Source organism: Rattus norvegicus, chromosome 20, assembly GCF_036323735.1.
Source record: "Rattus norvegicus strain BN/NHsdMcwi chromosome 20, GRCr8, whole genome shotgun sequence".
In the NCBI taxonomy this organism is placed as follows: Eukaryota; Metazoa; Chordata; class Mammalia; order Rodentia; family Muridae; genus Rattus; species Rattus norvegicus.
The window spans coordinates 521,430-593,518 of NC_086038.1; the positions used below are offsets into that span (position 1 = coordinate 521,430).

At 40.4% G+C, this 72,089-nt stretch overlaps 2 pseudogenes; one reads left to right on the plus strand and one right to left on the minus strand.

Moving 5' to 3' along the window:
- Positions 1-14,041: 14,041 nt before the first annotated feature.
- On the minus strand, positions 14,042-22,872 carry Zfp950l3 (zinc finger protein 950 like 3; annotated as a pseudogene).
- Positions 22,873-37,836: 14,964 nt separating this feature from the next.
- On the plus strand, positions 37,837-40,548 carry Eef2-ps5 (eukaryotic translation elongation factor 2, pseudogene 5; annotated as a pseudogene).
- The last annotated feature ends 31,541 nt before the right edge of the window (positions 40,549-72,089 follow it).

Here is a 72,089-nt window from a genome sequence, read left to right on the forward strand (position 1 = left end):
TGGGGTGCAGATCTAAACAGAATTCTCAACAGAGGACTCTCAAATGGCTGAGATATATTTAAGGAAATGTTCAACATCCTTAGCCATCATGGAAATGCAATCAAAACTGCTTTGAGATTACAATTTTACACTTGTCAGAATGGTCAATAATACAAGTGACATGTCATTGTGGCAAGGATGTGGAAAAGGGGAACATTCCAATCCCGCTGGTGGAATAGAAAACAATATACCCCAAATATATTCCATCCTATCACGAGAACACTTGCTCAACTGTTCATAGGAGCTTTAATCGTACTAGACAGAAACTGAAAACAAGTGAGATTTCTCTCAACTGAAAAATGGATAAAGATTGTGGGGCTGGAGAGGTGGCTCAGTGGTTAAGAGCACTGACTGCTCTTCCAGTAGTCCTAAGTTCAAATCCCAGCAACCACCTGGTGGCTCACAACCATCTGTAATGAGATTTGATTCCTTCTTCTGGTGTGTCTGAAGACAGGTACAGTGTACTTAAACATGATAAATAAATTTAAAAAAAATTAAACAACAAAAAAATTAAAAAGAAAAAAGAAAAGCAAGAAAATGACCTTAAGTCTCCTTTTATGAAGAAGACAGACATTTAAAGAGGAAATAAATAAAATCCTTAAAGAAATACAGTAAAATACAATCAAACTTGTGGAGAACTTTAAAGAGGAAATGAAATATGAAGAAATACAGAAAATGCAATCAAATAGGTGAAGGAAATTAGTAAAAATGTTCAACCTCAGAAGAGGGAAATAGAAGTAAAAAAGAAAACACAGGTGCAACCCAGAGGGTTGAAAACCTAGCAAAGAAAACAGGAACTAAAGAAAAAAGCATCACCAAGAAATACAAGAGATTGAGGAGAGAATCTTAGGTGTAGAAAATATGATAGGAAGAAACTGATATACTAGTCAAAGAAATGCCAAATCTGAAAAGTTTTTAACTCAAAACATCCAGGAAATTAGAGACAATGGAAAATGAAACCTATGAATAGTAGGAATAGAAGAAGATTCCCAGATCATAGGTTCAGAAAATATAATCAACAAAATCATGGAGGAAAATTTCCTTAACATAAACAAAGAGATACATGAAACTCACAGAGTACCAAAGAAATTGGACTAGAAAAAAACACCCTCTCGCAAAATAATAATCAAAACTAAATGTACAGAGCAAAGAAAGAATATTAAAAGCACCAAGTGAAAAGGGACAAGTAATATGTAAATGCAGACCTATCAGAATTATAACTGACTCCCAAACAGAGATACTAAAAGCTAGGAGGTCCTGGAAAGATATCTTGCAAACCCTAAGGGACCACAGATGTCAGCTCAGAGTTCAAAGCAAAACATTCTTTTTGTAAAAAAAATAATTTACTTATTTATTCATTTATATCCCTATATTAACCAGCACCCCTCTTCTTACATTATCCCTTCACACAGATCATACCTCCGAATTCTACCTCCAGTCCCCCAGAAAAAAATTCAATCATTATAGACGGATAAAAACAAGATATTCTGTCAAAAAATGTCAAGGATGTCACAGACCAGCTTTGACAATCAGGGGGTTGGGGGGCAAACCAAAGCAAGCAGCTGATGGAGCTCAGTAAAGAGGGGCTAAAGGGGGTTGATGAGCCACCAAGCAAAGGGACCTGCTGCCTATTGTAGACAGTTATTAGAGAAATTACTCAGCAGACTTTTCTCTGAGGGAACAAAGCTTGTTGCACTGGGACTGGCAGTACTGTTGGCCAATGAAAAAATTCAGAACTCAATGCTTAGGGTCAAGTGAGAAAGAAAACAAAAGACAGAAAATTCTTATACACAGAGAGAGAGAGAGAGACTGAAGTAAAATGAAGATACCAGTAACTTCATACATATAAATACATAAAACTATATACATGTATAGAGACAGAGCGGGAGGCAGACAGATGGATGGACAGACATTTATGTATTCACACATCAAATGGATGGAGAAAAGCTCAAACAAGCCAATCGAAGCATTTCACACATACACATATGTATACATATGCAAATTTCATCTTAGTACCTCATAAAACTTCTAAAATGACCATATACTCCCTCACTAAACAAATCTACAGGAAGACTGACCTAACCATTGGATCTTATCAGATCACCATGGATTAAAACCGGACTTCAACAACAGAAACAACAGAATGTTGTTTCTCATGGAAACTCATCAGCTCTACACAATAACCACTGGATCAAAGAAGAGATTTTTTTTCTTTTTCTTTTTTTCAGAGCTGGGGACCGAACCCAGGGTCTTGCGTTTGCTTGCTAAATCCCCAACCCCGAGATTTTTTTTTTTTAATTAAAAAAACTAGCTCGAATTCAATGAAAATGAAGGCACAACATATCCAAACTTATGGGGTACAAGGAAAGCAGTGCTAAGAGGAATTTCATAGCACAAAGTGCTTTCATAAAGAAACTGAAAAGATCCCATACTAGCAACTTAACAGCATATCTGAAAGCTCTAGAGCAAACAGAGGCAAACCCACAGAAGAGGAGTAGACAACAGGAAATAATCAAACTCAGGGTTGAAATTAATCAATCAGAAACAAAGAGAATAATACAAATATCTTCAAAACCAAGAGCTGGTTTTTTGACAAAATTAACAAGATAGACAAACCCTTAGACAAAGAACATAAAAGGCAGACAGACAGACAGTACCCAAATGAACAAAATCAGTAAATGAAAAGGGAGACCTAACAATGGACACCGAGGAAATTCAAAGAATCATTAGGTCTTACTTTAAAAACCCGTATTCCACAAAATGAAAAGGTCTAAAGAAAAATGAATGTTTGTCAATAGATAAAACTTACCACATTTAAACCAAAATAAACTATATAAATAGTGCTATAACCCCTAAACAAAGACAAGCAGTTATTAAAACTTTCCCAACCAAAAAAGACCCAAGTTCAGATGGTTTTAACACATAACTCTACAAGACTTTTACTCCTCAAACTATTCCACAAAATAGAAACAGAAGAAACATTGCCAAACTTATTCTATGAGGATACTCTTTTTTTTTTTTTTTGTCATTTTCTAGTTTTTATTTCTCTTCTTAACATAAAAGTGTATATCAGGCCGAATAGTTACCAGCGATGGCTACAATCCTCAGTAACTAGCAAAAGGAGCAGAGATCTTTAATAAAAGTTTCAAAGCATTGAGGATAATCTTTGATTGAGAACCCTATTTGATTTATGAATTGTGTCTGCTTCAGTGTGAAAGATTAATTCAATCACACAATTTATTGTCAGCTTCTGAGAAAGACAGTTTTGTGTTAATATTCATACTTTTACCTGGTATAATTCCTAGATTGTGTTTTTTTGGGTTTTTTTGGGGGGGATTAGATGAGCAATCACAAATTTAGCAATAACTTATTTCATTAGCGATAATACTAATAGTAAATAAATAATAGAATGTTGATTATCATTTTAATATAGTCACTGTCACAATATTTTCAACTGGCAATTTAATTTTCAGCTTAACTACACTATTTTCAGAACTACACTGTTTTCTCAGAAGCACATTCTTTTAGTACAGTTTCTCATATTTATTTGAAATTGGTTTTCATTTAATTTTCCTTCAAGTTTCGTTTTTTTGTTTGTTTTTTTTTTATTATTATTAACTTGAGTATTTCTTATATACATTTCGAGTGTTATTCCCTTTCCCAGTTTCCGGGCAAACAACCCCCTCCCCCCTCCCCTTCCTTATGGGTGTTCCCCTCCCAACCCTCCCCCCATTGCCGCCCTCCCCCCAACAGTCTAGTTCACTGGGGGTTCAGTCTTAGCAGGACCCAGGGCTTCCCCTTCCACTGGTGCTCTTACTAGGATATTCATTGCTATCTATGAGGTCAGAGTCCACGGTCAGTCCATGTATATATAGTCTTTAGGTAGTGGCTTAGTCCCTGGAAGCTCTGGTTGCTTGGCATTGTTGTACATATGGGGTCTCGAGCCCCTTCAAGCTCTTCCAGTTCTTTCCTATGAGGATACTCTTATCCTGACACCTAAACCACACAAAGACTCAACAAAGAAAGGATTTCTGACCAATTTCCCTTATGAACATTGGTAGAAAAAAATTCTCATTAAAATGCTAACAAATACAATCCAAGAACACATCAAAAACATCATCCACCATGAAGATCGAGTAGACTTCATCCCACGGGCGCAGGGATGGTTCAATATGTGAAAATCCATCTACGTAATGCACCAAACAAGCTGATATAAAAAACACATCATCTCATTAGATGATAAAAAAGATTTGAAAATATCTAATACCCCTTCATGTTGAAAGTCTTGGAGTGATCTGGGATGCAAGGCATATTTCTACTCACAATTAAAGCAAAACATGGCAGGCCTACAAGTCAACATCAAATTAAAGGGAGAGAAACTTAAAACAATTCCACTAAAATGGAGGACAAGGCTGTTCATTCTCCCCATATCTTTTCGACATAGTACTTAAAAAGTTCTAGCTAGAGCAATCGGACAGTCAAAGGCGATCAAGGGGATACATATCAGAAAAGAAGAACTCAATGTATCACTATTCACAGATGACATGGTAGTGGTATATAGACATGACCCCCAAATTCTACAAGGAAACTCCTACAGCCGAAAAACACCTTGAGCTAAGTGGATGGATACAAAACTAACTCGAGATAATCAGTATCTCTCCTTTATACAAATGACAAAGGGGATCAGCAAGGTATCTTGGAAATGACACCCTTTACAAAAGCCACAAATAATATAAAATACCTTGGTGCAACTCTAACCAGGCAAGTGAAAGACATGTATGTAAAGAACTTCAAGTCTCCGAAGCAAAAAACTGAGGAAGATATCAGAAGATGGAAAATCTCCCATGCTCATGGATTGGCAGGATTAACAAAGTAAAAACGGCCAACTTATTGTCAGGCATGACAAGGTTGCCAATGAGTCTGCATGACAGTTTTGGCTGCGGGAGCGAAGTCAACTTTAAGTATGCACCTCTGGTTTTCTAGTGTACAGGTGTTGATCTTACATGTATGCTTGCCTGTTTAGCCTTTTTCTATATCATATTAGTCCTCAAATTAAACGTTAAAAATTTAAGGGAAAGGGACTGAGGCCATTACTAGAGATGCAAATGACTTTGATAATGTATAAGAACAAACTACTTTGGGCCTGACCCGTTTAGCACCTTTATGTTCTCATGATAACTCTATAACCTTAAGCTTATACCCAGAAGACAAATAATTTGGAGCTTTTTCTGAGAGTAAAAAGTTAATGATGTATAACTTGCTATAGCAGACACTGAACTGTGACTTTCTGTGTGTAGTATGCTTTCTGGTGATATCATCATATAGAGTTTTTCAGGAAAAATAATGGGCTCAAAGAAAATTATAAAAAGGCTTCTGTATTATATATTGCTATACAGCAAAAAAATAAAAGTCTGACGTAAAATCAGAGAGAAGAAAAAACTGAGAGAGATAGAGACAGAGACAGAGAGAGAGACACACACACAGAGACAGAGAGACAGAGACAGAGAGAGACAGAGACAGAGAGAAACTGACCACAGCTGTCTCCAAGAGCAGTTTCAGAACAGCAATGAGTCACCTGTCAGCTTATACCTGCATTAATGCCTAAGACTCTGATTTCACACCTATACAATCCTCCCATTCTTAAGAACCCTAAGGGGTTGGGGATTTGGCTCAGTGGTAGAGCACTTGCCTAGCAAGCGCAAGGCTCTGGGTTCGGTTCCCAGCTCCAAAAAAAAAAAAAGAAAAGAAAAAAAGAAAAGAACCCTAAAACTAAAGAGTCCTTGGCATCTTACCAAAAGCAATCTACAGATTCAATACAATTCCCATCAGAATTCCAACACAATTCTGTACAGAACTTGAAAGAACAATTCTCAAGTTAATATAGGAAAAAAAAAAAAACAAAAAAAAAAACAAAGCCAGGTATAGAAAAACAGAGGCTGATCGATGGAATCAAGACAAAGTCTGTGGAATAAACCAACACAGCTATGGACATGATATTTCACAAAGGCAAAGGTATACAATGGAAAAATGAAAGCATCTTCAACAAATGTTTTTGGTCAAACTGGAGGTGTGCATATAGAGGAATGCAAATAGATCCATATTTATCACTGCATACAAAACTCAATTCCAAGTGGATCAAAGAACGCAGCATAAATTCAGATACACTAAATCTAATAAAGTGGGAAACAGCCTTGGCTACTTTGTTATTTGGTTTCAGAGCCTGTGAATAGGGAGGCAGTTGCATGTTTTGCATACCAAAGCAGACCTGGCTTCCAGGTTCCTCCCAGGTTCCTCCCACATTCCTCAGTCCCTACCTGCCAGAGCCTGCACCTTACCCTGAACATTCCAGCCCAGGGGATGGGCTGTCCTTCTTCCCAGAGGCTCTCTTCCCTATATAATCTAGACTTTTTGTTTTCCCCATACTCACTTCAGTTCTTTCCGTTTTCTCTCTCTGTCTTCACATGTGCTTCCTCTTTCCCCTTTCTCCCTTCCCATGGTGAATTCCAGGGCCTTCGGTCTTGGAACAAGTGAACTTGCCTGTGAGTAGTTTCCCGATAAATCTTCCTTTAATATAAACTGGATAATTTTACCAGTGAAGATATTACTTACCAGTAGGTACAGGACACAACACCCTGAACAGAAAACCAATGATTCAGGTACTAAGAATGGGAATTCATGAAACAAAAAAGCTTCTGTAGGGCAAGTGAAAGGAAAATTATACAGATTTAAGGTTTAAAAATATGAAGTTAAAAGAGTAAGTTTCAAAATTCACAAACTCAGGACTAAACACTGTGAAAATCAAGTCCAGGCAGACCCGCCCTGCCGCTAGAACTAACAGACCATAAAAGGAAAGGAATGCAAAACAGACCAGGAGTACCGGATCTGTCTCACAGGCCACCTGGCAGGAAGAGATAAGCCCCCAGCCCCTGACATTCAGGACGCCCCAAACCTGCCAATGTGTGTAGCTATACCTTATTACCTCATCATGTGAAATAGCCAATCATATGTGAACATGTCTATGTGCCTCGTTTGAATCCACCAATCCCTGTAACTATGCATCTGCTTCTGTACGCCCGCTTCTGCTTCCCCAAACCCTATAAAAGCCCCATGCTGGAGCTGCTGGGCGCGCAAGTCCTCCGAAGAGACTGTGTGCCCGCAGGTACCTGTGTTTTCCAATAAACCCTCTTGCTGATTGCATCCGAGTGGACTCGGCTCGGTCATTGGGCGCTTGGGACTCCTCCAGAGGGAAAGGTCCTCTCCGGAGGTCTTTCACAAGGACCACTATCAATAAGACAAAACAGGACTCTATAAACTGGGGGAAAAAATCTACAACAACCCTGCATCTACCAGAGCGCTAATATTCTAAATATATAAAGAACTCAAGAAGTTAAGAGAACAATGACCCAAATGCTCTACCATACTACAAGGACATGTGCTCCACTATGTGTATAGCAGCTTTATTGATAACAGGCAAAAACTGGAAACAACCCAGATGCACTTCAACCGAAGAATGTAAACAGAAAATGTGGTTCGTTTACGCAATGGAATACTACTCAGCTATTAAAAACAAGGATTTTGCAGGCAACTAGATGAAAGTATAAAAGAGCATTGTGAGTGAGGTAATCGTGACCCAAAAGAACATGTATAATACTTATTCACTTAAAAGTGGATAATAGCCATAAGATACAGGATTCACACAATACAATCCAGAGACCCAAAGAAGCTAAACAAGAAAAAAGGCCCAAGAAAGGAAGCTTGAATTTCACTTAGAAGGGGGAAGAAAATAGTTATAAGTGGCAGATGAAGGGAAGGGACTGGGTGGGAGGGAATAGGAAGGGGAATGTGGGGATTCAAAATAATTTGTAGGGAGATATAGAAAAGAGGGCCAAAAGACCAAGAGAATGATGGGAAATCGGAGACCGGGATGAATGGATACCATCTCAAGGACTAGTCAGAGATCCTGGATAGGAGGGAGAGGCTATCAGGAGTCCATGGGGTGACTTAAGCTGAGACTCCTAGCAATGGGGATATGGAATTTGAAGTGCCTACTTTCCGTAGCCAGGCAGGAACAACAGTGGAGTGATAAGGACTCCATTCCACCCACAAAATTTTGTCCTGTCTATAAGAAATGCGGGGACAGAGATGGAGTAGAGACTGAGGAAATGGCCAACCAAATAACTGGACCAACTAGAGACCTATCCCAGGGGCAAGCACTAAACTCTGACAGTATTAATGGTATTGTGTTCTCAGTGTCTGGCCCCAGTCCATTACCAGTTTTCCCAAGCATAGTTATGGTTTTAGAGAAGGAGCTCTATTTTATCTCCATACCTCGGGGCCTTGGGGAAGGAAACCAAGGCCGAGGCAACAGACTGTTACTGGTTCTAACAAGCATGTTCAAGGGTTTTAGAAGGAGCTATGTCATTCTCCATACATGGGGAAGTCAGGGAAAGCCTGGCTTGATCAGGCCAGGACTCATCAAAACGGTGCTGTTTTAGCATTTCAAACAATTTCCACCAGGTGTCATCTTGCCCATGTAGCAGAACTATGCTTTTTTTTTTTTTTTTTTCCTAGAAGAAAACTGAACCTTTGTGGCACACCAGGCCATCATGTTTATTGTGATCCAGTAATATCACATTGGGGAGCTTGTTAGAGCTCTCCGATATGGGGATGGGGCTAGTGTAAATCAGGGTTGTTTCATATGATTTGGAGCCCTATTTCTGGGCAATCCTGGTGAACAAACATGTGTATCCTAGCACTCTAATGTCTAACAGGCCTGGTTAGCACACCTGTGGAGTGTTTTACAGGCAGTCTTCCCTCAAGTAAATTCTACTTGATGTGACTTACTCTCTCCTCGGCACTAGTAAATCCTTTACATCTTCAATTCTACTCTTTTACACCAGAGTTTAATACTGTGATTGCTACCCAACACGTGATATGCAACTTCCACGAAGTTAACTCCAGGTGGAGCTTACACCTTAATGGGAAATGCTAAGAGCAGAATATGTAGAAACTAGGGTTCTCCGAGTTTGGTATCCTGCGAAGGATGTTTCTACACAAGCCACTATGCAGATGCAGGCCCCACAGGGAAGTTATTCAGAGGCTACTGCTGGGTCTAGAGAGTGGATGGAACACAAAGAACCCCACGGAAAGTCTCACCAAGCCAGCTTCCACAGCCCAGCCCTCTGCTCCTCCACACTATTAGCATCGAACCTGTGTTTACCATGTTGAAACTTCGGAGCTTGTCAGATTGCACCTCAGAGCACCAAACAGCAGGAATCAGAGCAGAGCACGCCAAACCACTCAGGCAACTAAGTTAAACCAGCCTCCTCCTCCTGCAACCCGGAAGAACCTTCCTCCTCTTTGACTGGCAGGTCGTTCCTAAGGGTCTGATTGGTGAATGTGTCTTGAGTGACACGAGCACCTCCCCTAGTGTTGAAGCTTGCTGGAGGTCTCAAGCTGAGTACTTCTTGTCCCAGACTTCCAATCAAAAGGCGGACCTTTTCCCGAATCTTCAGAGATTTGCATTTCACAGCACCTTTGCCTGTTCTCCAATACCTTACCCATCTGTCTTCTTACCCAGGCCCAGAATGACCCCACCACTCCAGCTTCCACTGCTCTGCAGCCATCTCCTCCCCTTTCTTGGCATTGAGTCTCTGCTCACCAGGTCCTGACTTCAGAGATCGGCTGAGCTCCCCTCACAGCACTTAGTAGGTTTAAAAGGGCCTGGTGATCAGCCACAGTCGTTGTATATTAAAAATCTAGAGTGACTAACTTTTGTTATTACAGATGTCAAAATGTAAGACTCAGTATACTATATACAAAATTTGGGTACAAAAAAGGCCCGAATAATAGAAATAGAGACTGAAGAATTATTTTCCCTCTATAAAATAAGGGACTATCATTCTTATGAAACTTACTACAAAAGAAAAGTAATTGTATACGATTTAAATTATATGAAAACTAACAAGTATTACCAACATGTTTGAGCTATTGAGCTATCACACATTTGAGAAAAATTAGCAAAGTTGGATTATTACTGAAAGACAAAATCTCCACATATTCCACTATTGTTTATTACTGTGTTCAGGCATCTGGCAGAACTGCATTCAGCTGTAAGGGTCTGTCTGTAGCCATTCTTCTTCATGGGGATTTTAGAAGGCAAGTGCCTCAGCTCTATGTTGTTAATTGACACATAAATGACTTATTATTACAAAGCAATATGGCCATGTCATTGTCATTCAATAGACCTCCCAAAACTCCCAGGGACTAAACCACCAACTAAAGAGTTGAGTACACACGGACGGACCCATTGCTCTGGCCGCATATGTAGCAGAGGATGGCCTTGTCAGGCATCAATGGGAGAAAAGGCCCTTGGTCCTGTGAAGGTGTGATGGTTTGCATATGCTTGGCCCAGGGTGTGGCACTATTAGAATGTGTGGCCTTGTTTGAGGAAGTCTGCCACTGTTGGGGTGGGCTTGGAGACCCTCCTCCTGTCTGCCTGAGGATGCTCAAGCTGTTCCTGGCTTCCTTTGGGTGAAGATGTAGAACTCAGCTCCTCCTGCACCATGCCTGCCTGGATGCTGCGATGCTCCCACCTTGATGATAATGGACTGAACCTCTGAACCTGTAGGTCAGCCCCAATTAAATGTCCCTTATAAAACTTACATTGGTCATGGTGTCTGTTCAAAGCAATAAAAGCCTGAGACAGGAGTCTAGATGCCCCAGTGTAGGGGAATGCCAGGGCCAGGAGGTGGGAGGAAGTGGGTGGGGGAGCACCCTCATGGAGGTAGGGGGTTGGGGGGATGTAATAGGAGGTTTCCAGAGCGGGAACCAGGAAGGGGGATAATATTTGAAATGCAGATAAAATATCCAACAAAAATATGAAAACAAAAAAGGTTCACAAAGGAACCTTCATTGTTATGATGAACAGCAATACTTCTTGAAGTTCTACAATAATAATTTAAACTGGTAAATTATGTATTCAATTCATGTATTCTCACTAATTGGGTTATTACTTTGCTTTGTTAATCTTATTCATTTAAAAATGTTTGCACTGTGCTTGTGTACACAGACCTGTGCCATGGTGTACATGTGGCAGTTGGAGGACAATTTATTGCTATTATCTACTTCCCCAATGTGAGTACTAGAAATGAATCCCAGGAAGTGATTTGGCTCATGTGACCTCATGGGCCCTTTTTGAGATTTAAAAATTAATTTTTGTATGTGCTGGTGTGTGAGTGTGCATATGCTACAGAACAAGTGTTATAATCTGAAAAGAAGAGAAAAATCTGTAGGAGTAATATGGGTCTCCTGGACATTAAACTTAGGTCATCAGGCTTAGCAACAACCAACTTTACCCATTGAGACAATTCTCTGGCATTCATTTCTGGTTCTGAGCAACTGTTATGAACAAGTATTTACTATTAACAATAAACAAACACATTTCCCCCAACAGATAGCAATATACCATTTTAATTTCCAAATAGGTTTTACTATTCAATTTGTCTGGTTTTCTCCATTCTTAGATGACAATATTTACATTCTGAAAAGAAGACAGTATTTTACTTAATAACTAATCCTATTTGAGCATCAATGAGATACCTCACTGGGAAGTGTCTGTGATGTGTAAAGCTGGCAATCTCCTAGTGATTGTCATATAAAGATGTCCAAATAGATCCCACAAAGGTGTCTTCCAGTCTGCAGATATGTGTCATGGCATTAAAACCCATAACATTACACACACATACAAAAAACAATTATTTTTCCTTCAATAAACCTCATTGTTGTTATATTATCTAGCATTTCTAGATAATTTTCTTAGCAGGCAGAGAGCTTCCACATAAAAGTCAATCATGGGAAGAAGCTAACAGCCATGTGTTCTGCTTGAGAGAGCTTTGTGACGATCACCGACAATTTAGCTCTTGCAAACCCAATCACAGTCTTTTACTCACATATAAACTCGAAAATTCCTTTTGATTATCCTACAAATCACCACTTTAGGACCTTAGCCCTTAGATTCTTCGAAATGGCAGCAAGTACAATTTTTAACACAGCATGAGGCATTTTTGTTGAGGAACATAAACACACACTTGACTTCTGGACTCGTTCTGTTTCTAATTATCATGGAGCCGTTCACCATGGCAGTAAGAACATTACCCAAATAACCATGGGAGGGAAAATATTTCCAAAAGGAGAAACATGAAGTGAATTATGTACATCATTATACAAGCAAGCCCTAGGTCCACAGTAACTGTCAACACTTGTGAAGGCCAGCACCCTGCTAGCTCTGCTCCAGGGGTGGGGATGATTTCAAGCTGACTTTCCCATGGCCATGCAGAACTGGACAAGAATTGGTGATCTCCGTTACACTTGAATGGACATGGTAAATGATTTACTTCCTTCAAGGCTATGATGAAAAGTGATAAAACACGCTTTTTTCCCCCTTGAAATTGAAGACAACTATGATGTCTAATGCCTGCATCAAATTGTTTACAAGAATAGGTTTTTTCCTCTTATATGAGTTCTTTCCTATGTCCTGACATCATGAAGACATACAAAGTCTTTAAACTATTTACAAGGCTAGAGACATGGCTGAGCAATTAAGATAATTTCATCCCCAGGACCGAGGTCAGGTTTTTGAAAGCTTCCTTTAATTCTTCCTCCAAGAAGATCAAAGGGTCTAATTAATATTCATGGGAACCAGCATTCATAAACATATACACACAGAGGCCAGACGCACTGACATCACATGATGCTTGCCTTTTGTAAGGATTCATTCCAGTAACTCAGGTGTTAAGGTACCTTAAAGTTTACCTAGAGTTTTTCTTTATGTATTGGTTCATGAAAGAGATAGCAAGAATGTAGGCTTCAAGTCCTTCTCAGTTGGTGGTTTCCTTCGGAGAGATTTAAGAAATAGTGCCCTTCTGAGGGAAATATGTCACTGGGAGTGGGCTTAAGTGTTTACATCAACACATCATTTTTGGCTCCCACTCTCCACACGTCATGCTTCAGGTTGCAGATATGAGCTCTGAACTTTCTGCTTTAGCTGCCATGCGACACTTGTTGCAATGCCACTTTCATCCTGACCCCATAACCCTCTGGAAACATAAGCCAAACTAAACTGTTTTCTAAGTTGCTTTAGAGTTTTATTTTACAGAAGAGATAAGGCACTAATACATACCCATAAAGCTTTACACCTAAATTTTTTCATGTAATTGAAGAAAATTGTAAAATATAAAAGGGTTACCTTATTCATTAAATTCACAGGGCTTTTGTCCACATGTACTTTCAAGTAGAAACAAAATGAGGAACAACATCATAATGCTTGAATAGATGATAGACGCCTGTCAGAGGCTCATCCCAGAATGATCTTGTATAAGTGAAAGGAAATGTGTCAACAAAAGGTCTTACCAAATACTTTATATTTATAGATTCCATTTAGCATATGTTCTTTCAGATCTTCAAAGACTAGTGTGATATACACGGTCTTTAACAGACTGATTACAAACTAAAGGTTTTACTCTTGTATAAAGTTACCACGAAGTGCGAAGTTTCGCCACAATGACAACATTCCTGGTGTTTCTCTGTGGAATGGCTTTTCCTCATAATTTCAATGACTACTGTTATATGCAAAGGCTTTCCCACATTGCTTGTCTATAGGCACATATCTTCATTACGTGTTCTTTTATGTATTGATAGGTATGTGTGTGGTGAAAAGGCTTTATCACATTGATTACATTTGTAGGGTTTCTAACCAGTATTCATTCTTTTATGTATTCAAAGACCGCTAAGAAATATAGTCTTTAATACTGGTTACATTCTTAGGGTTTCTCTCTAGTGTCCATTTTTGGGGGAGAGGACAAGGTAACAAAGTTTTTTCAAAGGCAGCCACACACACTATAACTGTCCTCAGAAGCAGGCATGGGAAAACAGACAATCAGCTATAGAAGGAGGCTATGGTCTTCGCCTAATACTTTCTTGTGTCTTTGAATCTGGCAGGTAGTCAAATGCCTTTTCCAGAATAGGCCAATGAAGACAAGTTCGGTTTGGTGCTTAATTTTCAGTCAGCTTCCTGGCCAGCAGCTCATGTAGAGACATACTGGCATACGAGTACACCAAATTCTTCCTGGTCCAGTCATGGGGCCACTGGAGGGAGAAGATAGCGAGATTTGCTTCTTTGGGTTCTGCTTGTTGGTTTCATAGTTCCTAGATCCCTATTCAGCTTAATGGTGAGCACGCCACCTTGAAGGAGACATCATAGCCTTCCAGGATATAAAGTTTGTCTACAGGGTTTTCAAAGAACGCTGTCAGGGAATTCAGCATCGCTTCTGGGAGGATTTGATGAACTATCTCTTCTAGAGTGCTTCCGTTGCCCAACATCCCTAAGTTCCTCAAATGCACCATGCAGACCCTCTGGTTTTTGTTGGTCAGTATCTGATTCATGTAGGAGAGATTCAAATGGACCTTGTGGATGGGGCAGGTTGCATTGTCTGTGACCACAGCCTTGTTTCAGCTCCCTCCTGCTAGAGCAAGGTGGACAGAGAACACGAGCAGTGCAGAAAGCTTTTAGTGCTTACATGATGCTCCTCCTGTGTGTATTCTTTTAGGGGTTAGGAGAGGACTGTGTCCTGGAAAGGCTTTACCACATTGGTTACATTCGTAGGGTTTCTCACTAAGGCGTGTTCTTTTGTGTATTAGTAGGTAACTATATGGTGGAGAGGGTCTATGGCATTGCTTACATTTGTAGGGTTTTTCTCCAATATGTATCCTTTTGTGTCACTGAAGATGACAGTAAAATGCAAATGTTAGGAAGAAGCAAAAGAAACTTCTAAGTATTGCCTTTTTTTTTTTTAATTAGCTTCCGTTTCATCACAGGGTAAAACTAAGTTCATCTCTTGAGGTTCTCGGGGAGGTGGGGACTTCCAAGTACCACACCAGCTTCAATTTTTTATCCTTTGTTCCCCTAAAATTGACTTTTCCTAATTACAGCTTATGCTATTCATGTTTTGTTCCTAAAAACATGGTGACTGTCCCTAAATACAAAAGAAATAATGGATATTATCGGTTACACTATAGGACCTCTATTCTGCATCAGTTAACATAGATTTGCTACATAAGGACAGTCCCTATCCCTAAATCTTGATTGTTGAGAAAATGTAGATATAACTTGGCAAGGATGTTTTTGATTTTTAAGCTAAAATGTTTTTTTTTTAAATCTTCTGGCTTGGGGATAGGAATATTTGTGTCACGGTTCAGCTCCTGAGTTTGATTTGTATCCTAATCAGTCAGTAGTAGCTTGATTGAAATAAGTTCTTGTCATTGGCATTGACCTGGTGCTTGCATAGTGTTGAATCTCAGTGGACTATAACACAAAGGCCTTAACACATTGCTCATACTCACAGAATTTTTCTCCAGTATGAATTTTTTCATGATAGTGACTATATAATTGTGTAAAAGTTCACCATAATCAAATACATTCATATGGTTTCTCTCTAGTATGAATTTGTTCATGCCTCTAAAGATGATGACAATGAAAGATTTTATCACACTATCTTTTATGTTCTCAATGACTCTGACTAAGAAAAGCTTTACCACATTGATAACATTCATAGGCTTTTTCTCCAGTATATGTTTTTTTTTAATATAGGAGGAGACAATTCTGATTTATGAAAGCTTTATTGCATTGATTACATTCATACAGGTTGTCTTCTGTGTCTTCTTTTTCGTTTTTGGAGAATACTGTGATATGCAAAGGTTTCACCACATTGGATACTTCATAGGGTTTCTTTCCACTATGTGTTCTTTTATGTATTTGGAGACTATTATGATGTACAAAGGCTTTACTACATTAATTACATTCAGAGGGTTTCCCTCCAGGGTATGCTTTTTTTATGTACTCAGAGACCATTGTAATATGGAAAGGCTCTACCACATTGGTTACATTTGTACGGTTTCTCTCCAGTATGTGTTTTTTTATGTTTTAGGAGATGACTCTGACTCACAAAGTCTTTACAGCATTGATTATATCCATAGGGTTTCTCTCCAGTGTGTGTTACTCTATGAATTTGGAGATTACTTTTATATGCAAAGGCTTTACCACACTGGTTACAATTATAAGGTTTCTCTCCAGTATGAATTCTTTTATGCCTTTGAAAATGACTGCTACATGCAAAGGCTTTACCACACTGGTTACAATTATAAGGTTTCTCTCCAGTATGAATTCTTTTATGCCTTTGAAAATGACTGCTACATGCAAAGGCTTTACCACATTGGTTACAATTATAAGGTTTCTCTCCAGTATGAATTCTTTTATGCCTTCGAAAATGACTGCTACATGCAAAGGCTTTACCGCATTGCTTACATACATAGGGTTTCTCTCCAGTGTGTGATCTTTTATGTACTTGGAAACCACTGCGATATGTAAAGGCTTTACCACATTGGTAACATTTATAGGGTTTCTCTCCAGTGTGTGATCTTTGATGTACTTGGAGACTCTTGGCATATGCAAAGGCTTTACCACATTGGTAACATTCATAGGGTTTCTCTCCAGTATGAATTCTTTTATGCCTTCGAAAATGGGTGCTATATGCAAAGGCTTTACCACATTGATCACATCCATACGGTTTCTCTCTACTATGAGTTTTTTTATGCATTTGGAGACTATTATAATATGTAAAGTCTTTACCACATTGGTTACATTCATAGGGTTTTTCTCCAGTGTGTGTCCTTTGATGTACTTGGAGACTATTATAATATGCAAAGGCTTTACCACATTGTTTACATTCATAGGGTTTCTCTCCACTGTGTGTCCTTTTATGTGCTTGGAGAGCACTGGGATATGGAAATCCTTTACCACAATGGTTACATGCATAGGGTTTCTCTCCACTCTGACTTCTCTCATGCCTGCAAAGACAATTAGCACATGAAAAAGGTTTACCGCATTCATTATACTGATGAATCTTTCTATCTGTACAAATTAATTTTATAATTTGTTCTAATGGTAAGAGGAATCAGGTCTTGAGAACTTAAAACGTGTTTACATTCATGGTATTCCCCTACATTATGGGTTGTTTTGCATCTTTGAAGATACCTGTGTTAGTCAGAGCATTAATTGGCTCACATTTATAGCATCCTTTATCTAGATGAAATTTTTCACATACTGAAGTGAATCATAAAAGCTCAGAACTTTACTACACTGAATGCATTCATAAATTTCCTTTCAGTATGAAATACACTACATCTGTATACTGCATTTACAATGTGAACCAGGACAAACAGAAAAGAATTTCCACATTGCTAGTATGAAAGGGATTTTCTGCAGTGTGAGTATATGGATGGAAAACCAAATAATTTTAAACTTATATCATATTACCAAATTCTATTCAATGTGGGGACTACTACATATCTTCTAATTGTACTAAGAGAGAGGAATACATTGATTCTTTCAATATCCCTGTGCTCACATGGCCTGTATAAATTGTTACATATAATATACCTTTCTATAAAGAAGAATAAGAAGTGAAAGGATTCCACATTGCATTTTACAAAAGATGTCTTCCTCACAGACATGAGGTATATGGATAAAGATTTCTCCAAAATAACATTCTTGACTTTCATAAACTATCCTCTTCTCACTTAAAGTTAGCAATGTTACTACACATATATGAATATTGCTAGCTTTACTATGGACTATTTACCTATTAGAAGATTTCCCACATATACTTATCAACTATTCAATGTGTATACTTTTTGCAATATCTAAGTGGTATGGGATTAAACAGATTACCATTTCTACAGCATAATGTAATGGAACTATGATACAAATGCTGTTATCAATTAAGGCATTGTATCCTTCTTTCTTTCTTACAACAATGCATTGGAAACACAAATCAGATACCTGAGACTGAGGTTATGGTTTTGTGAAAACTTAATAAACATTGATAACACTTAAAGCAGTGCTTTTTCACACTATCACTTTTCTTTAAAACCTGAAGGGAACATTACAATTTCTTCAGAGGCATATTCCAACCAACTTACACAGGAAAATTACCTTCCATGCCTTCTAGAACTTTGAAAATGTTCTTTGATATTGTCATCTTCCCAGTTGTAGCCTGAAATATAGTGACAGAAAATTTATAACAGATTATTGGAAATTAGGCCAAATTTAAGTTAGTATCTCCAGTGAACCTTAGAGCCATATTTAATTCATATACTTCATTCTTCCTCATTCTCAATTAAAATCAAAGAACAGTATCAGTAACTATTGTCCCTTCATTTTAAAAAGTGAAAGGAAATTTATTGACTTACCTATAGCAGTGAGATTCCTGTAGGTCTCCAGCATCACATCTCTGTAAAGACTCTTCTCTGAAGGATCCAGTAAAGTCCATTCGTCCAGGGTGAAGTTCACACGCACATCATCATAGGTCACCACACTCTAAAATATCCCATACAGGTGTAAAACACAAAGGTGTAAACGATTCCAACATCAGTTTAAATATCTGCTCACTGACAATATATTTGTATAATTCTGGTCCTTCCCACTTGTTTGATACAGAAGTACTAATGTAATCCCGAAATTATTTCTGAAGGACTATGAATAATAAGGTTCACTTCTGTAATTTCTGTGCCATCTGAATAGAATATAGCCTTCCAAGAGAAATGCCAGACAGACAGAGACCGAGAAGTAAACAGGACTGGACACACATCAGAGAAATGGTATCAACCATTACTAACTAGGAAAAAATCGATGGGCAAGTTGGGTGTATGGGTTCATGTCTTCAATCCCATTATTCTGGAGGCAGAGGCAGATGTTATCTTATAGAATTGGATGCCAGCCTGGTCTATGCAATGAGTTCCATGACAGCCAGTGGAATATAATAAGACTCTAATTCGCCTGCCAAAATCAATCAAATGAATTAAAAATATAGAAAAATGTTAAGAGTTCTTTATTGAAGTTCCTCAAAAATTTATACATTCTAGAACCTTGAAATGGCCCATTTTATACTATGACATTAATAACATCTTACTAAGCACCAGTGGAAGGGGAAGCCCTTAGTCCTGCTAAGACTGAACCCCCAGTGAACGTGATTGTTGGGGGGAGGGCGGTAATGGGGGGAGGATGGGGAGGGGAACACCCAGATAGAAGGGGAGGAGGATGTTGGCCTGGAAACCGGGAAAGGGAATAACAACCGAAATGTAAATAAGAAATACACAAGTTAATAAAGAAAAAAAAAAACAAAACAAACCCCCCCAAAAAAATCTTACTTAAAGGAAATGCATGTTTAAACAATTATAAGTACACAGATGAAAATATTAGCAATGAAAATGTTAATCCTAAATAACATAGAGCGGGAGGAGAGATGGCTCAGAAGAGAGGAGTTCTTACTGGTTTGCTAATAATTGAGTTCAATTACCAGTACTTACATGTAGGCTCACAACTATCCATTATCCCAACATTAGGGGGTTCTGCAGTCATCTTCTGTGACTATTTTGAGGGCCAATCAGGCAAGCATGAGGTACATATTCATGAATGCAAGCTAAATACTCATATTCACATTCATTGAAACATTTCTTGTTTTGTTTTTTTTTTCTTTTTTCTTTTTTTTTGGAGCTGGGGACCGAACCCAGGGCCTTGAGCTAAATCCCCAACCCCGAAACATTTCTTAAAAACACAACAGATAAGATAAATGGAACGCACTACAATCCAATCAGTCAGAAGGCTCAGGTAGTATTAATGACATGATTATATGCCAGCCTGGGAACAGAATATGATTTCTGTTAAATTTCAAAATCTAAAATGTGGATGAAGGTCAGCACAGCAACTCATATTTGACATGTGCAAAATAATACACTACAGGCCCATGAGCCGGTAATATAAAGAAAAAGAAAAAGCCTCCATTGTTGGTGGGATTTCAAACTGGTACAACCATTCTGGAAATCAGTCTGGAGGTTCCTCAGAAAATTGGACATTGAACTGCCTGAGGATCCAGCTATACCTCTCTTGGGCATATACCCAAAAGATGCCCCAACATATAAAAAAGACACGTGCTCCACTATGTTCATCGCAGCCTTATTTATAATAGCCAGAAACTGGAAAGAACCCAGATGCCCTTCAACAGAGGAATGGATACAGAAAATGTGGTACATCTACACAATGGAATATTACTCAGCTATCAAAAACAACGGCTTTATGAAATTCGTAGGCAAATGGTTGGAACTGGAAAATATCATCCTGAGTGAGCTAACCCAATCACAGAAAGACATACATGGTATGCACTCACTGATAAGTGGCTATTAGCCCAAATGCTTGAATTACCCTAGATCCCTAGAACAAATGAAACTCAAGACGGATGATCAAAATGTGAATGCTTCACTCCTTCTCTAAAAGGGGAACAAGAATACCCTTGGCAGGGAAGAGAGAGGCAAAGATTAAAACAGACACAGAAGGAACACCCATTCAGAGCCTGCCCCACATGTGGCCCATACATATACAGCCACCCAATTAGACAAGATGGATGAAGCAAAGAAGTGCAGACAGACAGGAGCCGGATGTAGATCGCTCCTGAGAGACACAGCCAGAATACAGCAAATACAGAGGCGAATGCCAGCAGCAAACCACTGAACTGAGAATAGGACCCCCGTTGAAGGAATCAGAGAAAGAACTGGAAGAGCTTGAAGGGGCTCGAGACCCCATATGTACAACAATGCCAAGAAACCAGAGCTTCCAGGGACTAAGCCACTACCTAAAGACTATACATGGACTGACCCTGGACTCTGACCTCATAGGTAGCAATGAATATCCTAGTAAGAGCACCAGTGGAAGGGGAAGCCCTGGGTCCTGCTAAGACTGAACCCCCAGTGAACTAGACTGTTGGGGGGAGGGTGGCAATGGGGGGAGGGTTGGGAGGGGAACACCCATAAGGAAGGGGAGGGGGGAGGGGGATGTTTGCTCGGAAACCAAAGAATTATTATTAAGTATTAAATAAATTTAAAAAAAAAAAGAAATGTATATAAGAAATACTCAAGTTAATTAAAAAAAAAAGAAAAAAAAAAAAAAGAAAAGAAAAAGCCAGGCTATGTTGGCCAACAGGCTAAAGACCAGCCTTGGCTTAGAGAGTGATTCTGGGGAAGAGGTGTTTGGGAACAGCAGAAGAAAAAAAAAGAAATTGAAGCCGAAACATGGGTGCAAACTAACAGCCCAAGTTCAGCTGGAGACAGCTCTTGCAAACCAAAGCCTTATGTTTTATTTACATTTCAACTGTCCTCCCCAGGTTCCCCTTTGATTAGTCCATGAATCAGCATTCCCTGACCACAAGGACAGCAAGTACATTCTTTTTTCTTTTCCTCTTAGATAAGAATTCAAGAGATCTGCCAATCTTTGTAAGTACAGAAAATAAGTTTAGTTGGACTGGATTCTACCTTGAAATTACCACTCCCTAAATCTCTTTCTCACTTTTCTTACTTTCTGACAAGCTGATTCATAGTGAAGTTGCCTTTGTTCTCCTACATCTGTGAAGTTCTAATACAATTCATATAGCATCCTTTTATTTTATACAGTTGAGAAACTGTATATTTTTGAACTCATGTTTTCAGAGTTCTTTATTCTAGACTGTCCTGAAAGTATCAATAATTAACATTTTTGGTGAGGAACATAGACACGCTTTCAACTCCTGGACTACTGCTGTACCTAATTTTCATGAAGATGAAATCCTTAATGAGGAGGAGGAACATAAAGTAAATTATACATATAATAAAAACGAAACTTACAAATGGCAACTATCAAATTCTTGGAGTCCCAAGTATGTTGGCTCTGCTCCAGGGGTAGAAACCACTGTCCCTTGAGGCCATGAAAGACTTGGCACTTACATACAATCCCAGCACTCTGGAGACAGAGTCAGGAGAAGCTCTAAGTTATTGGCCTTCTCATCTACAAACCTGCTTAGAGGACAAACATGGCTACACAGAGAAACTTTATCTTCAAAAACAAAACCAAAAAACAACAAAACTAAAAATGTAAAAAGCATTGGGATAACAAAATAGCTTAGCACTGACTAGCAATTGCTTCTACTGTATCTTATGTGATTTAAGGATAGAGACTATCATGTCATGAAGGTATGACAGCATAAGGAAGCTTATTAATCAGTTTCAATCACAACACAACAGACACAAAAAACAGGAAATGGTTTAAGTCTACAGATACCCAAATCCCATTCCTAATAAGAAATATAAAAAGCCTCCTAGAAAAGTTTCCATGAGGTCCCTAAAGAAAGATACAAAGGAGAGACAAGAGTTCAAAGACACCATCCTATTTGGGAGCTTTTTTTAATCTTTATTAACTTGAGTATTTTTTATTTACATTTCGATTGTTATTCCCCTTCCCGGCCAACATCCCCCTCCCTCCTCCCCCTCCCCTTCTCTATGGGTGTTCCCCTCCCCATCCTCCTCCCATTACCATCCTCCCAGCAACAATCACGTTCACTGGGGGTTCAGACTTGGCAGAACCAAGGGCTTCCCCTTCCACTGGTGCTCTTCCTAGGCTATTCATTGCTACCTTTGAGGTTGGAGCCCAGGGTCAGTCCATGTATAGTCTTTCAGGAGCTTTTGATTCAATCAACCACATTCTGCCTCTGGCCACTATAGTCTCATGGTCATCCCAGAAGAAAATACATTTCATTTAACTTCAATGATTCTAATAGTCTGCAACAGCTTGTACGCTGTTCAAATGTCAAAGTCTCTTCTGATATTCACAGTAATCTCTTCACTACCACATCTTGTAAAATCAGAAAATAAATTACATCTTTCCAGCAGACAATAGCACAGGATTACCTTTCCCATTTCAATAGAGAGCAATGTGTGCATAGTAAGGGAAGACTGGACAGAGGCATGAAATCCAGCAGGATAAACACCAAACCCTGTAGGTCTGTCTCAGACACATGGGGCTTCAGTTTCAAAGGGTTTAGATGGCCCTATCCCTGCAACCTCTCATACTTCTATCAGCTTGGGTAAATCCATTTCCTATGTCTATTTCCCCATGGCAGATTTCTCTTAGCTTAGGTATCTCAACAAATTGTGTTCTCAAAATGCAACTCAGGCTTCATGCTCCTACCTTCAGGCAAGGAACTCACAGGTTTCTTTTTGTTTGTTTGTTAAACTGTGGTTCTGACTCTGACAAACGTAGGGGCCTAGAACAATGCTGAACGAAAACCAGAGAAAAACACCTGGCTTTGAATTTTACATCTTTCTTGTTAGCAGAACCAGTACAGCATGGATAATCTTGCAAAGTTCAGCTTTTAAATTGGGATGTAACAGTATGCTTGGACCACAGCTGCAGTAGGTTTTATAAGAAATTCCTTTCTGGGACTAGAATCCACTTTGCTTACTCATTCTATTAATTTAAGACATAGCAGGAGGGAGTGTTACTCATCACACACTTTTTAGGCCATTTCAAAAACTACCTATTGCTGATTTTTCTGAACAAATCACAGATGTTGTATTTGTTTCTGCCCTTGTTGCTTTTTTTTCACTGTAGTCCTGAACGAGTCACTAATAATGCCCATTAAACAGATTAAATATTGCGTCTAAGAAATCAGTCCATTATTTTTTTTTTAATTCTGCCTTACTCAATTTCTCAGGATATGGACATAATAAGAAATGTTTTACTTGCTTGGTTAAAGTCACACCGAGGTACTTTATATTATTTGGGTCTATTATGAAGGGTGTCGTTTCCCTAATTTCTTTCTCGGCTTGTTTCTCTTTTGTATAGAGGAAGGCAACTGATTTATTTGAGTTAATTTTATACCCAGCCACTTTGCTGAAGTTGTTTATCAGCTTTAGTAGTTCTCTGGTGGAACTTTTGGGATCACTTAAATATACTATCATATCATCTGCAAATAGTGATATTTTGACCTCTTCTTTTCCGATCTGTATCCCTTTGATCTCCTTTTGTTGTCTGATTGCTCTGGCTAGAACTTCAAGAACTATATTGAATAAGTAGGGAGAGAGTGGGCAGCCTTGTCTAGTCCCTGATTTTAGTGGGATTGCTTCAAGTTTCTCTCCATTTAGTTTAATGTTAGCAACTGGTTTGCTGTATATGGCTTTTACTATGTTTAGGTATGGGCCTTGAATTCCTATTCTTTCCAGGACTTTTATCATGAAGGGGTGTTGAATTTTGTCAAATGCTTTCTCAGCATCTAATGAAATGATCATGTGGTTCTGTTCTTTCAGTTTGTTTATATAATGGATCACGTTGATGGTTTTCCGTATATTAAACCATCCCTGCATGCCTGGGATGAAGCCTACTTGATCATGGTGGATGATTGTTTTGATGTGCTCTTGAATTCGGTTTGCCAGAATTTTATTGAGTATTTTTGCGTCGATATTCATAAGGGAAATTGGTCTGAAGTTCTCTTTCTTTGTTGTGTCTTTGTGTGGTTTAGGTATAAGAGTAATTGTAGATTCGTAGAAGGAATTCGGTAGGGCTCCATCTGTTTCAATTTTGTGGAATAGTTTGGATAAAATTGGTATGAGGTCTGGTTCAACTGGAGGGCAACATGTAGAAGAATGCAGATCGATCCATGCTTATCACCCTGTACAAAGCTTAAGTCGAAGTGGATCAAGGACCTCCACATCAAACCAGACACACTCAAACTAATAGAAGAAAAACTAGGGAAGCATCTGGAACACATGGGCACTGGAAAAAATTTCCTGAACAAAACACCAATGGCTTATGCTCTAAGATCAAGAATTGACAAATGGGATCTCATAAAACTGCAAAGCTTCTGTAAGGCAAAGGACACTGTGGTTAGGACAAAACGGCAACCAACAGATTGGGAAAAGATCTTTACCAACCCTACAACAGATAGAGGCCTTATATCCAAAATATACAAAGAACTCAAGAAGTTAGACCGCAGGGAAACAAATAACCCTATTAAAAAATGGGGTTCAGAGCTAAACAAAGAATTCACAGCTGAGGAATGCCGAATGGCTGAGAAACACCTAAAGAAATGTTCAACATCTTTAGTCATAAGGGAAATGCAAATCAAAACAACCCTGAGATTTCACCTCACACCAGTGAGAATGGCTAAGATCAATAACTCAGGTGACAGCAGATGCTGGCGAGGTTGTGGAGAAAGAGGAACACTCCTCCATTGTTGGTGGGATTGCAGACTGGTAAAACCATTCTGGAAATCAGTCTGGAGGTTCCTCAGAAAATTGGACATTGAACTGCCTGAGGATCCAGCTATATCTCTCTTGGGCATATACCCAAAAGATGCCTCAACATATAAAAGAGACACGTGCTCCACTATGTTCATCGCAGCCTTATTTATAATAGCCAGAAAATGGAAAGAACCCAGATGCCCTTCAACAGAGGAATGGATACAGAAAATGTGGTACATCTACACAATGGAATACTACTCAGCTATCAAAAACAACGAGTTTATGAAATTCGTAGGCAAATGGTTGGAACTGGAAAATATCATCCTGAGTGAACTAACCCAATCACAGAAAGACATACATGGTATGCACTCATTGATAAGTGGCTATTAGCCCAAATGCTTGAATTACCCTAGATCCCTAGAACAAACGAAACTCAAGACGGATGATCAAAATGTGAATGCTTCACTCCTTCTTTAAATGAGGAAAAAGAATACCCTTGGCAGGGAAGGGAGAGGCAAAGATTAAAACAGAGACTGAAGGAACACCCATTCAGAGCCTGTCCCACATTTGGCCCATACATATACAGCCACCCAATTGGACTAGATGGATGAAGCAAAGAAGTGCAGACCGACAGGAGCCGGATGTAGATCGCTCCTGAGAGACACAGCCAGAATACAGCAAATACAGAGGCGAATGCCAGCAGCAAACCACTGAACTGAGAATAGGTCCCCTATTGAAGGAATCAGAGAAAGAACTGGAAGAGCTTGAAGGGGCTCGAGACCCCAAAAGTACAACAATGCCAAGCAACCAGAGCTTCCAGGGACTAAGCCACTACCTAAAGACTATACATGGACTGACCCTGGACTCTGACCCCATAGGTAGCAATGAATATCCTAGTAAGAGCACCAGTGGAAGGGGAAGCCCTGGGTCCTGCTAAGACTGAACCCCCAGTGAACTAGTCTATGGGGGGAGGGCGGCAATGGTGGGAGGGTTGGGAGGGGAACACCCATAAGGAAGGGGAGGGGGGAGGGGGATGTTTGCCCGGAAACCGGGAAAGGGAATAACACTCGAAATGTATATAAGAAATACTCAAGTTAATAAAAAAAAAAAAAAAAAGAAAGAAATGTTTTGTTCCAAAATAGAAATTTTTCATGAAGTCTATTTTCACTGACGTCCTAAGGTGCTGACTAAAGTATAAAGCTCTCTATGCTCTTCGCCATCTCAATTCTTTTTTCTTTTATTCTAACTTCACTCAGAAATATTTTTTAAGATTTATTTATTATTTTATGTATATGCGTACACTGTCGCTATCTTCAGACACACCAGAAGAGGGCATCGGATCCCATTCCAGATGGTTGTGAGCCACCATGTGGTTGCTGGGAATTGAACTCAAGTCCTCTGGAAGAGCAGTCAGTGCTCTTAACCTCTGAGCCATCTCTCCAGCCTGCCATCTCAATTCTTGATATTTTCAGCATTCTTCGAAAAGAGAACAAACACTTCCAGATTCTGTCTAGCAGCAAAAATCACGTTTTGTGTACCTTTTTCATTCTAACTTGCTTCTCTGTTGTTGTGGTTAAATCTTCTAACCAAAAGCATCTCAGGTTATGAATGGGTTTTTTTGGATGGATCTGTCAGGTAATAGTCAATCATTTTGGGAGCTTAGGATAGAAACTCGAGGTAGAAAAGGAAGACAAGAAGAATGGATAAACATTGTTTTCTGGCTTGAGCTCTTGTTTGGTCACTGTCTCATGCTCAGCTAGCTCTCTCATCCAGTCCAGGCCTACTTGCTTAGGGATATTGCCATCTACAGTGGAAAAGATTTCCCACATCAGTCAACAGTAAACACAATCTCTCAGACATAACAACTAGCCATTCTGATGGGGCCACTCCCTCATTTGGGGCTCCCATAGATATCTGAAATATTGAGAATTGAACTTATTAGCATGGAGACAATAATAAAACAAACATTTTAAATACTCAGAACCACTGTGTTAACCATATCAATCACTTAAGTAGCAAAAAGGCAAACATTGATGACTGCAACAACTGGAAACAAAGATTTGCCAAGGAAGGAAGATAGACAACTCTTTAGGATCAAAAGAGAAAACTTAAGATATTTCTCCACGCCGGAAGGGGCGGCACAGGTCTTCCTGGTTGCTGCCGCTGCAGAGAGCCCCTGGGCAGCACCCCACGAGCGAACCTGAGCCTCGGGACCACAGGTAAGACCAAATTTTCTGCTGCAAGAAAGCTGCCTGGTGAGCTTGGGACACACGGAAGCAGAATTTCTCTAGGACCAGGCACGATCTGTGTTTACCGGAAGTCCCACACCCGCGGATCCCGGCCCGCAGCAGCTCTCTGCTCCCAGACCCGGTGAGAGAGAGACCCAACCGCCTGGTCAGGTGGGCACTCCTGAGGCTGCAGAGCGGAAGAGACCACCAACTCTGCTCACCCCTGCCCACATCCCTGGCCCAAGAGGAAACTGTATAAGGCCTCTGGGCTCCCGTGGGGGAGGGCCCAGGAGCTGCAGGACACCTGCCTGAGACACCGCCAGAACCTGAAAGAAACAGACCGGATAAACAGTTCTCTGCACCCAAATCCCGTGGGAGGGAGAGCTAAACCTTCAGAGAGGCAGGCAAGCCTGGGAAACCAGAAGAGACTGCTCCCTGAACACACATCTCGGACACCAGAGGAAAACACCAAAGGCCATCTGGAACCCTGGTGCACTGAAGCTCCCAGAAGGGGCGGCACAGGTCTTCCTGGTTGCTGCCGCTGCAGAGAGCCCCTGGGCAGCACCCCACGAGCGAACTTGAGCCTCAGGAACACAGGTAAGACCAAATTTTCTGCTGCAAGAAAGCTGCCTGGTGAACTCAAGACACAGGCCCACAGGAACAGCTGAAGACCTGTAGAGAGGAAAAACTACACGCCCGAAAGCAGAACACTCTGTCCCCATAACTGACTGAAAGAGAGGAAAACAGGTCTACAGCACTCCTGACACACAGGCTTATAGGACAGTCTAGCCACTGTCAGAAATAGCAGAACAAAGTAACACTAGAGATAATCTGATGGCGAGAGGCAAGCGCAGGAACCCAAGCAACAGAAACCAAGACTACATGCCATCATCGGAGCCCAATTCTCCCACCAAAACAAACATGGAATATCCAAACACATCAGAAAAGCAAGATCTAGTTTCAAAATCATATTTGATCATGATGCTGGAGGACTTCAAGAAAGACATGAAGACACTTAGGGAAACACAGGAAAACATTAATAAACAAGTAGAAGCCTACAGAGAGGAATCGCAAAAATCCCTGAAAGAATTCCAGGAAAACACAATAAAACAGTTGAAGGAATTAAAAATGGAAATAGAAGCAATCAAGAAAGAACACATGGAAACAACCCTGGATATAGAAAACCAAAAGAAGAGACAAGGAGCTGTAGATACAAGCTTCACCAACAGAATACAAGAGATGGAACAGAGAATCTCAGGAGCAGAAGATTCCATAGAAATCATTGACTCAACTGTCAAAGATAATGTAAAGCAGAAAAAGCTACTGGTCCAAAACATACAGGAAATCCAGGACTCAATGAGAAGATCAAACCTAAAGATAATAGGTATAGAAGAGAGTGAAGACTCCCAGCTCAAAGGACCAGTAAATATCTTCAACAAAATCATAGAAGACAACTTCCCTAACGTAAAGAGATACCCATAGACATACAAGAAGCCTACAGAACTCCAAATAGATTGGACCAGAAAAGAAACACCTCCCGTCACATAATTGTCAAAACACCAAACACACAAAATAAAGATAGAATATTAAAAGCAGTAAGGGAAAAAGGTCAAGTAACATATAAAGGGAGACCTATCAGAATCACACCAGACTTCTCGCCAGAAACTATGAAGGCCAGAAGATCCTGGACTGATGTCATACAGACCCTAAGAGAACACAAATGCCAGCCCAGGTTACTGTATCCAGCAAAACTCTCAATTAACATTGATGGAGAAACCAAGATATTCCATGACAAAACCAAATTTACACAATATCTTTCTACAAATCCAGCACTACAAAGGATAATAAATGGTAAAGCCCAACATAAGGAGGCAAGCTATACCCTAGAAGAAGCAAGAAACTAATCGTCTTGGCAACAAAACAAAGAGAATGAAAGCACACAAACATAACCTCACATCCAAATATGAATATAAAGGGAAACAATAATCACTATTCCTTAATATCTCTCAATATCAATGGCCTCAACTCCCCAATAAAAAGACATAGATTAACAAACTGGATACGCAACGAGGACCCTGCATTCTGCTGCCTACAGGAAACACACCTCAGAGACAAAGACAGACACTACCTCAGAGTGAAAGGCTGGAAAACAACTTTCCAAGCAAATGGTCAGAAAAAGCAAGCTGGAGTAGCCATTCTAATATCAAATAAAATCAATTTCCAACTAAAAGTCATCAAAAAAGATAAGGAAGGACACTTCATATTCATCAAAGGAAAAATCCACCAAGATGAACTCTCAATCCTAAATATCTATGCCCCAAATACAAGGGCACCTACATACGTAAAAGAAACCTTACTAAAGCTCAAAACACACATTGCACCTCACACAATAATAGTGGGAGATTTCAACACCCCACTCTCATCAATGGACAGATCATGGAAACAGAAATTAAACAGTGATGTAGACAGACTAAGAGAAGTCATGAGCCAAATGGACTTAACGGATATTTATAGAACATTCTATCCTAAAGCAAAAGGATATACCTTCTTCTCAGCTCCTCATGGTACTTTCTCCAAAATTGACCATATAATTGGTCAAAAAACGGGCCTCAACAGGTACAGAAAGATAGAAATAATCCCATGCGTGCTATCGGACCACCACGGCCTAAAACTGGTCTTCAATAACAATAAGGGAAGAATGCCCACATATACGTGGAAATTGAACAATGCTCTACTCAATGATAACCTGGTCAAGGAAGAAATAAAGAAAGAAATTAAAAACTTTTTAGAATTTAATGAAAATGAAGATACAACATACTCAAACTTATGGGACACAATGAAAGCTGTGCTAAGAGGAAAACTCATAGCGCTGAGTGCCTGCAGAAAGAAACAGGAAAGAGCATATGTCAGCAGCTTGACAGCACACCTAAAAGCTCTAGAACAAAAAGAAGCAAATACACCCAGGAGGAGTAGAAGGCAGGAAATAATCAAACTCAGAGCTGAAATCAACCAAGTAGAAACAAAAAGGACCATAGAAAGAATCAACAGAACCAAAAGTTGGTTCTTTGAGAAAATCAACAAGATAGATAAACCCTTAGCCAGACTAACGAGAGGACACAGAGAGTGCGTCCAAATTAACAAAATCAGAAATGAAAAGGGAGACATAACTACAGATTCAGAGGAAATTCAAAAAATCATCAGATCTTACTATAAAAACCTATATTCAACAAAATTTGAAAATCTTCAGGAAATGGACAATTTCCTAGACAGATACCAGGTATCGAAGTTAAATCAGGAACAGATAAACCAGTTAAACAACCCCATAACTCCTAAGGAAATAGAAGCAGTCATTAAAGGTCTCCCAACCAAAAAGAGTCCAGGTCCAGACGGGTTTAGTGCAGAATTCTATCAAACCTTCATAGAAGACCTCATACCAATATTATCCAAACTATTCCACAAAATTGAAACAGATGGAGCCCTACCGAATTCCTTCTACGAAGCCACAATTACTCTTATACCTAAACCACACAAAGACACAACAAAGAAAGAGAACTTCAGACCAATTTCCCTTATGAATATCGACGCAAAAATACTCAATAAAATTCTGGAAAACCGAATTCAAGAGCACATCAAAACAATCATCCACCATGATCAAGTAGGCTTCATCCCAGGCATGCAGGGATGGTTTAATATACGGAAAACCATCAACGTGATCCATTATATAAACAAACTGAAAGAACAGAACCACATGATCATTTCATTAGATGCTGAGAAAGCATTTGACAAAATTCAACACCCCTTCATGATAAAAGTCCTGGAAAGAATAGGAATTCAAGGCTCATACCTAAACATAGTAAAAGCCATATACAGCAAACCAGTTGCTAACATTAAACTAAATGGAGAGAAACTTGAAGCAATCCCACTAAAATCAGGGACTAGACAAGGCTGCCTACTCTCTCCCTACTTATTCAATATAGTTCTTGAAGTTCTAGCCAGAGCAATCAGACAACAAAAGGAGATCAAGGGGATAACAGATCGGAAAAGAAGAGGTCAAAATATCACTATTTGCAGATGACATGATAGTATATTTAAGTGATCCCAAAAGTTCCACCAGAGAACTACTAAAGCTGATAAACAACTTCAGCAAAGTGGCTGGGTATAAAATTAACTCAAATAAATCAGTTGCCTTCCTCTATACAAAAGAGAAACAAGCCGAGAAAGAAATTAGGGAAACGACACCCTTCATAATAGACCCAAATAATGTAAAGTACCTCGGTGTGACTTTAACCAAGCAAGTAAAAGATCTGTACAATAAGAACTTCAAGACACTGAGGAAAGAAATTGAAGAAGACCTCAGAAGATGGAAAGATCTCCCATGCTCATGGATTGGCAGGATTAATATAGTAAAAATGGCCATTTTACCAAAAGCAATTTACAGATTCAATGCAATCCCCATCAAAATACCAATCCAATTCTTCAAAGAGTTAGACAGAACAATTTGCAAATTCATCTGGAATAACAAAAAACCCAGGATAGCTAAAGCTATCCTCAACAATAAAAGGACTTCAGGGGGAATCACTATCCCTGAACTCAAGCAGTATTACAGAGCAATAGTGATAAAAACTGCATGGTATTGGTACAGAGACAGACAGATAGACCAATGGAATAGAATTGAAGACCCAGAAATGAACCCACACACCTATGGTCACTTGATTTTTGACAAAGGAGCCAAAACCATCCAATGGAAAAAAGATAGCATTTTCAGCAAATGGTGCTGGTTCAACTGGAGGGCAACATGTAGAAGAATGCAGTTCGATCCATGCTTATCACCCTGTACAAAGCTTAAGTCCAAGTGGATCAAGGACCTCCACATCAAACCAGACACACTCAAACTAATAGATGAAAAACTAGGGAAGCATCTGGAACACATGGGCACTGGAAAAAATTTCCTGAACAAAACACCAATGGCTTATGCTCTAAGATCAAGAATCGACAAATGGGATCTCATAAAACTGCAAAGCTTCTGTAAGGCAAAGGACACTGTGGATAGGACAAAACGGCAACCAACAGATTGGGAAAAGATCTTTACCAATCCTTCAACAGATAGAGGCCTTATATCCAAAATATACAAAGAACTCAAGAAGTTAGACCGCAGGGAAACAAATAACCCTATTAAAAAATGGGGTTCAGAGCTAAACAAAGAATTCACAGCTGAGGAATGTCGATTGGCTGAGAAACACCTAAAGAAATGTTCAACATCTTTAGTCATAAGGGAAATGCAAATCAAAACAACCCTGAGACTTCACCTCACACCAGTGCGATTGGCTAAGATCAAAAACTCAGGTGACAGCAGATGCTGGCGAGGATGTGGAGAAAGAGGAACACTCCTCCATTGTTGGTGGGATTGCAGACTGGTAAAACCATTCTGGAAATCAGTCTGGAGGTTCCTCAGAAAATTGGACATTGAACTGCCTGAGGATCCAGCTATACCTCTCTTGGGCATATACCCAAAAGATGCCTCAACATATAAAAGAGACACGTGCTCCACTATGTTCATCGCAGCCTTATTTATAATAGCCAGAAAATGGAAAGAACCCAGATGCCCTTCAACAGAGGAATGGATACAGAAAATGTGGTACATCTACACAATGGAATATTACTCAGCTATCAAAAACAACGAGTTTATGAAATTCGTAGGCAAATGGTTGGAACTGGAAAATATCATCCTGAGTGAGCTAACCCAATCACAGAAAGACATACATGGTATGCACTCATTGATAAGTGGCTATTAGCCCAAATGCTTGAATTACCCTAGATGCCTAGAACAAATGAAACTCAAGACGGATGATCAAAATGTGAATGCTTCACTCCTTCTTTAAATGAGGAAAAAGAATACCCTTGGCAGGGAAGGGAGAGGCAAAGATTAAAACAGAGACTGAAGGAACACCCATTCAGAGCCTGCCCCACATGTGGCCCATACATATACAGCCACCCAATTAGACAAAATGGATGAAGCAAAGAAGTGCAGACAGACAGGAGCCGGATGTAGATCGCTCCTGAGAGACACAGCCAGAATACAGCAAATACAGAGGCGAATGCCAGCAGCAAACCACTGAACTGAGAATAGGTCCCCCATTGAAGGAATCAGAGAAAGAACTGGAAGAGCTTGAAGGGGCTCAAGACCCCAAAAGTACAACAATGCCAAGCAACCAGAGCTTCCAGGGACTAAGCCACTACCTAAAGACTATACATGGACTGACCCTGGACTCTGACCCCATAGGTAGCAATGAATATCCTAGTAAGAGCACCAGTGGAAGGGGAAGCCCTGGGTCCTGCTAAGACTGAACCCCCAGTGAACTAGTCTATGGGGGGAGGGCGGCAATGGGGGGAGGGTTGGGAGGTAGGGAAGGGGAGGGGGGAGGGGGTTGTTTGCCCAGAAACCGGGAAAGGGAATAACACTCAAAATGTATATAAGAAATACTCAAGTTAATAAAAAAAAAATGATTAAAAAAAAAGATATTTCTCCACAAGGTCCACAAATGGACAAAATTTCAAGGAACTCATAACATAATATAGTAAATTTTCAGAAGATGAAAATAGGTGAAGGTCTATAATTTTTCAGAGGTACAGCAATATAATAAGAGTATAATTAATAAAATCATACAACATGCATAGTATCATTGTTAAAAGAAGATACAAAGACAGACGTAAATATCATATAGTTGTTAAAACAAGAATTATGTGGTTGGGGATTTAGCTCAGTGGTAGAGCGCTTGCCTAGGAAGCGCAAGGCCCTGGGTTCGGTCCCCAGCTCCGAAAAAAAGAACCAAAAACAAAAAAAACAAAAAAAAAACAAGAATTATAAGATTATAATCAAAACCAATATCAAAGGAATCACTGGCCAGCACTCACACCATGCATTCTGGTTTACTCCTTTGATAGTAATAAAAACTGGATCATGGGTGGAGGGCTATTGCAGTTGGAGAGATTGGCTTAAAGCATAAAACTGATTCAACATTAGAGTAAATGATTTAGACTAGTAAAAGTATCTCATTCTCTTATGATTAAAAATAGGATGTCTACTAGGAACACTTAGACACCATTTTGTTTGGAATGACTGATGACTGGATATATGTCTGTGCAAACCAAATGCAACAAAGCAAAGTTTTTTTTGTTTTTTTTTTTTTTAAAAAAACCTGTGTATTTGTATTATACACCTAAACAGCTTGTCTTGCACTAATTGATTTATAACTTATAAGCACTTTTGGAAGCAAGTCTATTCTACTTTTTAAGCATATGTTCGTGTGTGTGAGAGAGACCTTTTTCCATGTGAGTACACAGGATACACCAGAGAAGAAGGTGTCAAATCCCCTGGATCCGGAGTAGCAGGCAGTTATGAGCCTCCCAACTTGGGTTGGGTGTTGGTATCTGAGCTCAGATCAAACAGAAAAAGAATATTTGCTGAGCGCCCTGCCCAGTGTAGCTAGTACTTTTATTCCAAGAAACAAAAAGTCTTTCACAGATTAATAACAACAAAAACCTAAGTAAATATAGAAGTAAATAAATGTTCAATGGGAACCTGATGCCTCAGTATTAAGATGCTGGGTATGGGGGCTGGAGAGATGGCTCAACGGTTAAGAGCACTGACTGCTCTTCCAAAGGTCCTGAGTTCAATTCCCAACAACCACATGGTGGCTCACAACCGTCTGTAATGGGATCCAATGCCCTCTTCTCGTGTGTCTGAAGACAGTGAAAGTGTACTTATATACATTAAAAAAAATAAATCTTTAAAAAAAAAAGGTGTTGGGTATGGGACTGGGCAGGATGCCTTCCGAGCTTCCCCATTCTCTGTTAATTGAGACCCAATACTCGAGGTTTCCCCTAGTGAACAGCTTCCTCTCCCCTTTCTATGCCTCTTGTAGATACTGCAGACCATCTCCATCTAGTCTTCTCTTCCAGATTCATCTGTGACTGAGTCCTCAACTACAGGCAGAGCGCCCTGGAGGAAGAAAGAACTGGATCTACTAAACTAGAGAGCAATGGAGAGAATCCCCAGGAGGAGACACCTCTATTAAGAGAAAACTTAATCCAGAAATATTATTGGGGAAAATTATTGCTGAAATTTACAACCCCATAAACCCATATAATAAACACACAACCCAGTCATTATAATTATAAGCTATAAGCTTAGACTGAGCAGGACTAACACTATACTAACTTATTCACCAGCTATAACAGCCCTTGCTACTTGTGGTTTCTCCTGGCCACATGGTTCTTGTCCATCATGGCTTCCTCCTGCTCTTCTTCAGTCTTCTCTCCTTCCCCCCTCTCATCTTCTTCTGCTTCTCTACCTGCCCCCATTCTCAATCCTCCAGTCACACCTTTCCCCTCCACTGCCCAATCACAGGCTCTAGCCTGTACTGACCAGTTAAAATGGGGAGTAGGTTCACATGAGATAACCTGAGTAAATGATGGACTGCTTGTCAGAGGCAACCTCTTTTGAGGAAGCAGAATTATCATCAGAAAACAACATCAGGACAACCCCCAACATAAAGCAGAAAGATGTATTTATAATAAAAAAGACTTTTAAAAAATGAGTAGAAGAATTGAACCCAGTGAGGGAGTCCTTGGATTAGTGAATTGCCTTCCTGGAAAAAAAAAAAGATACATATTGATTTGACCCTATGGCATTGCCTGCCTAAAGAAATTAGGGTGCAAGTTTTAAGAGATAAAATTTGGGCTTGTGGAAGAGCCCTGGGGGAAGCTGCAAGAGGAATTAATATAGCATTTGGAAAAGTGTTTGAAAAGCACTGTAGAAATGGATACTTGGATAAACTTCATACAGAGATTTGCAAATTTAAACAAGTTAAAAATATTAACATTACCTTGACCTGTTTAGCACCTTCATGTTCTCATGATAATGATGTAATTGCAAGTTTATGCCCTATTGGATTTTTTTATTTATTTACATTTCAAATGTTATCCCCTTTCTCAGTTTCCCATCCCTAAACCTCCTAGACTGTCCCCACTCCCCCTTCCTCTATGAGGGTGGCTCCACGTGTACTCTTTAGATGGTGGTTTTGTCCCTGGGAGCTCTGGTTGATTGGTATTGTTGTTCTTACAGGGTTGCTAACCCCTTCAGCTCCTTCAATCCTTTCTCTAACTCCTCCAATGGGGACCCTGTTCTCAGTTCAATGGTTGGCTGTGAGCATACGCTTCTGTATTTGTCATGCTCTGGCAGAGCCTCTCAGGAGACAGCTATATAAGGCTCCTGTCAGCAAGCATCTCTTGTCATCCCCAATAGTGACTGGGTTTGGTGGCTATGTGTATATGTGCTGGTGGGGCAGGTTCTGAATGGCCTCTACCCCAAACTTTGTCTCCGTATCCCCTCCTATGAATATTTTTGTTGCCCCTTCTAAGAAGGAATGAAGCATCCACACTTTGGCCATCCTTCTTCTTGAGCTTCATGTGGTCTGTGGATTGTATTGGGTAATCCAAGCGTTTGGGCTAATATCAGTGAGTGCATACCATGTGTATTTTTTTTTTGATTGTGTTACTTCACTCAGGATGATATTTTCTAGTTCCATCCATTTACCGATGAATTTCATGAAGTCATTGTTTTTGATAGCTGAGTAGTACTCCATTGTGTAGATGTACCACATTTTCTGAATCCATTCCTCTGTTGAAGGGCATCTGGGGTCTTTCCACCTTCTTGTTACTATAATTAAGGCTGCTATGAACATAGTGGAACATATGTCTTTGTTGTATGTTGGAGCATCTTTTGGGTATATACCCAGGAGTGGAATAGCTATGTCCTCAGGTAGTACTATGTCCAATTTTCTAAGGAAATGCCAGACTGATTTTCAGAGTGGTTGTACCAGTTTGCAATCCAACCAACAATTGAGGAGTATTCTTCTTTTTCCACATCCTCGACAGCATCTGTTGTTACCTGAGTTATTGATCTTAGCCATTCTGACTGGTGTGAAGTAGAATCTCAGGGTTGTTTTAATTTGCATTTCCCTGATGACTATGGATGTTGAACATTTCTTTAGGTACTTCTCAACCATTTGAGATTCCTCAGCTGAGAATTCTTTGTTTAGCTCTGCACCCCAGAGCTTTTTCTGATAGTTATAAGTTAATATATAACTTGCTTTATCAAACACTAAACTGTAACTTTGTGTGTTCATTATGTTTTCTAGTGATATAGTTATGTAAGGTTTTTCAGGAAAAATAAGGAAAACTATAAAAAGACTTTTCTCTATGTTTTATTGTATAACAAAAAGTTCATGTGGGGGAGGGGAAAAAGTTTGTAACTAATAAAAGACTAAGGTGGCTCTTCCTCTGCAGCTGCCATCATCGTCGGTGCACTTCCTTGTTCACCTCTATATCTGAGAATCCAACATCATCCGCCACAATGGTAAACTTCACAGTGGATCAGATCCTTGCCATCATAGACAAGAACGCCAACATCCAGAACATATAAGTCATCGCTCACGGCAAGTCCACACTGACAGACTCCCTTGTGTGCAAGGTGGGCATCATCGCCTTTGCTTGTGCCAGAGAGACATGCTTCACTGACACTCGCAAGGATGAGCAGGGGTGCTGCATCACAATCAAGTCCACCACCATCTCCCACTTTTATGAGCTCTCTGAGAACGACCTGAACTTCCTTAAGCGGAGCAATGGTGGCCCGGGCTTCCTCATCAATTTCATCGACTCTCCAGGTCACATGGACTTCTCCTCAGAGGTGACTGCTGCTTTGCATGTCACTGATGGAGCGCTGATGGTGGTGGACTGTGTGTCTGGTATATATGCACAGACAGAGACAGTGCTGTGGCAGGTCATGGCTGAGCACATCAAGCCCATGCTGATGATGAACAAGATGAACTGGGCCCTGCTAGAGCTGCAGCTGGAGGCCAAGGAGCTCTACCAAACCTTCTAGTGTATTGTGGAGAACGTCAATGTCATCATTTCCACCTATGGCAAGGGCAAGAGTGGGTCCATGGGCAATATCATGATCGATCCTGTCCTGGGCACTGTAGGCTTTGGTTCTGGCCTGCACGGCTGGGTCTTCACTCTGAAGCAGTTTACAGAGATGTATGTGGCCAAGTTTGCAGCCAAGGGTGAGGGCCAGCTGGGTGCAGCTGAGTGGGCCAAGAAAGTAGAATGTATGATGAAAAAGCTGTGGGAGACTAGTACTTTGACCCGGCCAATGGCAAGTTCAGCAAGTCAGCCAATAGCCCAGATGGGAAGAAACTTCCCTGGAACCTTCTGCCAGCTCATCCTGGACCCCATCTTCAAGGTGTTTGATGAACTTCATAAAGGAGGAGACAGCCAAGGTGATTGAGAAGCTGGACATCAAGCTGGACAGCGAGGACAAGGACAAGGAGGGCAAACCACTGCTGAAAACTGTGATGTGCCGCTGGCTGCCCATGGGGGATGTCCTGCTGCAGATGATCACCATTTACTTGCCATCCCCTGTGACTGCACAGAAGTACCGTTGTGAGCTGCTGTACGAGGGGCCACCTGATGACGAGGCTGCCATGGGCATTAAGAGCTGCGACCCCAAGTGCCCCCTTATGATGTACACTTCTAAGATGGTGCTAACCTCTGACAATGGCTGCTTCTATGCCTTTTTGTAGAGTGTTCTCTAGGGTGGTGTCCATGGGCCTGAAGGTCCAGAACATGGGCCCAAACTATATGCCTGGGAAGAAGGAGGACCTGTACCTGAAGCCCTACTAAAGGACCATTCTAATGATGGGCTGCTATGTGGAAATGATTGAGGATGTGCCCTGTGAAAACATTGTAGGGCTGGTCAGAGTGGACCAGTTCCTTGTGAAGACCGGGACTATCATCACCTTTGAGCACGCTCACAACAAACAGGTGATAAAATTCAGCATCAGCGCTGCTGTCAGGGTGGCAGTGGAGGCTAAGAACCCAGTTGACCTGCCCAAGCTGGTGGAGGGGCAGAAGCAGCTGGCTAAGTCTGACCCAATGGTGCAGTGCCTCATTGAGAAGTCTGGAGAGCACATCATTACTGGTGCCAGGGAGACCTGGAGATCTGCCTTAAGGACCTGGAAGAGGACCATGCCTGTATCCCCATCAAGAAATCTGATCCTGTCATGTCCTACCGGGAGACAGTCAGTGAGGAGGCCAACGTGCTGTGTCTGTCAAGTCCCCCAATAAGCATAACTGGCTGTACATGAAGTCCAGGCCCTTCTCTAATGGCCTGGCATAGGACATCTATAAAGGCAAGGTATCTAGCTGCCAGGAGCTCAAGGCACATGCCCGCTACCTGGTCAAAAAGTATGAGTGGGATGTTGCTGAAGACCACAAGATCTGGTGCTTTGGACCTGATGGCACTGGTCCCAACATTCTCACTGACATCACCAAGGGCGTACAGTTACTGAATGAGATCAAAGACAGTGTGGTGGCTGGATTCCAGTGGGCCACTAAAGAGGGTACTCTTTGTGAGGAGAACATGAGTGGTGTGTGACTTGATGTTCATGATGTGACCCTGCATGCTGATGCCATCCACCGGGGAGGTGGTCAGATCATCTCCACAGAATACTGCTGCCTCTATGCCAGTGTGCTGACAGCACAGCCCCGCTTCATGGAGTCTATCTATCTGGTGGAGATTCAGTGTCCTGAGCAAGTGGTAGGAGGCATCTACGGTGTTCTGAACAGGAAGCATGGCCATGTCTTTGAGGAGTCTCAGGTGGCCAGGACCCCCATGTTTGTGGTCAAGGCCTACCTGCTTGTCAATGAGTCCTTTGGCTTCACTGCCGACCTTCGATCTAATACTGGTGGCCAGGCCTTCCTCTAGTGTGTGTTTGACCACTGGCAGATCCTGCCTAGGGACCCCTTTAACAATAGCAGCTGCCTCAGCCAAGTGGTAGCTGAGACCCGAAAGCGCGAAGGCCTGAAGGAGGGCATCCCAGTGCTGGACAACTTCCTGGACAAACTGTAGGCAGCCTGGTACTGCCACACGCTGCACAGTGCCCACCCATCAGAAGACACCTTGAGACTGTCCCCACAGTGCCCCTCTGGAGGCTGCTGGGGCCACCCTGACATCACTCAGGACTGACTTGCTACCAATTCTATTTCTTTCAGAATTACAAGGCAGCATGAAAGTCTTGACTGGCAGGCCATGGGGTGGGCAGGACACGGCTGTTAACATTTTCAGAGGGAAATATGCAGATGTGCAAAAGTCTAAATAAATGCATTCAGAGGTTTATGGGGGTCCATGGCCAAGTGGAATACCCCAAGAGGGGGAGGTGGGGTGAGTGCCTTCAGGAAGGCAGGCAACCTGCCTGCCTTAGACTTGCAACTCAGCAGTGCGAATCATTGGAGTAATAAACTCTTCTATGGTTGACAAAAAAAAAAAAAAAAAGACCAAGGTGAATTGAGAGAGAGAGAGAGAGAGAGAGAGAACTGTCTCCAAAAGTAGTTTCAGAACAGCAATAAGTCAGTCACCTGTCAGCTTCCCACCTGCATCATTGCCTGAGACTCTGAGTTTGCGCCTAGGAAATCCTTCCATTCTCAAGGACCCCAAAACTGTGGCTGGTCCCTGGTATCTAACCAAAAGCAATCTACAGATTCAATGTTATTCCCATTAAAGTTCCAACACAATTCTTCACAGACCTTGAAATAACAATTCTCAAATTCATAAGAAACAAACAAAACAGAAAAAAAAATTGATGCCTGAAACGATGCTGTATAATAAAAGAACTTCTGTAGGTATCATCATCCCTGACTTCAAGCTGTATTACAGAAAATAGTAATAAAAACCGTGCGGTATTGGAATAGAAACAAACAGGTTGATCAATAAAATCGAATCAAAGATCCTAAAATAAACCCACATAACTATGGACACTTGATTTTTCACAAAGAAGGCAAAATCATACAATAGGAAAAAAAAGGATCTTCAACAAATGTTTCTGGTCTAACTGTACGTACGCATGTAGAAGAATGCAAATATATCCATATTTATCACTGCACACAAAACTCAATTCCAAGTGGATCAAAGACCTCAACATAAATCTAGATACACTAAATCTAACAGAAGAAAAAGTGAGAAATAGCTTACAATATTTTGTTGTTTGAGTTCAGACCCTGAGACAAGGGAGTGAGGTGCATATTTTGCATACCAACACTGACCTGGCCTCCAGGTTCTCCCAGCATCCCTCAATCCCTACCTGGTATAGCCTGCCCCCATCCTGAACATTCCAGCCCAGAGGCTGGGGTGACCTTCCTCCCAGAGGTTCTTCCCTATATAATCAGGTATTTTGGTCTCCTCACTTTCTCTTCTAGTCTTTGTCATCTCTTTCCCTTCCCATGGGGATTTCCCTGGGCTTGGTCCTTGGAATCAGTGAACTCGCCTAACAGGAGCTTCTCAATAAGTCACCATCCTTTAATGTAATGTAATGTGGTTTAAATTGGCTCATTTTACCAGTGAAAATATAAATCGGTATAGGATACGACTTCCTGAACAGAACACCAGTGGATCAGGCACTAGGGCCAACAGTTGATAAATGGGAACTCATGAAGTTGAAAATCTTTTGTAAAGCAAAGGACACTGTCAGTAGGACATAAGGGCAGTTGACAGACTAGGAAAACATCTCTAACAACACTACATCTGACAGAGGGCTAATATCCATGTTGAGTGTCCAAGGAAGAATAAAGGAATGTTCAACTCCCTACTTCATCAGAGAAATGCAAATCAAAATGACTCTGAAATGATTCCACCTTACAAACAACAAATTGGCTAAGATTAAAAAAAACTCAAAAGAGACGGCCCATACTGGTGAGGATGTGGAGAGAAGGGAATACTTCTCCATTGCTGGTGGGAGTGCAAACCTCTACAATGACTCTGCATATCTATCTGGTGGTTTCTCAGAAAACTGGTAATAGTTCTACCTGAAGACCCATCTGTACGGCTCCTGGCCATATACCTAAAAGATGCTCCACAAGGACATATGTTCCACTATGTTCATAGCAGCTGTAATTGGAAATAACCCAGATGCCCCTCAACCAAAGAATGCATACAGAAAATGTGGTTAATTTATACAATGGAACAATACTCAACTGTTAAAAACAAGGACATTGTAAATTTTGCAGGCAACTAGATGGAACTAGAAAAGATCATTCTGAGTGAGGTAACTGAGACCCAAAAGAACATGCATTGTATGTACTCACTTAAAAGTGGACAGTAGCCATAAAGTACAACATACTCACACTACACTACACAGAACCAAAGAAACTGAACAGGAAGAAAGGCCAAAGCAAGGATGCTTGAGTTTCACTTATAAGGGGGAATACAATAGTGGAAGAGGGGATGGGAAGGGGAATGTGGGGGTTTAAAATCACTTGAGGGGGGTAGACAAGAAAGAGGGCCAGAGGGCCAAGAGAATGAATGGTAATCAGCAACTAGCAAGGGTGGGTGCCATCTCTAGGACTTGACAGAGATCTGGGATGGGTGAGTCTACCAGGAGTCTATGGGTTTGACTTTAGCTGAGACTCTTAGCAATGGAGATATGGAACTTGAAGCAGCCACTTCACCCACAGTGGAGCTATAAGGACACCAGCCCACTAACAAAACTTTTGACCCAACATTTGTCCTGTTTCTAAGAAATGCTGGGACAGAGATGGAGCAGAGACTGAAGGGGATGGCCAACCAACAAACTGGCCCAAGTTGAGACCTATCCCAGAGCAAGTATCAAACCCTGACAGTATTAATGGTACCTTCTTATGCTGGCAGTCAGAAGGTTACCATAGTTGACCTCTGAGAGGCTCCACTCAGCAGGTGACTGAAACAGATAGAGATTGCCAAATATTGGATGGGGTCAATAAGTCTTCCTGAAGACCTGAGTGATAGGAACTCCACAGGAAGATTAACAGAATCAACTAACCTGTACCCTGTGGGTTCTCAGAGACTCGACCACCAACCAAAAAGCATTACGGGGTCTGAACTTAGGCACTCCGCACATATGTGTAGCAGAGGTGCAGTTTGGTGTTCACGTGAGCTCCCCTGAAGCTGTTGCCCATCTGTGGATCCTGTTCCCCAAACTGGGCTGCATTTTCTTCAGTGGGAGATGATGAGTCAAATCCTGCACAGACTTGATGTGCCAGGGTGGTGGTACACACACAGGTGTCCTTCAGCCTCCAAGAGAAGATGGGAAGTGGAATAGGGTAAGGGGCTGCATGGTCAGGGCCTGGAGGAGATGGGGGTGGAATCAAGATGTTAAGTGAATACATAAAACATTCTGGCCCTGGGGTGGGAACATCATGAAATTTACAGGAAAGTAGATGTAACTAGAAAACAAAAGTCATCACAGGAGAGGGAACCAAGACCTAAAAACACAAATATCGTATGTATTCACATATAAATGATATTAGGTAAATAGTACTCTGTCTACAATCCACAGACTCAGAAAGGATATAGGAAAAGAAGAAGGGATCTCCCTAGAAGGGGAAAATAGAAAAGATTCTGTGGGTGAATGTGAGTGACTGAGGACAGGAATGAAAAGATCAGGTGGATGGATGTAGGAAGACATTAAAGTGCAGAAAGAACCAGCTTGAATTAGGGGACATTTCAGGTTAGCGTAGAAACTTAGAGCACTAGAAACTTCCTAGAATCTTGTGGGTGCCTTACTGTTATGGAGAATAAGGAGTGTGAACTGGTAATCCACTGTAGTCAAGCAGGACTTCAGTGGTGGTAATGGGTTACACTGACTTGAGTTGTTGTCTGAAGAGGTCAAATGGAGATCCCTAAACCACCCAGGTTGACGGTGGACAAAAATGTATAAGAACTGGGGTGGGGAGATCTTGCACAAGCTATGTCTTATGCTATGTATGATCCTGGGAAATAGTAGGAAATGGAAGACTTCTATGAAGTTAGCAGAAATGATCACATAATAGGACAGAACCAGGATTCTAATGAAACAGTGCTGCATCAGGGAAACTCAGGGTATCTCAAGAACATTCCTGTCCAAGCATATAGTGTTCTTGTGACTGATAACCACAGCCACATGTGATGGGAAGAGTTATGTTCTCAGAATCTGAAGCAACCCTGCAAAAGGTGCTGGCCCAAGACCATTACCATCTCTCCTAAGCATATTCCTGAAATTAGAGAGCTCTATTTTATGTCTATAAATCAGGGCATTGGGGAAAGCACCCAAGGCCTAGGCCCCAGACTTTGACTGGCTCTACCAAGCATGTTTCTGGGTTTCAGAAGGAGCTATGTCATTTTCCATACATGGGGACCTCAGGGAAAGCCTGGCTTGATCAGGCCGGCACTCACCACAATGGTGCTTTTTTTTTTTTTTTTTTTTTTTTTTTTTTTTTTTGCCATTTCCAATAGTTATCACCAAGTCATCTTAACCACATGGCAGAACTATGCTTTTCTCAAGAAGAAAACTGAACCTTTGTGGAACACCAGGCCATATTGTTTATTGTGATCCAGTAATGCCACACTGAGCAACATGCTAGAGCTCTCTGATCTGGGGATAGACCTAGACCTTGTGGCTGTTTGCAAATCAGGGTTGTTTCCTTTTTTATGGTTTAGAGACATATTTCTGGGCAATCCTGGGGAACAAACATGTGTATCCTGGTACTTTAATCTCTAACAGGCATGGTTAGAATACTACTTATCTGAGGAGTGTTTTAAAGGCAGTCCTCCCTCAGCTAAATTCTACTTGGTGTAACTTACTATCTTCTAAGCAACAAAAATCCTTTACATCTTCGATTCTACTCTTTCACACCAGGGTTTAATACTGGATTGCTACCTAAAACATGAGATGCAATTTCCCCCACGTTAACTCCAAGAGGAGTTTACACTTTAATGTGAAATGCTAGGGGCAGAATATATAGAAACTAGGGTCCTCTGAGTTTGGCATCCTGCCAAGTATGTTTCCACCCACAAGCCACTGGTTCCAACGCTTTGCACAGATGCAGCCTCCACAATGAAATTATTCAGAGGTTATCTCAGGGTCCAGGGAATGGTTAGGACCACAGGGGAACTTACAGGTGGAAGCATATGGCAGCTGGCTCCTAGATACACCTGGGAAATACCCAAGACAAGAGCTCCTGATGTTCATCCCCTTGCTCCTCCCCACAGTTGGCAGTGACCCTGTACTCACCATGTTGCCACTTCAGAGCCTTCCTGATTGCGCCTCACAGCACCCAGCAGCAGGTATCAGAGGATAGCACAATAAACCACTCAAGCAGGCTCAGCTACTAAGGGAAAGAAGCCTCTTCGCACGCGGAAGAACCTTCTACCTCTTTGACTGGCAAGTCTGTCTGAAGGGTCTGATTGGCCAGTGTGTCTTGAGTGACATGCCTACCTCCTGTAGGGTTTAAGTTTGCTGGAGGTCAAACTGCTGAGTGGTTCCGGGGCCCAGACTTCCTGTCTACAGCTAGACCCTTTCACAGATCTTCAGGGATTTCCATTTTAGTGGCACTTTTGCCTTTTCTCTTGAAAGGAAAATTATACAGATTTAAGGTTTAAAAATATGAAGTTAAAAGAGTATGTTTCAAAATTCACAACCTCAGGACTAAACACTGTGAAAAGCAAGTCCAGGCAGCCCCGCCCTGCTGCTAGAACTAACAGACCATAAAAGGAAAGGAATGCAGAACAGACCAGGAGTACAGGATCTGACTCACAGGCCACCTGGCAGGAAGAGATAAACCCCCAGCCCCCGACATTCAGGACGCCCCAAACCTGCCAATGTGTGTAGCTATACTTTATTACCTCATCATGTGAAATAGCCAATCATATGTGAACATGTCTATGTGCCTCGTTTGAATCCACCAATCCCCGTAACTATGCATCTGCTTCTGTACGCCCGCTTCTGCTTCCCCAAACCCTATAAAAGCCCCATGCTGGAGCTGCTGGGCGCGCAAGTCCTCCGAAGAGACTGTGTGCCCGCAGGTACCTGTGTTTTCCAATAAACCCTCTTGCTGATTGCATCCGAGTGGACTCGGCTCGGTCATTGGGCGTTTGGGACTCCTCCGGAGGGAAAGGTCCTCTCCGGGGGTCTTTCACTCTAATACTTTACATGTCTCTCTTCCCACCCAGGCCCAGAAAGGAACCGTCATTCCACCTTGCACTGCTCAGCCTGCAGGTCCTCACCTTTCTGGGCATTGAACTGGTGGCTCATCAGGTCTGGACTATAGAGATTGCCTGAGCTCCCCTCACAGCACTCAGTGGGCACTTCCTGTTCTCATGGAATCAAGGTAGATAGCATGCATAACCCATTACTCAATTTGCAGTGAAGTTATTATTCCGTCCTACAAGTGGAAGGCTACTCAGAATATTAACAGTTAAAGAGATTTTAGGAAACGAAGTTTTGATCCCCCTCTACACCTTCCCCCGTGGCTGAGTTCAGGGAAACTGCTGGTACTTCTCACCTGGTATATATGAGAAAACCCTGGGAGAAAAGCAGGAAACATGGCAAATACTGCGGAGCACTATTGTTAGCTGGCACAACGTCCACAGCAGTGAGGAGAAAAATCAACAGCGGTATCAGTGAAGGTTCTCCAGATGAACAGAACTGCTAATATGTGTCTTAATATATGTAGAAAGTGGAATTACTAGAATGGCTTACAGGTTGTGGCCCAACTAGTCTCTAAGAGTGGCTTGATACCAAGGGACAATTGAAGAATCCAGTGATGGTTCAGTCCATGTGGCTGGGTCCTCAGTTCATCTTCAGAATATACCAGAATTCCAATGAAGTAGGCCCTAATACAATTAAAGAAGAAGACGAGGAGAAGGAGGAGAAGGAGGAAGAGGAAGAGGAGAAGGAAGAGGAGGAAGAGGAAGAGGAGCAGCTGGAGGAGGAGGAAGAAAAAGAAGAAGAAGAACAACTGGCTACCCAGAGATAGATCACGATATCATCTTTAATGTCCTTTATATATCTAGGCTACCACAGGAAATTGTGGTCTCGATTAAATGTGGATCTCATCACCTGAAAATATCCAGATTAAACAAGGGTTTTCCCTCTTCAAAAGTTGTCATTAAGAAAAATTCCCCGCAGTACCCAAACTCTCGGTTTTAGTTAGCTCCACATGTCATCAGTTTGATTACCAAGAACAGCCATCACATCAGCCAAGACATAAGAACTGAATTTTTTCTGAGTGACAGGCAAGGAGAGCACTGGAGTCATTTCCAAAGCAGTGGTTTCCTTCTAGAAAAGAAGCATTGGGATTTTACTGGGGTAGTCTGGATACATTCACATATAGGTTAGCCTACTCCTATAAATGCTGAGTCAAATCCTCTGCTGAACATAGTCACAATGTCAAAGCAGAGATATTTAAGGGTGTTCTTATGTCAAGGTCAGTAGACACATATGTAATTTCTAAAAATGATGGGTAGATATGCCTCTGCAATGGTCACCTTTAACTAAAAGGTCTTAGCTGAAAATCCAGTAAATAACACAGTGAAAGTAGATTGCTCCGGAGATATTGCTCCCTGTTGATTATTATGTAAGATCTAATAGGTTTATCAATGCCACAATTCTCACATATACTAAAGACAGAGAACACAAATTCAGAGAATATCAAGGAAACAGCTTTGCTGAATTACTTAGCCTCTAATCTGGCTGGCCCAGAGGAAGACCATAGCTGCTTCCATGAAGGACATAAAAGACTTCATTATAATTAGCTCTCACTGTTATCTGTCTCAGGGCCGTGACATCACTCTGTACAATTCTATATTTTAAACTTCATTTTAATTTTCATGCATATATGGATGTCTGACGGTATGTGTCTGTGTATAGTAAAACAGAGACCAAACGAAGGAAGGAGATGCCTGGAACTGGATCCCAGCAAATTGTTGGCTACGGCGTGGTTTCTGGGGATGGAACCTGGATCCTCAAAACCAGGACCCAATTGCTAAGCTATCTCTGTAGCTTAAAACGTTCTTTTTATACATTTTAATTGAAATACGTTACATCGCTTTCTCCTTTTCAGTCCCCTCTCAATCTTTCACAGATTCCTCCCCGACAATTTTTCCTTGTCAAGTATGTGTGAGTAAGTATGCTCAAAAATATGGATAAAACTTGCTGAACACATTTCTCTTTTTTTCTTTTTTTCTTCGGAGCTGGGGACCGAACCCAGGGCCTTGTGCTTGCTAGGCAAGCGCTCTACCACTGAGCTAAATCCCCAACCCTGAACACATTTCTGTTAGTCGTTTTTATATGGTTTCAGGACTAGCAAAGATGCATTGGATAGCCAAATATGAACTCATCTTTGCCTGAGGCTAATACTCCCACGGACAGGAGATATCCACTCTTTAATGAACAACAGGTTGTTGGGGGCACAAAAGTCCTTGTATCCACAGATCACTAGAGAAACCAGGAATGTCAAATACACAGGGTCCTATTCTCAGTGAAAGAGAAGAAACACCTGCATTCTATCCAACACGCCGAGAGTAGATTTTCTTAATGCTCTGGTGACCCTTTTGCTATCTGTGGAGGCAGACCTCACTTACCTTTTGCTGTAGAGGCACACCTTAGCCAAATTCCCAAGAATGATTATCCCAGACTCTTTCTTCCCTACACTCTTACCCATCCTTATGGAGATCTCACATGTACATTATGGCCTGCTGACCTCTATGCTACTGGTCAGAGACCACATTAAATTCTAGGTCTTTTAGCTATAGAACCCACTCTCTTTGTCACATGTACTTGGAAAAACAGGTTCTAGGTAGTTACATCTTAAGCATTATTGTACACCTAGAACTGGACTAATTGGACTTATTGATGCCTGGAAATCATCCTGCAGATTGTAGAGTGTTTTAAATATGCTGGCAATGAACTGCTTAGTGTTACACTCCACCCCACACCCCAAGTCTGATCCAGATTGATAAAATCTGCATTGGGTTATCACTCTTATCTCTTAGCATTTTCAAGTCTTTTTCTGACACCTGCAGGGACGCTCTTAACAGAAGTCAGAACCACAAGTGACCTAGAATTTTGTGGACAGGAAACATCAGGAATAGAAAACCTGGGGTAGAAAGTACCTCAGGCCTCAACAGATACAAAAAGTTTGAAAGAACCCCTTGCATGTAATCACATCACCATAGATGAGAGCTGGACTTCAGCAGTAACAGAAACACTGAAAAGCCTAACGAATCATGTAAACTGAAGAACTCCTTACTCAATGACCACTGGGTCAAAGAAGATATCAATATAGACATTAAATGTAGTACAACCAATTTAAGCTTATCCACAACCAACTTACAAAAAAATGAAATGAAGACTGGTCATTTTATTCTGCTTTGACAATTACTGAGTGGTGACACCTAATTTAATCTACTAAATGCTGGTTTGGCTACTTCCCAAGTGGTGTATGAATGTATGCCAAGGACCAGCCTCAATATGGAAAGGGGTTTTGAAGTATCTGAGAGAGGTGAAAACAAAGGACTGAAAATCAAATTGCGGGTCCAAAGTGGAAGACTTGCTCTGCTGGAGACAACTTTCCAGCCTGCTTTCTTCCTGTCTGATATGCTTTCTCTGGAGATCTCCAGACAGCTAGTCTCTCTCTCTCTCTCTCTCTCTCTCTCTCTCTCTCTCTCTCTCTCTCTCTCTCTCTCTCCTCTCTCCTCTCTCTCTCTCTCTCTCTCTCTCTCTCTCTCTCTCTCTCTCTCTCTCTCTCTCCTCTCTCTGTTTCCTCTCCTGCCAGTTCTCTCTTGCTATTCTAAACAATTCTCTGGATAGCTGATCTCCTGCAGAGCATAATCCCATTCCTTTCTTTATTTTACATATCAATCCAGCTATTTACCTCTGGTTTCCTTTGATTACCCTAAGAATCAGCGTCTGGTGACACCAGCAGGCACACACTTTCTTTTAACTTTGCAAAAGAATTCGGAGATCTACCTGCTTCTGTTAGGCACAGATGATAAAGTAGCTGAGTAGAACTCTGCCCTGATATTACGATTTCTACCACACCTAGCCCTGGACTCACTGTGTCCCAGGCTGACATGAACTCAGGCATCTGCTTGCTTTTTATCTTTCTGACAAGGTGGCTCATAGTGTAGTTAGTTATCTTTGTTCTTATAGAGTCATGAAACCACTCATAATTCATATTGCATGCTTATATTTTACATAATTGAAAATTATATATTTTGAACCCATGTTTTTAAAGTTCTTTCTACGACCTTAAGGGCTGTCCTGAAGGTCCCAGTGTTTATCATTCTGCTACAACACTAGCCACACTTTGCCTACTGGACACATGTTGTCTGATTATCATGGTGTCATTAATGTTAAAAGGGAGGAGGTTCCTAAATGGAGAAATTAAAATATGTACATTATTATAGAAACCAGTTTTATGCCCATGGCAGCTGTAGACAGTCTTGCAGGTGCACATCTGCTGTCCATGTTTTGCTGGCAGAAACCATGCCAATCTGGCCCCACCAAGCCATGCTGGACTTGATCAATGTACATGGAGTTTGAGGAATAATTTGTTTTCTTTATCTGTACTACATAATGATATTTCTTGTAAAGGTACTGGGAAACACACCAGTATTTCATAATCACTTACTAGAAGAAAACATAATAACCCAGTAATTGTATACTGTTTAAAAGATTTTTCTAGGATATGTAAGCTATGGAAGAAAAATAAAGTGTGGTCTTTGGAACATTTTTCCTTCCACCCATCACCTATGTGTATGTATGAATATGTGTAGGTTTATATGAATGAGGATTGGAATAGTATTCCTTCCATCCATTAACTATAGGTATATATGTATATGTGCAAGGTCTGTGGGAGAATATATTGGAATTTTGTTCCATCCATCAAGTCTATATAAATATATATATGGAAAGACTGTCTGTGTATGTGTTAGAGCTTCCTTCATCCACCACTTATGTATATATGTGTATGTATGTATATTTGTGAAATGCTTGGAGCCTAGTTGCAGGAGATCTGTCCTAACCATTTTACGTGTAAGTATGCATATGTCTGTCTGTAGGTCTGCATACATATATGTTGTATGAATATGTACTTGAATGTATGTAATTGTATATATAAAGTTATTAGACTCTGCTTTTTTTATCTACCCAGTGTGTATGTGTGTGTGTATGTGTGTGTGTGTGTGTGTGTGAAGTTTCTCTTTCTCTTCATAAACTGCTGACTGCCATAGACAGCAACCGCTATAGTTATCTGATCTACCTCTGTCAGCTGCTATTAGCACTAATCCCTCATTGTCTGACTGCCTCAGTTTACCCTCTGCTGCCAAAGCTGGTCTTTGGTATGTTTAATTATATATGTTCTTGTGCTTTCATTGAAAGATATTTAAAAGACTAAAGGAAAATAATAAATTGGCAGTAGGGGCTGGAGCCATTGCTCAGTGGTCAAGAGCACTGACTGTTCTTCCAGAAGCCCTGAGTTCAATTCCCAGCAACCACATGGTGGCTCACAACCATTTGTAATAGGACATGATACCCTCTTCTGGAGTGTCTGAAGACAGCTATAGTGTACTTGTAAAACATAAATAAAACAAATCTTTTAAAAAAATTGACAGTAAATTATTGCAATTACATCATAGAGGTTCTAGTTTCTTTGACTAAGATAAGATGGGGTTAATTTATAGTGAAAATTTTTATTTGATGAGCATGGACCATTGTAAACCCATAGCATTTAGTACTGTAAATAATGAGCTTAGTAAACACAATTAGCCACTTACCAAAGTTTCTCCAACTGATTTTTCATTCTTTGTGTGTGTGTGTGTGTGTGTGTGTGTGTGTTCATTCTCTTATCTTCTAAGTAAATATTTTCTACCTAGTTGTTCAAACCATATAGCTATAAACTTTCCACTGTTTGATCACTCTGTCTATCTCATCAGTGAATGCAATTTATTAGTTTTTAAAGTCTTACTGACACCCATGATGGTACAGTTCAATATTTTCTTAGACTTTTGCATTGGAGCAATCTCATAATAAATTGCTGAACTGATGGAATTGAGTATCCACTAATGTATAGAAGCCAGTGGCCATATCCTCAATAAAGGTTAACCACCGCCATCACTTCACACCAACTATCCACTGACACAGGCTTCTCAGTAAGGGGAGAGGCTTAGAGATCACCTATTCCATCTATGCTAGGCTTTTGCTTGACTTGTTTTCTCTAGATGTCCTGTAGCAATCATAGGTGCTGTGAGTTTACAAGTACAAATGGCCAAGATCTACCATGGCACAAGGCCCCAGTGGCCTATGAAGGTGATTCTAACTGAGATTCCTAAAAATGGGAGATATGGATTCTGTAGTGGCCAATTCTGGTGACCGGGAAAGACTCCCAGTAGAGGGATCAGGACAGCAAACCAACCACAAAGTATTGGACCCAAAATTTGTCCTGTCTACAAGATGTGCAGGTACAAAGATGGAGCAAAGATGTAGAAAAAGGCCTACAAATGGGTGTCCCAAATTGAGACCCATCCAATTGACAAGACCAATTTCTATTAGGTATTTCAGTATCATTGGCCTACAGAGTGGCAATATTGGAAGGTGTTATTTTGTTGAAGTAGGTGTAGCCATCTCGGAGAGAGTACAGCACTGTGAGAGTGGGCTTTGAGATGTACCTCCTAACTTCCTGGAAGTCAGTCTTCTAGCTGCCAAAACTCTCAGCTTCTCCAGCACCATATCCTGCTGGATACTGCCATGTTTCCAGATTGAACCTCTGAACCTGTAAGCAAAGTCCAATTAATTTTTGTCCTTCATAATAGTTGCTGTAGTCAGGGTGTCTCTTCACAAAAATGACCCCCTAAAACAGAAGTTGGTGCCAGGAATGATGCATTGCTGTGATAGCTCTGTCCATGATTTTGTTTGGAGGAATGGATTTTGCCACTTAGTAAAGCAGCAGAATGCTTCAAGTGGAGCTTGATAGGCCATACCAGTAGAAGCATGGAAGACAGTGCTCTTGAGTGTGTTTTGAACTGTGCGGACCTAGCTCAAGGGGTTTCAGATGAAAACACTTTTAGTATATGGCCTAGAGACTGTTTTTGTGTTATTTTGGTGTAGAATGTGACTGCATTTTCCAATGTCTGAAGAGTCTACCTGAGGCTAAGGTGAAGAGATTTAAATCAATTGCTTTAACAAAAGAAGTCTCAAAAAAAACCTGGTATAAATTCTGTTGTGTGGTTACTAAAATTTCCTCTGGACTTAATAAATTAATGTTGATTAAGAAGACAACTACATCACTGACATGAAATCCTCTGGGAACTGTTTTCTGAGTGAACAAAGAAGCTATGTTCCAGAGATAGCCAGCGTTGTACCTCATGCTGCAGCTGGACTTGGTAATATATAAGAATCACCCAGGTGGTACTGGTTTTGAAGGCATGAAGCTGAGGCTTGACAGTGTAAGAGGCCATAGAAGGCCATTGGTGAAGGTGTAGCCTCAGTTGTAGTTGCTGTCCTGAACTGAATGGGTCATGCAAAAGAATTTGACACCAGGAAGGGGCCTTGACACCATGAGAGGCTATTGGTAAAGTCTAGTGGCAGCAATAGACCCCAGCTCATTAGAGATGCCAGTACCATGGGATGAACACCAAGTATAGCAAAAGTTGTGGAGAGGAGTCAACCAGACCCTGGAGTGCTACAGAGGACCGTGCTGGAGAAGTGATCCAAGCCATTTGCGTGAGCCTAGAAGTTCATGTTTGGATCCTACACATTGGAAAAAGAAGGGAGAATGTTGAAGCTGGCTTTGGATAACACAAGATGTTAAAGATGTCAGAAATGTGGAATACCAGAGGAGGAAAGTTGCTAATAAGGAGTGGAACCAGCCTGAGAGACTGAAGTTTGTTGTTGCTGAATGCCAGATCTGCCAACAGCAGTCAACAAGTATGAAAGGAGTTAGAGATGTGAAGAGCACTTTGACATCGGACATAGAGATGTGGAGTTTGGAGTTTGCCAGCAGAGACTGAAGGAAAGGCCATCCAGAGACTGCCCAACCTGAGGATACATCCCATCTACAGATACCAAACCCAGACATTATTGTGGATGCCAAGAAGTGCTTTCTGACAGGAGCCTGATATTGCTGTGTCCTGAGAGGCTCTGCCAGAGCCTGACAAATATAGAGGTGGATACTTGCAGTCAACCATTGGACTGAGCATGGGGTTCCCAGAGAAGGAGTTAGAAGAACTGAAGAAGCTGAAGGGGTTTGTTGCCCATAGGAAGAACAATAATATCAGCCAACCAGACACCCCAGAGTTCCCAGGGAATAAACCACCAACCAAAGAGTACACATGGCTTTGTTGGACACCCGTGGTAGGAGAGGCCCTTGGTCCTGGGAAGTCTCAATGCCCAGTGTAAGGGAATACTAGGGCAGGGAGGAGGAAGTGGATGGGTGGGTGGGGGAGCACCCTCATAAAAGCAGGGTGTGGGAGGATGGGATGAGGGGTTTCAGAGCGGAACTGGGAAAGGGGATAACATTTGAAATGTAGATAAATAAAATGTCCAATAAAATAAAAAACGAAAAAGAAAAGAAAAGAAGATTTGACTGAGGAAGACCCCTGAAGATCTTGGCTACAGACAAAAAGTAGGAGTTTGGTAAGATCCACAAGGCAGGTAATGTATGCACTAATCCTGCTACTTGAGATCAGGTCTGAGACAGTCTGAGATATTTAAAAAAAAAAAAGTCTTTACGTAGCCAATAGATCTTGCTGACCACAAAATTCTCAACACTTTTCATACCATTCTTTTAAATGGTATAGATAAAAATTGATATTGCAATCTGATATAATCAAAGTAAGTTGCAAGTTGAATAATGGGCTATGCCTACCATCTATCTTGATTCCAGGAGGAAGAATGGGAAATACCTACTGAGTCCTGTGAGGGAAGCTCAGGAAATCTTTGAAGTCCTAGTGAGTATAAGCTCAATGCCCAGAAAAGGGAGAAGCTGGCAGCTGAGCAGCATAAGCAGGAGTAGTGGGTCCTCTCTGGGCCTGGGTTGAAAGACAGATGGGTAAGCTATTGGAGGACAAAAAGGCTACTGAAGTACTGAATCCCAGAAGATTCAGAAAATTCTGCCTTTAGCCTGGAATTCTGGCAAGCTCAAACCCTAGGGAAGTGCTCATGTCACCTGAGACACACTGGCCAATCAGATCCTTCAGACAGACCTGCCAGTCAAAGAGGAGGAAGGTTCTTCCGTGTGCAAGTTGGAGGCTGGTTCCACCTAGTTGCTGAACTGGCTTGAGTGGTTTGGTGTGCAATGCTCTGATTCCTGTGGCCGGGTGCTGTGAAGTGCAATCAGGCAACATGGTGAGCACAGGGTCACTGCCAACTTTGTGGAGGAGCAGGGGGCCTGAGCTGCAGGAGCTGGTTTGGTGGGTCTTTCCCTGGAGTAGGTGGGAACCTGCTGTCATCTGTAGAGTCCCTTGTGGTTCTAACTACTCCTGAACCCAGAGGTAGCCTCTGAATAACTTCACTGTGGGGGCTGCATCTGCACAGTGGCTTGGCAGGATACAAAACTTGGAGAACCATAGTTTCTACATTTTCTGCCCTTAGCATTTCACATTAAGGTGTAAGATATAGTTGGAGTTTATTTTGTGGGAAGATGCATCTCATGTGTTAGGTAGCAATCCAGTATTGAATTCTGGTGTAAAAGAGTAGAATTGAAGATTTAAAGGACTTACTAATGCTTAGTGTTGTGTTTTATAAAAATAAAGAGAAGGAATATGTTTGTTGGATTTGCAGTAAAGTGTGAGGGAAGGGGGTGCCTCTGCAGGCCCATGTTAAGGCATCCCTTCCCGTGAGGGACCAGTCATATGACAGCAGAGTATAGAATAAAATTCACAGTATGGGGAGGAGAGTTGAGAGTGTAGTAGAGACAGAGAGTGGAGGAGTAGAGGACAACCATGAACATGTAGACAAAGAAGGGAGAGGAATGGGGAGAGTGAGGGAATAGGAACAAGAGGACAGGACAAGAACAAGAAGGCAAGAGAGAGGAGAGGGCAAACAGCCCCTTTTATAGTGAGTCAGGCACAACTAGCTGTTGCTAGATAACTTTGGGGTAGAGCCTAGACCAAATGCCAATGTTTAGGATATAGTAAGTCACACCAAGTAGAATTTAGCTGAGGGAGGACTGTAAAACACTTCACAGATAAGTACTATGCTAACCAGGCCACTAGAGATTAGAATGATAGGATACATGTTTGTTGACCAGGATTGCCCAGAAATATGTCTCTAAACCATAAAAAAGGAAAGAACCGTGATTTGCAAACAGCCACTAGGTCTATTCCCATATCAGAGAGTTCTAGCAAGCTGCTCAATGTGGCATTACAGGATCATAATCAACATTATGGCCTGGTATGCCACAAAGGTTCAATTTTCTTCTTGAGAAAAGCATAGTTAAGCTACATGGGCAAGATGATACCAGGTGATACCTATTTGAAATGGTCAGAAAACACTATTCTGTTGAGTGATGGCTGATCAAGGTAGCCTTTCCCTGAGGTCTGCATGTATGGAAAATGACATAGAAGAAGCTGGAACATGTTTGGCACGGCCAGTAACTTGGGAGCTTTCCCTAAAACCCTGAGATAGAGGGATAAAACAGAGCTCCTTCTCTGAAACTAGGAATATGCTTAGGAGAGCTGGGAATAGTCTGGGGCCAGTGCCTTTGGGAGCGGTTGTTTCAGATTCCAAGAATATCACACTTCCCACCACATCTGGCTGTGGTTTTCAGTTCCAAGGACACTGTAGCCTTGGAAAGGAATGTTCTGGAGATACCCTGAGTTCCCCTTGTGCAGCACTGTTTGATTAGAATCCTCCTGTGTGTGTTCCATTATAAGATAGTTTCTGCTGACCTCATAGAGTTCTTCCACTCCCCCCATGTAGGTATTGTAGAAGATGGTATTCCTTTTTAGAATCTAACATAGCATAAGAGAAAGCTTGTTCAAGACTTCCTCACCCCAGGTTTTATACTCTTTGTCCTATCAATTGCCCGGCTCCTTTGAGGATGTTCATTTGACCTACTCAGATAACAACTCAACTGAATGTACCCCTTTCCTGCCACTGATGTCCTGCCTAACTGCAAAGGATTACCTTGTCAGGCTATTCTCCATTAGAATGAGTCCTGACAAAGGTCACACTCTAGACTCTAGGAAGTTTCTAGTGAACTAAGTTTCTACCCTAACCTGAAATGTCCTCTAATTCGAACTGTTTTTCTCTGCACTGTACTGTCTGTTTTCATCTCCCCAGCTGATCCACAACTCCTGTCCTCCGTCACCCCAATTCATCCATAGAATCTATTCTATTTTCCTTTTCTACAGAGATCCATGCATTCCACTTATATGCCTCTTCTTTTCCCATATCCTCTTTGGGTCTGTGGATTGTAGTTTGAATATCATTTTCCTAATAGTTAATACCATTTATAGATAAATTCATACTATATTTGTGTTTCTAGGTCTTGTTTCCTCTGTTGGAGTGATTTTTTTTTCTAGTTGCAAAATCCCTGTATTAAGCTCATCCAACTATCCGTTTCTACAAGGCTTTACAAACTCTTTTCCAAATGCTATCTTAAAGCTTATTCCTCTTGCAGCTTCCCCCAGGGGTCCTTCATAAGCCCAAATTCTAACTCTAAGAACATCTATTTTGAATTCTTTAGGCAGGCAAGTCCGGGCAAATCAATGTTCTATTCTTTCCAAAAGGGCAATTCACTAATCCAAGGAACCCTTCGCTGGGATCAGTTCTTCTACTGATCCTTTTTTTTTAAAAAAAAAAAACAAAAAACAAAAAACAAAAAAACAAAACAAAACAAAAACAAAAACAAAAACAAACCCATATCTTTCTGTTTTCTGCTGTGGGTTGTCCTGATGCTGTTTGTATTATGATGTTAATTCTGCTTCCTCAAAAGAGGTTGCCTCTGAGTAGAAGTACATCACATATTTACATGCTCTCCTGTGAACCTTGTCTCTACTTTAACTGGCCAATAAAAGTTTGAGCATGTGATTGGCCAGTGGAAGGGAAAGATGAGACTGGTGGTTTGAGAGGGTGGGTAGGTAGAGAGGCAAAAGATGAGAGGGGATGGAAAGAGGACTGAGCAGAAGGAAGCCATGATGGATGAGAGCCACGAGGCCAGGACAAACCATAAATAGCAAGGTGCCTTAAAGCCAGTTAAGTGTTCTGTTTATCTGCCCAATCAGGCTTATTGCTCATAATTAGAATAGCTGGATTGTGTGTGGTTGGGGATGGAAATTCCAGAAACAGTTTTCCCCAACGATATTTCTTCATCAAATTGTCTATTAATACATATCTCCCCTCCTGCAGGCTCTCATCATTACTCACCAGTTCAGTAGACTAAGCTATTTCTTTCCTCCATCTTATTTCTTGTATTATGTATGGACATCTATGTCCTTTGTGACCCAGGCCCAGTGTTACTTTACCTTGAGATATTCAATGCTCTTAACTACTAAAATTTCACATTTGTCAAAAATATTTCCTACTTCAAATATTTCCTGATACAACGTAATTATCATGAGTTGGTTAAAATTTCTCAGAGAACAATTACCGCATCCAGGTTCCATATCCAGAACGCCTTGTCCCATTATGTCTGAGTTGACTCTTTGAATAGCTAGGGATACATTTTGTTCTAATACACATCCAAGCCATTTCCTTCTCTAGCCTCAAGCCCTTTCCCAGAAAGTCTTATCAAAGTTATATTTGAGGACTATTGAGATATATAAAAAGGCAAATCAGTCAAGCATACAAGAGAGAGTAACACCATCTGTACGGTAGATAACCAGAGATGCCTGTCATGTTGACCTTGCTCCCGAAGCGAAAACTGTCACGCAAGCTCATTGGTAACCATGTCACGCCTGACAGTAAGATGGTCATTCTTACTATGTTAATCCTACCAATCCATGAGCATGGAATATCTTTCCATCTCCTGATATCTTCCTCAAATTTCTTCCTTTAGAGACTTGAAGTTCTTATCATACAAGTCTTTTCCTGGTTAGTTAGAGTTACACCAAGGGATTTTATATTATTTGGGGCTATTGTGAAGATTATTTTTCCCTCAGCCTATTAGTTGTTTGTATAAAGGAGGGCTACTGATTATTTTGAGTTAGGTTTGTATCTATACTCTTAGCTCAAGGTGGTTTTTTTTTAGCTTTAGTAGTTCTCTGTAGGTTCTTAGCTGTAGGTTGAATTTTGGAGTCACTTATATAACCTTTACTTATCATCTGTGAATAGCAATACATTGACTTCTTCTTTTCAAATATGTATCTTGATCTCCTTTGGCAGTCTCATCGCTGTAGTTAGAACTTTAAGTATTTTGTTGAAAAGATACAGGGAAAGTGGACAGCCTTCTCCTGTCCTCTAGTTTTGTGTAATTATTTCAAGTTTCTCTCCTTTAATTTGATGTAGACTGTTGGCCTGCTGTATATTGCCTACTTGTGTTTAGGTATGTGCCTTACATCCTGATATCTTCAAGACTTTTAACATGAAAGAGTGCTAGATTTTGTCAAATATTTTTCAGTATCTAACTGAAAGACCCCCAGAGCGGGAAGACCCTCACTCAAGTCTCAGGATGACACGAGCCCCCAAGAACTCATGTAAGACCACCCTTGCTGTAATTTTCACGAGGTTTATTGATAGGAACCAGTGCACTAGGGTCGAGACTCATATCCCTTGCAGGGGCAGTGGAGTTCGACCACCAGTAGCTAAGAGAAGGGGAATTTAAAGGAAGAAACCACAACTTAAGGGGGTAGGGATGGCGTCATTGGAAAATGTTGAGAATACCAGTGAAAAATCACAAGGAGGAGCTTCCTGTTTCTCAAGATTGTTTAACTTTATGGTCAGCTTGTTCCTGGGAGAGAGTTGTCAAACTGGCTGGTGTAATTGCAGTTCCAGGGCCCCACCAGTTTCTTTCTTCTGCTCTAAATTTTTGTGTAGGGGGCCAACCTTAAAACTTCTACCTATCATAATGAGATAATGATGTGGGTTTTTTCTTTCAGTTTGTTTATATGGTGGATTACATTGATGGATTTTCATATGTTGAACCACTCTTGGATCCTTGAGAGGAAAGTTATTAGATCATGGTGGATGACATGCTAAGAAGAAAGTATATTCTGGTGTGTGTGTGTGTGTGTGTGTGTGTGTGTGTATGAAATATTCAATATATTCTGTTCTATTTGATTCAAAACTTCTATTAGTTAAATCATTTCTTAATTTTTGTCTTAATGACAAAAATTGTCCATTGGTGAGAGTGGGATGTTGATATCTCTCACTATTAGTATGTGGGGTTCCATATGATACTTAAGCTTCAGCAATGTTTTTCTTGTGAATGTGGCTGCCTTTGTCTTTGAAGCATAGATGTTCAGAATTGAGATGTCATTTTGGTGGATTTTTTTCTCTGATGCATATGTGTCCTTCTCCATCTCTTTTGATTACTTTCAGTTGAAAGCCAACTTAATTAGAAATTAGAATAGCTATTCAACTTGTTCTTGGGTCTGTTTGTTTGGAAAACTTTTTCCAGGCCTTTATTCTCAGGTCATGTCCACATTTGGTGTTGAAATATGTTTCTTGCACGCAACAGAAGGATGGATCCTGTTTTTACACTCATTCTGCTAGCCTCTCTTTTTTTTTGTTGTTGTTGTTGAATAAAGTCAATTGCCATTTAAAGATATTAATGAGGAATGAATTATGTTCATGTTATTTTGATGTTGGTGGTAAGGATTTTGTTCGTTTCTTTTTTATATTTAGAGTGTGTGTGTGTGTGCGTGTGTGTGTGTGTGTTTGTATGTGTGTACTTTTTTTTGTTCTTTTTTTGCTATGTAATTATTGATTTCTTGTGGGATGCAGGGATGGTTCAATATATGAAAATCCATCAATAAAATCAACTGTATAAGGAAACTGAATGAAAAAATTTATATGATCATCTCATTCGATTCTGAAAAAGCCTTCAACAAAATCTAACACTCCCTAATTTTAAAAATGTGAGAGAGGGGCTGGGGATTTAGCTCAGTGGTAGAGCACTTACCTAGGAAGCGCAAGGCCCTGGGTTCGGTCCCCAGCTCCGAAAAAAAAGAACCAAAAAAAAAAAGAGTGTGAGAGAGATCAGGTATACAAGACACTTACGTAAACATATTCAAAGCAATATACAATAAGCCAGTAGCCAAAACCAAGCTAAATGGAGAGAAATTTAAAGCAAATCCACTGAAATCGGGGACAAGACAAAGCTGCCCACGTTCTCCCTATCTATTAAGTATGGTATTTGACATTCTATCCAAGGTAAGGACATTGTTAAAGTTTGATTTTGTCATGGAACATTGCCAAGGTCAATGAATGCAGAATAACAAACTGCTTTAGAACTTCTAGAGTGTAGCCCACTTATCAGCATAGCCACAATGCTTGCATCTTGGTGAGGCATGTTTCCGAGGACCATGTGTAGTGAACAGTTAAGGCTTTTACAGAGATTTGCTCTGCCTGTTGCCCTCTTTTCTTTCTTTCTTTCTTTCCTTCTTTCTTTCTTTCCTTCCTTCCTTCTTTCTTTCTTCCTTCCTTCCTTCCTTTCTTCCTTCCTTCCTTCCTTTCTTTCTTTCTTCCTTTCTTTCTTAAGATTTATTTAATCATTATATATAAGTACACTGTAGCTGTGTTCAGACACACCAGAAGAGGGCATCAGAGCTCATTACAAATGGTTGTGAGCCAACATGGGGTTGCTAGGATTTAAACTCAGGACCTCTGGAAGGGCAGTCGGTGCTCTTAAAGGCTGAGCCATCTCTCCAGCCCCCACTTATCTTTCTTAATCTAAGAAGTGTATGAAAATTTTAAGGGGGCTGCCTATCCCTCACTGGGCAGCATCATTGGCACTTTCAATCATAATGGTTGATCTCTTTTAAGCACTGTTTCTGGAGCAGATTAATAATTCAGTCATCACCCTAGAAAAGAACTTAGAGATCTAAAATTGTCATCAATGACCATGACCCTGAGAAAGCATTTGGAGAAATACAATTGTTAGTGAAGCTAGGTTAAGATGTTTCTACTTCTGGCTCTGATATTGATTTTACATGAAAGGCATGGGCTCTTTAAGGTCAGAGATCCAGAAGAATGACTGTATTGGCAATGAGGCTGGACTGGTGGTGATTGATTTCTTATACATAGTTTTGCTCTTAGCTTCCTGATATGATTTACTAAGAATTATTGATCATAGAAGTATATTCTGAGGATTTAAATTAGATATGACTGATTTTTTAAAAAAATTTTAGATTTTTTCCTTTTTAAATTTTTTTATTAGATATATTTCTTTACTTACATTTCAAATGTTATTCCCCTTCCCGGTTTCCTGTCCATAAGCCCCGATCTCCTCCCTTCCCCCTCCCCAATACAGGTATTCCCCCAATACACCCCTCTTGCTGCTGCCCCCATATTCCCTTGCACTGGGGGGTCTAACCTTGGCAGGACCAAGGGCTACCCCTTCTGCTTGTGCTCCAACAAGGCTATTCTCTGCTACATATGCAATTGGAGCCCTGGGTCAATCTATGTATAGTCTTTCCGTAGTGGTTTAGTCCCTGGAAACTCTGGTTGGTTGGAATTATTGTTTTTATGGAGTTGCAAGCTCCTTCAACTCTTTCAATCCTTCCTCTAATTCCCCCAAAGAGGGTCCTATTCTCAGTTCGGTGGTTTGCTGCTAGCATTGACCTCTGTATTGGACATGCTCTGGATATATCTCTCAGGAGAGATCTATAACTGGTCCCTTTCAGCATACATTTTTTTAGCTTCATCAATCTTATCTAGTTTTGGTGACTGCATATATATTTGCCACAAGTGGGTCAGGCTCTGAATAGCCTTTCCTTGAGAGGCTGCTCTAAACGTTCCTTTCATATCCCCTCCTATGGATATTTATTCCGCCTTTTTTTTTTTTTTTGGTTCTTTTTTTTCGGAGCTGGGGACCGAACCCAGGGCCTTGTGCTTCCTAGGTAAGCGCTCTACCACTGAGCTAAATCCCCAGCCCCTATTCCGCCTTTTAAGAAGGATGGGGAATACGGCATTTTGATCATCCTTTTTCTTGAGCTTCCTGTGGTCTGTGGATTGCATCTTGGGTAATTTGAGCTTTTTGGCTAATATCCACTTATCAATGAGTGCATACCAAGTGTGTTTTTCTGTGATTGAGTTACCTCACTCAGGATGATATTTTCTAGTTGATTCCATTTGCCTATGAATTTCATGAAGTCTTTGTTTTTGATTGCTGAGTAGTATCCATTGTGTAGAGGTAACACATTTTTTGAATCCATTCCTCTGTTGACAGGCATCTGGGTTCTTTCCAGCTTCTGGCTATTATAAATAAGGCTGCTATAAACATAGTGGAGCATGTGTCTTTGTTGTATGTTGGAGCATCATTTGGGTATATGCCCAGGAGAGGTATAGCTGGGTCCTCAGGTAGTGGAATGTCCAATTTTCTGAGGAACCTCCAGATTGATTTCCAGAATGGTTGTACCAGTCTGCAATCCCACCAACAATGGAGGAGTGTTCCTCTTTCTCCACATCCTCGCCAGCTTTGTTGTCACCTGAGTTTTTGATCTTAGCCATTCTGACTGGTGTGAGGTGAAATCTCAGGGTTGTTTTGAATTGCTATTCCCTGATGACTAAGGATGTCGAACATTTCTTTAGGTGGTTTTTGGCCATTCGATAATCTTCAGCTGAGAATGTTTTGTTTCTCTCTGTATCCCATTTTTTTTTCTTTTTTTCGGAGTTGGGGACCGAACCCAGGGCATTGCGCTTGCTAGGCAAGCGCTCTACCACTGAGCTAAATCCCCAACCCCTGTATCCCATTTTTTAATAGGGTTATTTGTCTCTCTGGAGTCTAACTTCTTGAGTTCTTTGTATATTTTGGATATTAGCCCTCTATCAGATGTAGGATTGGTAAAGATCTTTTCCCAATCTGTTGGTTGCCATTTTGTCCTAATGACATTGTCTTTTGCCTTACAGAAACTTTTCAGTTTTATGAGGTTCCATTTGGCGATTCTTGGTCTTAGAGCATAAGTCATTGGTGTTTTTTGTTTTGTTTTGTTTTGTTTTGTTTTAAAGATTTATTTATTTATTATATATAAGTACACTGTAGCTGTCTTCAGACACACCAGAAGAGGGCATCAGATCTCATTACAGACAGTTGTGAGCCACCATGTGGTTGCTGGGATTTGAACTCAGGACACCCGGAAGAGCTGTCAGTACTCTTAACCACTGAGCTATCTCTCCAGCCCCGTCATTGGTGTTTTGTTCATGAAATTTTTCCCAGTGCCCATGTGTTCGAGAATCTTCCCCACTTTTTTTTCTATTAGTTTGAGTGTATCTGGTTTGATGTGGAGATCCTTGATCCACTTGTACTTAAGCTTTGTACATAGTGATAAGAATGGATGGATTGGCATTCTTTTACATGCTGACATTCAGTTGAACCAGCACCATTTGTTGAAAATACTATCTTTTTTCCATTGGATGGTTTTGGTTCCTTTGTCAAAGATCAAGTGACCATAGGTGTGTGGGTTCATTTCTGGGTCTTCAATTCTGTTCCACTGATCTATCTGCCTGTCTCTTTACAAATACCATACAATTTTTATGACTATTCCTCTGTAATACTGCTTAAAGTCAAGGATGGTGATTACCCCAGAAGTTCTTTTATTGTTGAGTATAGTTTTCGTTATCCTGGGTTTTTTGTTATTCCAGATGAATTTGCAAATTGCTCTTTCTATCTCTATAAAGAATTGAATAGGAATTTTGATGGAGATTGCATTGAATCTGTAGCTTGCTTTTGGCAAAATGGCCATCTTTATTATATCAATCCTGACAATCCATGAGCATGGGGGATCTTTCCATCTTCTGAGATCTTCCTCAATTTCTTTCTTCAGAGACTTGAAGTTCTTGTCATACATATCTTTAACTTGCTTGGTTAAAGTCATATCATGTTATTTTATATTATTTGGGACTATCACGAAGGGTGTCATTTCCCTAATTTCTTTCTCAGCCTGTTTATCCTTTGAGTAGAAGAAGGCTACTGATTTGTTTTAGTTAATTTTATACCCTGACACTTTGCTGAAGTTGTTTATCACGTTAACTAGTTCTCTGGTGGAACTTTTGGGGTCACTTAAGTACACTATCATATCATCTGCAAATAGTGATATTTTGATTTTTTTCCCTTCCAATTTGTTTCCTGTTGACCTCCTTTTGCTGTCTGATTGCCCTGGCTAGGACTTTGAGTACTATATTGAATAAGTAGGGAGAGAGTGGACAGCCTTGTCTAGTCCCTGATTTTAGTGGGATTACTTCAAGTTTCTCTCCATTTAGTTTGATGTTAGCTACCGGTTTGCTCTATATTGCTTACTATGTTTAGATATGAGCCTGATCCTTCCAGGACTTTTATCATGAAGGGGTGTTAAATTTTGTCAAATGCTTTCTCAGCATCTAATGAAATGATCATGTGGTTCTCATTTTTGAGTTTGTTTATGTAATGGATTACATTGATGAATTTTCTAATACTACACCATCCTTGCAAATCCTGGGATGAAGCCTACTTGATCATGATGGATGATCATTTTGATGTGTTCTTGGATTAGGTTTGCAAGAATTTTATTGAGTATTTTTGCATCAATATTCACAAGGGAAATTGGTCTGAAGTTCTCTTTCTTTGTTGGGTCTTTGTGTGGTTTCTGTATAAGAGTAATTGAGGCTTCATACAAGGAATTGGTAGTGCTCTGTCTGTTTCTATTTTGTGGAATAGTTTGGACAGTATTGGTATGAGGTCTTCTATGAAGGTCTGATATAATTCTGCACTGAACCCATCTGGACCTGGGGTCTTTTTGGTAGGGAGACTTTTAATAACTGCTTCTATTTCTTTAGGAGTTATGGGGTTGTTTAATTGTTTATTTGTTCCTGATTTAACTTTGGGACCTGGTATCTGTCTAGAAAATTGTCCATTTCCTTCAGATTTTCCCATTTAGTTGAATATAGTCCTTTGTAGTGGGATCTGATGATTTTTTTAAATATGTTAAGATTCTGTTGTTATGTCTCCCTTCTCATTTCTGATTTTGTTAATTTGGATACACTCTTTGTTAGCTCTGTTTAGTCTAGCTTAGGATTTATCTATCTTGTTCATTTTCTCAAAGAACCAGCTCCTGGTTTTGTTGATTGTTTGTATAGTCCTTTTCATTTCTACTTGGTTGATTTCAGCCCTGAGTTTGATTATTTCCTGCCTTCTACTCCTCTTGGATTTATTGATTTCTTTTCATTGTAGAGCTTTCAGCTGTGGTGTCCAGCTTGTGACATATGCTCTTTCCTGTTTCTTTTTGCGGCATTCAGAACTATGAGTTTTCGTCTTAGTACCACTTTCACTGTGTCCTATAAGTTTCGAATGTTGTATCTTCATTTTCATTAAATTCTAAGAAGTCTTTACTTTCTTTCTTTATGTCTCCCTTAACCAAGTTGTCATTGAGTAGAGCATTGTTCAACTTCCATGTATTCTTGGACTTTCTGTCATTATTGTTGTTATTGAAGACCTATCTCAGCCCGTGGTGATCTGATAGGATACATGGGATTATTTCTATCTTCCTTTATCTGTTGAGGCCTGTTTTGTGACCGATTATATGGTCATTTTGGGAGAAGGTTCCATGAGGTGCTGAGAAGAAAGTATATCCTTTTGATTTAGGATGGAATGGTCTATAAATATCTGTTAAATCCATCTGGTTCATAAGTTCTGTTATTTTCTCTATGTTTCTGTTTAATTTCTGTTTCCATGATCTGTCCATTGATGAGAGTGGTGTGTTGAAGTCTCCTACTATTATCATGTGAGGTACAATGTGTGCTTTGAGCTTTAGTAAGGTTTCTTTTATTGATTTAGGTACCCTTTGCATTAGGACCATAGATACTTAGGATTGAATGTTCATCTTGGTGGATTTTTTCTTTGCTGGATATGAAGTGTCCTTCCTTGTTTTCTTTAGTGACTTTTGTTTGAAAGTCAATTTTATTTGATATTAGAATGGCAACTCCAACTTGTTTCTTCAGGCCATTTGCTTGGAATATTGTTTTCCAGCCTTTTAATCTGAGGTAGTGTCTGTCTTTGTCTCTGAGGTGTGTTTCCTGCATGCAGCAAAATGCTGGGTCCACTTACGTTTCTAGTCAATTAGTCTATGTCTTTTTATTGGGGAATTGAATCCATTGATGTTGCGAGAAATTAAGGAATAGTGATTTTCGCTTCCTGTTATTTTCATTGTTAGAGGTAGAATTATGTTTCTTTGTCTCTCTTTTGGCTTCATTGCAAGGAAATTATATTCTTGCTTTCTGTATGGTGTAGTTTCTCTCCTTGTGTTGGAGTTTTCCATCTATTATCCTTTGTAGGACTGGATTTGTAGAAAGATATTGCATAAATTTGGTTTTGTCATGGAATATCTCTGTTTCTCCATCTATGTTAATTGAGAGTTTTGCTGGATACAGTTACTTGGGCTGGCATTTGTGTTCTCTTAGGGTCTGTATGACATCTGTCCAGGATCTTCTGGCTTTCAGTCTCTGGTGAGAAATCTGGTGTAATTCTGATAGGTTTGCTTTTATATGTCACTTGACCTTTTATGCTTACTGCTTTTAGTATTCTTTGTTTTGTGCATTTGGTTTTTTAATTATTATGTGATTGGAGGAATTTCTCTTCTGGTCCAATCTATTCGGTGTTCTGTAGGCTTCTTGTATGTTTATGGACATCTCTTTCTTTAGGTTAAGGAAGCTTTCTTCTATAATTTTTTTAATATATTTACTGGCCCTTTAAGTTGGGAGTGTTTACTTTCTTCCATACCTATTATTTTTAGATTTGATCATCTCCTTGTGTCCTGTATTTCTTCTATGTTTTGGGCTAGGAGCTTTTTGCGTTTTATATTATCTTTGACAGTTGTGCTGATGTGTTCCATGGCACCTTCTGCCCCTGAGATTCTCTCTTCTATCTCTTGTATTCTGTTTGTGATGCTTGTATCTATGGCTCCTTGTCTCTTCCTTAGGTTTTCTATATTCAGGGTTGTCTCCCTTTGTGCTTTCTTTATTTTTCCTATTTCCAATTTCAATGCATTGACCTGTTTGGTTGTGCTTTCCTATACTTCTTTCAGGGATTTTTGTGTTTCTTCTCTAAGGGTTTCTATTTGTTTACTTGTGTTTCCTGCATTTCTTTAAGGGAATTCTTTATGTCTGTCTTAAAATCCTCCATCGTTATAAAAAAAAAAAACATGTGATTTTAAATCTAAATCTTGCTTTTCTGGTGTGTTTGGATATCCAGTATTTTCCTTGGTGGGAGAACTGAGCTCTGATGATGCCAAGTCGTCTTGGTTTTTGTTGTTTAGGTTCCTCTGCTTGCCTCTAGCCATCAGGTTGTCTCTGGTGTTGGCTTGTCTTGCTGTCTCTGAGAGTAACTTGACCCTGCTGTAGGCCTCCATGTCAGCACTCCTGTATAGTTATATATATTCCTGTTTTCTTTCAGCCTTTCCTGAGAACAGGTGCTCTGATTTCAGGTGTGTTGATGCTTCTGGAGACTGTCTTTGAGATCTAGGTGCGGGGAGGAATCAAAGTGTCCTGCCCCTGATTGCTTGTAGGTCCTTGCACCCACGGGCACAGTTGGCGCTATGCGATTCCCTCTTGGGTCTGGACTGTGGGCAGAGTGTAGTCTTCTCTGATTTCTCAGGAGTATCCCCACTTCAGAGGGTCCACCTCTCTCCGCCATGGGGTTGGGATGCAAGGAGCTGTTTGGCCGGTTCAGTTCGGTCCTGGGCACAGACAAGAACTGCGGGTACTGGCACCTGTCTGTTCCTATATCCCTGTGTCCAGAGGCACTGTGCAGTTTCCTCTGGGACCAGGGACATGGGCAGAAGTGTGCAGAGGTGGCAGTCTGTCCTGAAGTCTCAGGATGTATGCCTCAACCAGTTTTTCATGTGAATAACGAAGGGCTAGTGTTTTCTCTGGGTTACTTTTCTATCCATCCACTTTGCTCAAAGTATTTATCAGCTATAGGACTTCTCTGGTAGAGTTTTTGGAATCACTTATGTATACTATCATATCTTCTGTGAATAGTGATATTTTGACTCCTCCCTTATTGCTCCTGGTAGAAGTTCATGTACTATATCGAAATATTACAGGGAGCATGGATACTATTGTCTTGTCCCTAATTTTAGTGGAATTGCTTTAAGTTCCTGTCCATTTAACTTAATATTAACTACTGGCTTGGTGTACATTATCTTTATTATGTTTGGGAATGGGCCAGGTCTTTCTATTTTGGGCCTTTGTGTTGTTTAGGTATCAGACTAATTGTGGTATTCCTTCTGTTTCCCTTTTCTGGAATACTTTGAGATGTATTAGTATTAGCTCTTGTTTGAAGGTCTGATATAATTCCCCACTAAAAACATCTGGCATTTTTTGGTTGGGAGGTATTTAATAACTGGTTCTATTTCCTTAAGTTAATATTTAGATTAACTGATATTAACTTAACTTTAGTATGTGGTGTCTGTCTAGAAAATTCTCCATTTTGTCTAAATTTTCCATTTATGAGGAGTATAGGATTTGGAGTAAAGTCTGATTTTTTTTTTCAATTTCTTCAGTTTCTGTTGATGCGACATGAAAATATGATAGGAATTAGATTCAATTAATTATACATGTAATTGTTTCTCTCTAGCCACACAATTTTTTTTATATATATGAATAAGTCTGGTATAATTTCACCTACAGAAACATAAAGTAAGGTACAACACAGAACTTATAATTTAGTATTGCCCTGCAGATCCAGGGTAATGTCAGTTTCGAAGTGTTAATTTTTTTTCTTTTTCTTTTTTTTTTTTTATTAACTTGAGTATTTCTTATATACATTTCGAGTGTTATTCCCTTTCCCGGTTTCCGGGCAAACATCCCCCTCCCCCCTCCCCTTCCTTATGGGTGTTCCCCTCCCAACCCTCCCCCCATTGCCACCCTCCCCCCATAGACTAGTTCACTGGGGGTTCAGTCTTAGCAGGACCCAGTAGCCACACAATTTTATAACTCAAATATAATAATTTTTGGCTATTTAACACTTACAAAATCTCCTTTTTTATTCTTCTATTCTAACCACACTACCATATTTAAAAGGCTATTCTAGATTTAATACTTTAATTTTTTCATAGTGATTTGTATAAATCCTCAGTGACTATGTTTGCTGCAATACTCCTTTAAGTAATTTTATTACATTTGTATTATTTTTGGCTTCTTATTTTTAACATATTTATCATAGACTGCTTTGTGAATGTTTACCCTCCATGTCAAAGACAAAACTAACATATCCAGTTACAGAGCCAATAACTTTATTTTTTAATCAAGTAAGCCTTCCTTCTACAAGACAGGAAGAAAGTTTACACTTGGTAGAAACAGAGCTACAAGTTGTCCAAGGGTGACAATTGAGAAAACAGGTGATAAGTCAGCATTAGCTTACTTAGGTATATTTCTCTACTTGTAATTATTAGATGTGGAAGGACTTCCACAATTTTTTTTTACCTCAAATTGCCAGGATTCTTGTTGTTTTAAGGAAAGTCTTATTTTCTTTGCATCTTTTGACCTTATAAAATTATTGTTTCATATTTGGTATTTACACTCAATCTATTTGTTTGTTTCTATCTGATCTGCCAGAGCCTAATAATTGCCAGTACTGCATGGACTCTGCCATTCACCTTGAAGTACATGTAAGTTCTATAATCTCATCCACAACTCTCTTAATTTTACAATGTTATCTCAAAGTATTTTGATATTTTCCTACTTATATTTAAAAAAACTTTTATGTCTTTAGCTTCTGGTATCTTTGACCATTATTTTACTACCAGATATTCTTTTTCTAGAAATCTCTAAACCACCCTAGGATTGCTCAAACTCTATTAGATACCCCACTTCCCTTTGTTTCTCTCTGTGTGTTTGTTCCTCTCCCCACTCTCTTTCTCTCTCCCCCTCCTCCTCTCTCTGACAAGTAAACATACATGCGTATGTATGTGTATGATACATATGCCATTTCCATTACATTCATGAACAAATGGAACTATGATTTATTATATGTACTAGGGTAGAAGATAAAATATTGACTGGGTTTATCTATAAAAACTTCACTAATAACTTATGGGTTTTAACTCTCCATTCACCTGTAGAGCTGTGACAGGTGTTGAATGTTTAGCCAGAAATTAGTGAAAAGGCTCAAGGCAGGAATCTGGAAGCAGAAACTGAAGCATAAGTCATGGAGAAGTGATGCTTTCTCTCCAGGGCTTGTCCAGCTTGCTTTCTTCTACAACCCAGAAACACTTGTCCAGGAGTGGCTCCATCCACAGAGGACTGTGCAATGCCACCTCAATCATTAATTAAGAACTTGCATCCACAGTCTTGCTTACAGGCCAGCATAATGAAGCATTTTCTCAGTTGAGTTTTCCTCATTCTAGATGATCCTAGCTTGTGCTAAACTGACAAAATTTAACCAGCACAGGACTCAGGAGAAAGAAATATCTATTATCGTTTTTCAGAGTTTATCTACTGTTGAAAACAGTGATGTCTAAAATTGTGCAGTATACCATTATGAAAGGGTAGATTGTTTCCATTATAGTGTTTACTGTGTCCTCCCTGTTCAGCTAGCACATGGAGAAATATGAAATGAAAATGAGAATGTTCAGTAGAATCATATTCATTTAAGTTTTATAATTATCTTAGATTCTCAGAAATT